Below are 72,089 nucleotides of genomic sequence, written 5' to 3'. Positions count from 1 at the left end.
TAACATTATGTACAGTCAATGTCCTCCATTCCCCTAATTCATTCACTGTAGGGACTTTCTCCTTTTTTTTTGGATGTTCGCCCCTTCTGTGGATGTGGAATAAAATTTTGCGCATTCTCACGCCATTCATTGTTATCATGGTTCACCAGCCACCACATGAGATCATGTTGAAAAGATGCCACTTTACCATGCACAACAAATTCAACACCAAGTTAATCTCACATCGCCCCTTTGCCAGTTACAACAAATAAGCAAACCATATCGCCTAGGTGTATTCTTGTAGAATATTAGGTTCCTATCTGCTGAGACATATTAGGACATGCACACTACAGTCCGTCCTGGACATTACACCACTATTACTTTAACCTCTTTAAATAAATATAGGAAATCAACACATTACATGTGTAGTGTGTGTATACTCACAAATCACTCTGTTGAGGTACAATTCCAAGTTTGGCATTTTCTCAATCAAATCTTTTCTAACTATGCGGATAATGTCATGGAACCTTTCTCTCTACCTATATGTCATATATTCATCAACATCACTATAATTTTAGGCACTAATAACACAATATAATATGCCTTGGTGATTCTTACACATCTTGCGATGGCCATTTCCTGAGGGTCATATGTGACAGCTTGCTTCTTCTTAGTTGTGGTCGTCTTAGGCTGAACAGTTCCTTGCATGGAATCTAGGACATAGAACTTCATAGTGTTGGGCTCAAGGGCAAAGCAAAGCTAGTGCCCACCAACATGTGCAGGACCCATAATCAAGTCACAGTCACCTATATTGTACTTGACAAAATTAGGAATTATTTGTTATGCATGATAGTTAAAGTCCCATCGAGTTGGGTCACGAATCATTACCTCCTGATAAAAACACAAATTGAAATTGTCATTTTGCAATTAGTTTCTTTAAACAGTTATTTGCCTATATAGTCTTGTTACTTTATATGCTACACTTGTCATTTTCCTTTGCAAACTTGTAACTTTCCTATCCAGACTTATCATTCGACAAACTAAACTATTTCATTCTCCGTATCCATACTTTCAACTATAATAATGAAGAAACCTCACTATGAAGTCTGCATAAAAAATATGCCTCCTTACTTACCCTTCTACTGCTTGTTGCTCATCCACTACAACCTTATAAACCAATGACATGACCCTGTTATTAACTTTGTTATTTCCCCTAAGAGAATGTAGTAACTGTCGGGTGATGTTTTCATCATACATTTTAATTAAAGGATTGACTATCATTGAAGTGAGTTAGCATATGTGTTATGTTAATATGTGGTAACAAAACACCATCAGAAAACTTTAGCATCATAATACTTACTAGTTGCCCTCATCACCTTTCACACTTCAGTTGTAATGGTGAAGAAAATATCTTTATTCTTCGCAGGCCTTTTCAACCTCGTTTGTACTTTCAACTCTAACCAAGGAGACTTAATTTTGCTGATGTGAACCCTGGGAGATCTCCTTACTTGCTGTGGCTGAACAGCTTCAGCTGCTATTGCAGGTTCCACTATGATGGGGGTTTAACTCTTAACAGGGTCAACATATTTGACAATTGCCAGGAGGATACAGTTATGGCTATGTCACCTTCTGCATTATCACTTTTGAATATTGGATGATAGGTTTATAGGGGTACCAGGCGCAAGTATGTCACCCTCCATTTCATTATTGTCCTTATCACCACCAGGTCTATCACCCTTATCTTTACTCTTCCCTTCTCCATTTCATCAGCATTGCCTACGTTGTCCCCATCATCCTTCTCTACACTCTATCCCTCATCCTTCTCTTGACTATCTTCATGATCGCTCTCTCCATCATTCTTTTCCTTCTCCTCCTCCTCACTTGTCTCATCATCACTCCCCCTGTCATCCTTCTCATTCTCCTCCTCCTCACTTGTCTGATCATCACTCCCTCTATTATTCTTCTGCATAGTTTTACTAGTCTCACCGGCATTTTATCTCTACTCATCATCATTTTTAGAGCCACTGATAGTTGATGTGAGTGTCTCAGTAGGAGCCTTTCCTTTTGTCTTGCCATTTCTCTCTCTTAGAATGTGCACCTTTAACAGCTCCTCGTCTACCATATTCATCAGCATCTAATGGCTTTCTTCTATCCTCTTTATTAGTCGTGCACGTAACTATTTCAGCTCTTGCATGAAAATGGCGTTTATCAATTAAGTAACAAAATAATTATATGATATTATGACCTCACTATTGCAAATGACAATTTCATTTTATTCGGTGACAACTAAACTATCATAAATCGCAATTTCAGTATATCAAATAAAAAGCTAACTACACCAAAATACAAGTTCACTGCCCTCAATCACAACTTAAGTATTACATATAACAAGTTTGGTTTTTCAGAAAACAACGTCACCGTTGTGAATAACAAGTTCATCAATAGTATAAATAACAACTTCGGTGTATCAAATAATAGCTTCACTATAACAAATGACAAGTTTAGTTCAACCAATCACAACTTCAGAATTATAATTAGCAACTTCGGTACATCAAATAATAACTATACTATAACAAATGGCATGTTCACTTTATCCCATCACAACTTGAGTCTTACAATTAGTAACTTCAGTATATCAAATAACAACTACACTATAGCAAATGACAGGTTCACTTGACCCTATCACAACTCAAGTATAATTAATAACAAGTTTATAAAATAACAACCCAAACCTAAACTTTAGCGAATGACAAGTTCACATTGCCCAATCACAACTTTGGTACTGTATTTGACAAGTTAAGTTTATCAAGTAACAATGTCGATTATAGCAAATGACAAGTTCACTTAACCTAATAACAACTTAAGTATTATATATAGCAAGTTCGGTTTATCAAATGACAACATAACTATTGCAAATAACAAGTTCACTTCACCAACAATATTACTCTACCAAACATACATATACCAGGTCCAGAAAGTCAACATTTATTCTCTTGTCTTTGCCAGACACATCACTCCCTTTCTCACCATACAAAATCCCCCTGATGCTCTTCCTCTCTGTACTAGCCAATTCTTTGATCTTTTCATCTGTCTAGTATTAGATAGTACTGTGGAGCCTCGCTTTGTACCTTGGCTGAGGTTAAAATGCTCATCGGAAAAAAGCTGCAACACCACATATCATCATCAATTACATTGTGCATATTGCCAATAAAATTAAACACAGTGAGAAACAAAATAGTCATACTAGAAGCAAGTATATGCAACCACCAATAGAGCTACTCACCTGTCCATCATTACCCTGTCTATACTGCTTCAAAAAGTCAGCCATTTCTTTCCATACGTCTTCCATAATATGTGTTGTCCAATCATACTTTCCAAAGTCATCCATTATAGAACGCATGACTCTTACCAGCTTCTTACTCACTTCTGAGCTAGATGACGGACATAGAAAGGTACTAGTATGTATAGGACAAATAAGAATTCAAATCTGTGATCCTCCTCCCCAGAAATAATTAAATTCAGTATTTTCCTAAATGACACTCTCTGATACTCATTCTTCAAGTTCTTGTACATTTCATCATCTTTCGAAACTTCAATTTTAATCTTCTCTCCACCATGGTGTATTTTTAGGAGCTTCTCAATATGTTCTACTCCTATTTTCTTAGTTTTTTTTCCAAATTACAAGTTAATGTGTTGGTAGGTCATATGATCTGAGCATCATCACAATGAGATCGTGGGCAAGTCTCTTCAATCCAATCTTCAACAAGCTTCTAAATCCTATCCTCTCCACCCTATCCCTTAACTCATCATCATTATTCACAAAGTGCAGTAATTTATTAAAACTTTCATAGACACTTGGGCTAAAAATGATATTACATATTTCTTTTTTTTTTTCCCTCCTCTTCTATCTTTTCTAGCCTTGTTTTCTTTACCTCCTTTCTGTACCTCTTCCTCTCTTCATCAAACAAAGTTCCCTATGCCTCTAACACAGCGCCTCTTTTTTGTTTGCCTCTGATATCACTGTCATCTAATGTCGCCAGATACTTCCTTCTGACTAGCGACCAGCCATTGTGTGCCAATTTCAATCTAGAGGCTCCCTCACATGCCATGTCCTTTTTCTTGCAAAACATTCAACTTACAATGGTTCGCTAAGACAACTTATTAACTGACTAACAATAACTTTGTCAACACTCATTCTGTCAATCAAATGCCTATGATAAAATTGTTATTTTCTCTACAACAGTTGTCAAATCTTTAAACTTGACTTGTTATTCCCACCTACTTATCATAATTATTATTTCTAATCATATACTAGTCATTTACAGTTATTAACTTGAGTCATTTGAAATGAAAAACTTGTCAAAGTGTCATACTCAGTTTTGTTATTCAAACAAGTCATTTCCCATTATCAGCTTCTCAATTCCACATAGCAATCTTGTTATTCACTATTATAAACTTGTTATTTCTTATCACCAACTTGTCAATTTCACATTGACATCTTGTTATTCCCAATTAATCAACAGTTTGTCATTTACTATTATTAACTTGTCATTTTGATTATTGAATTTGTTAAATCCCACCATCCATCTTCACATTTACAACAAAACACACTTCAGTATGTCTTTAATTCAATCTACACTTTACCAAGTCCTATATCTTTATTTTCCCAACTATTATTGTTATTTACGAAACTGATATTTTCATCCCCTCCCCATGCAAACACCATTCTCACAAGTTATTTAATAGAAAAAACATATCTATTTCACAGTAAAACATTCTTCATCACTCAATCACAATTAGGTACTTCTACTTTCCTGTCCTAAACTCTCTTCCTCTCACCAATGAATCACACATTCTTGCAGCAACCAACCTAAACAAAATTAGCCATCAAACCTACCATAATCAATTGCCTAACGTAGCTGCTAACTCTAATCACCAAACGCGATTGCTACCCTATTGTTCAACAATGCCTTCGCCTTCTCTAAACCCTTCCATAATACCGATAAACCACTACTCTGTTCACCTTTGTCACAGCAAATATACTCTTCATGATTGGAACATTCCTCTCAACACTACTCTTATGGCAAAATAGCGGTAAGGAGGTGCACGAAAATGAAGAGATTTGCAGGAATGCAGAAGAGCGGGAATTTGTCGATAGTGGGGGGACTATGTGCCGCGGTTTCAGTTTGTTCAAATTATTGAGGGGCAATTTCGTCTTTTCACCAATATTTGCTAATTGCAATTTGAGACCGAATTCCTCTTGGCAATTTGGCTTATTCAAGTGACCTCCTTGCAATTTTGGTAATTTAGGGGTCTTTCTTTACCATTTTCCCTAATTTTAATATATAATATTTATTTTAAATTTAAGTTAATATTTTTTTTAATTTATTAAATTTAACATGTTAATATTTTTATTCTAAATATATTTTTATGATAGATGTTCTACGGTCATTATTCATTTAAAAATATTACACATTACTACTTTACTTAAAAATGTAAATGAGTTTCTTAATAAAAGAATAGCCTAATTTTTATAATTCTAAGTAAATGATTATTCTACTACTCTCTTTTGAAAAATATATAAATAATTAAATTAAAAATATTGATATTATGGAGTTAATTTATTTTCACAATTCGTGTTTGCTTAATTAATAATTATGATGTATTATTTAGGAAGCAAAATGGATCATAGAAAAGAGCTTATATGTATATTTGCAAATGGACGAATTTTTAACGGCCCAGCTGGTGCAACATTTAAGTGTAATAGAGTGAAATTAGTGAAAGTTGATCTAAATATTACAATAGGTGGATCGAAGGAAGTTATTGGACGAAAGCTATGACTTCCTCCCAATAAAATCGTGACAAATCTAGTATAAAGATATCTGATGTGCATAAATCCACCATAATACCAAACATGCAATCTAGAAGATGATTCAAATGTACAACAAATGTGGCAAGTGAGCTATCGATTCTCAACTCAGTTAACATGTGCAAAGTTACATGCCAATATATGTGGCTCAGAAGATGATGGTCATATTGAATCACAACAAATAGACAACAATGCTTGAAATAATCTTCCATCAAGTAGCAATCAGGTAAATATTGTAGAAGAAGAAATCATGTTTAGTGATCACATGAAAAATCCTCGCTCATTTAAACTTCCCCTAGACAGTGGCAACAATGGGCCATCTTATGATGTTCCTCAAATGGAAGATACTATAGATGAATTTGACGATGAAGATTAATATGATTCTTATTTAAATATTGGCGATGGAAATGATAATGATGACAATGATGGGCATGACAAGGTAAACCAAGATAATGAGCTAGCATATGCTTTCTTCTCACATATTAATGTTAAGTCAGCCATGGCTCCTAGTTCAACGAATTAGAAGAAATTCTACCTTTCAGTCATAATGAAGGGTCACATATCAAAAAGATGTTTAGCAATGTTAGTGTTCTAAAACGTGCAGTCAAGTTGTACTCTATTTGAGTTCATCACACATTCAAGGTCTATTATTCATGTAAAAAGTATGAAGAATATCGATGTATTAACTATGGTGAAAACTACAATTGGAGAGTAGGAGCTTGTAAGAAGGAAAACAGAAACTTTTGGTAGATCACAAAATGTGGGAGGCACACACATGCTTAAGCACATCACTAACTCAAGACCATATGAAGTTAGATGCTGATGTTATATCATCTTGTATCATAGCAATGGTAACTGACAAGCCATATATGAAAATGTCTCCAGTTATAGAGAGGATGCAATCCATGTTTAGTTATACAGTGTCATATAAGAGGGCATGGAATGCAAAACAATTAGCCATTGTTGTTGCTTTCAGGAATTAGGAGACCTCATATTCCTTACTCCCAAGGTGGTTGGCCGCAGTACAACACTTCATGCCTGGATGATACGTACGATTTTCAAATAAACAACGCTTTCAAGTCAATACAAATGGGGAACCAATTAAAATGTTTTGCATATGTTTTGGGCATTCGAGCCATACATTGATGCATTTCCACACTTAAAGCCCATTATACAAGTTGATAGAACATTTTTATATGGAAAGTATAAGGGCACGTTACTTATGGTCATATCATGAGATGGTGACAAAAATATTGTGTTACTTACATTTGTGGTAGTTGAAGGGGGGGACAAGATCTGCTTGGACATGGTTCTTATACCATGTGTGTCATTGTGTTGTAAGAGACAGAATAGAAATTTGTTTAATTTTAGACAGACATTGTTCAATTTTGGCTGCAATTTCTAATCCTCAATATGGATGGCATCCACCATATGCACATCATGTTTTTTGTCTGCGTTGCGTGGCCTTAAATCTTCACAAAGCACATGGAACAAATTGGTTGAAAGAGAAATTTATAAATATTGGTGAGATTCTTGGTGTTTTTTACAACATGATAACTTTATGATTTTATGATTATTTTTAAAAAGTTAGTAACTACTTGTAGGGTTTGTCTATGAACGTCATGTCGTTGACTAACAATTAGCAAAGATAACATTGCAACATGCACCTACTACTAGATAGATTGGAGCCACTCCAAAAGAAAAATGGTCACACGCATATGACGTTAAAGGTCAACGTTATGGAAACATCACAACTAACCTTGTAGAATGCATGAATGGTGTATTCAAAGGTGTTTGAAGCCTACCAATAATTGGTTTCGAAAAGACAATAATGTATAGAGTTAACAACTATTTTGTGAAGAATGCTCAAAAAGTTTATGCATAAATTGTAGCTGGCCGAATGTTTTTTGAGATAGTAACAAAGAAGTTAGACATAGTAACACGAGATATATCTGCATGTGTCATTCGAGAGTTTGATAGAATATCAACATCATTTGAGGTATGGAGCCACCCAACATTCAACTTCATCAATTTCATAGGTATTGCAAGGTTTACTTGATTGACAAAAAATGTGATTGTGGAGAGGTTTAAGTAGAAAAGTTTTCATGTATGTATGATGTCGCAGCTTGCTCACAAGTGGGCATTAACCATTTGCAATACGTTGACAACTTTAATCTAATAGGAGATGAGACTTACTAGCCACAAATTGATTTCCCTACTCTAATACCTGACCCATCAATGATTAGAGATAAAGGCCATCCTCCTTCAAGTTGTATACGTAATGAGATGGATTGGACCACACCCAACTAACCCAACAAGTGTGGATTATGTAGACAAATTGGTCATAATCGCTCTACTTGTCCCAAAAGTGTGGCATCCAGACAATAAATTATGTGTGTCACTTATGTAAAAAAGTATTATAGTTTATGAATAAGATGAAGATAAAATGTAATTGGTTTTTATAATTTTTTATATTATGTGGATATTTATTTGTTATGTTGTGTTTAGATATTTGAAAATGGCACAGTATCTGTCACACCTTACTTATATAGTACCTTAGCAGTCATTTAGAACCATTCCAAACCACTTTGGATGGTCTTAAACTTGAAAATTTCAATTTGGACGTAAATTTTCGGAAAATTACTGTTCATTGTCCAGTTTTCAGATTACAGGTCCAACTTTGAAAAATCATAACTAATTCTAGAAATATCGTATGGAGGTGTTCCAAAATTCTACGGAAAGCTCTTTCAATGCTCTTTAAGGGAAAAAATATTCAACTGAACTCATCCTCACTAAAAACGTACAGTTTATTGAATTAAAATTACTATTCATTTGGTAAAATCTGGACTTTTCAGATTCTGCGCCTTAACTTCGAAAATTCATATCTCATTGTATACACATCCAAATGATGTAATTTACCACTCATTTTAAAGCTTGGGATATGAATTATAAGTGTACCAAATTCTGTAGCTTAACTCATTCATATGATAGGTTGAACTGAAGCTTGAAATTAACTGCTTCAGGACCTACGTTTTATCCCTTAATATCTCTTTACTTTAATTCTTTTTATTTCTTTGGCATACCTAACATGGGCTTACTCTTTTCCATTCATGCTCATATACTTTCATCCATACCATAAACATCCTAAGCACATACATTGAATTGATGGCATTCATAACATAACTTACAACATAGGAGAATTATACATTGAATAATAATATCAATCATTAGCATTAATAATTCTCCACTTCTTCTCCTTGCTTCTCATGCCCTTAGTGCCCATCATTGATTTGACCTAAATGGTTGGTTAGGGAGGGGGTGAGATTCGGGGGAATCTCAGTAGCAAACATCACCACATACATGCACAAGATGGATGCTAGTGTATGGTATGTAGTTTTTCATAAATTTAAGTTAACTAGTGACATGCCATCATGCTTTATGCTTGGTATAAAAATGCATGGCCATGGGAACATATTAAAAACAGCATTTCCAGCAACAATCATCATGTCATAACATCATTCAAACAACAAATACAAACCAACACATAAGCATACCATGTCAAGCACATAAAGGGTAAGTTCACTACCTTGCACCTCAAGCTTTCCTCTTACTTTTCCTTTGACTCCCTTGACTTTCCAACCATGTGGGCATTCGGTCAACATCACTAAACATCCTCTTGGATGTTCCAAAGGTCCTAAACATAGTCATAATGATCATACAATCTATTAGGACCACTAGATTACATAAAGTTCAAAGCTAGCTCTCTTGAACCTCAACCCTTTCTCTTAGTCTTAGGGTTTTCTTTCTAGCTTTTCTAACATAAATCTCATCATTTTCCATCCTTATGATCCATTTCTTGTCAATTAGGACCACTTTAGATGGCTTTAGATTCAAGAATATCAAATCTGGAAATTTTGGTTCGCGGGTACTGTTCACGCAGAATCTCCAGAATTTTTGCTCAACTTTGAAAATTCATAATTAAATCTATAAAAATCCAAATTGAGTGATTCCAAGTCTCATTGAAAGCTAATTAAGTTAAATTTAAAGGAAAAATAGTTTCAGGAACCAATTCTACGCCGAACAGTACCAGAAGTGTACGGAACTCGACACCCTTCCAAAAGCTTAACACTGTTTCCAGATTTCAAACCCTAACTTTGAAAAATCACCATAAATCGTACACATATCCAAATGAAGTGTTCTACCCATGGATTTAAAGCTCATAGAGTGTACTTTAAGCATGCCAAATTTCAGAACCAGATATGAACAGTAACTAATTCGAAAAAGCCATCAAATCAGCACGTAATTCTTCCAAGTTTCACTTAGATCCACTTGGATCTACCATACTTTGAGGTGTTCTAGCAAGATCTAACATCAAAATCACCCTCCCCTAAGCTTATGTCAATTTGGCCAGCACCTCCTCTTAGGGGATCTCACATTTTTTTAACCATAAAACCAAAGATTCAAAGCAATAAACAAGAGGGAACAACTTACTAACCTCATATCTAAACTCGGTTGATCAAAGTAGGTGTCTTCCTCTTGATTTAAGCTTCAAGAATCAAAATTGCAAGAGTTTCCCCTTATGTTCATCAGCTTGGCCGAAATGGGGGGAGGGAGAGTGCCTATTTATAGCCAAAAAGTTGTCTTGAATGGACCAAAATGCCCTTGGTAGCTAGAAGAATGAGTAAGGGCAATTTTGGAAGTTCAAGTGGACTTTTGCATCATCATTGCATCACCTTATTACATCATGCTTACCTAATTCTTCTAGAAGGTGCCAAGTGTCATAAAAGTGGTAGAGGAAAAGGGAGATCAAATCCTAGCCATTGGATCAAACTTGTTTCATAAGCTTCCTCCGAATTTACTTGGCCCACGTTTCTCCGGCTTTCTTTATGGCCTTCCGGGGTTCAGAAAATTATTCTGTCTACTTTATAAATTCTCTTTAATTCTAGAGAATATCTATAAATTTTCTTAGGCCATAACACTTCTTTTAAACCTTACATAAAAATTCATTTACCAAAATACCCTTTTATCGGCAAAACCGGCTCTTTAATTTCTTAAAGCCACTCCACTGGCCTTTTGGTTGCGGGACTAATTTTATAAATTAGTAAAACCTTTCAACCATTTAACCTCTTTTTTGTATACACTTTTGAGGTCTCTTGCTATTTCAAATAATTACCTCAAACGGTATACTTTTTACTGGTCATAACCTCATAAATTCCATTTAAGCTGCCTCAGGGGTATTTTCATCTTTTCTCTTCATAGAAGAGTCTTAGAATATTATTTCCCATTTTTTGGGATTTTCTTGGAATTTTCTGTACACTCTTCCATTTTTACCATTGCTGGTCATAACTTTTTGAATTTACGGTTTTACCCCTGCTTAAGCCTAACCTCATAGAACCATCTCTTTGAGGTTTCTAACTTACCCATTGGCCTATATCTAGCCTCTTTTCTCTTTTTGGGCCTTCGAGACTTTACTGGAGCCTCTAACCTTAATTATACTCGAGCCCCTGAAAACTTTTACTTTGCAGTTTAGTCCCTGAAACTGCTTTAACTTCCTTTCTCATCTTTAGGACTTCTGCTCACAGGGGTCTGGTAACCTATTTAATTTAGGCTATTTTTGGAACTTCTAGGCCTAAAAGTCTAGATGTTACAGTATCCAAAAGAGGTCATTAACCCTGGTCCAGACGATGACTCACTTTTGTACTTACAAGCCCAACATATTTTGTAACAAGTTTAGAATAACAATGTAAGTAATCTATCCTAACTAATGCTTATTAATTCTATGCTTTAATACTAACTGTTTTTTTAATTTTCCTGTGTAGGTTTCTTGAATCCTACACACTAGACGAGTCATGCACACTAATTGAATGATTGAGCTACCTAATCAGATATTTGAATATCTTAGATGAGCTGAATTTTTTGGTGTTGCTCAGGTAGGGCAATTTGATTATGACCAAAGTTTGGTCTGAGCTCTTGTTGAGAGGTGGCATCCTGAGACTCACATTTCATACTACACATGGAGAGTGCACGATAATGTTAGAGGATATTACTATATAGTTGGGCCTTCCATGCGCAAGAATACCTACCATTAGGAAAAGCAACTTTAATTGGCTAGATGTTTGTGAATGGCTTCTAAGGGTTAGATGACCTACAAATAGAATATATGAACAATGACTACTTATGAATTGGTTGGAAGAGTACTTTAATTACTTACCCAATGATGCAGTCGATGTACAAGTTCAATAATTCACTTATGCATATATTCTCAAGTTGATTGGTGGATATCTCATGCCAGCTAGATCAGATACTAGGTTGTATTTAATATACCTTCCACTACTTTATAATCTGGAAGAAGTTGGGAATTTTAGATGGGGTTCAGCAGTTTTGGCCCACCTGTATAGAGAACTATGTAATACCATTAATTCAACTGAAGATAAGATTAGAGGGTGCTTATTATTATTACATTTGTGGGCATGGAATTATTTTTCTACGCTAGCACCACGACAACCTATATCTCCAGATCCACAATTTGATATCTACCATCTCTTACCTCCTTTAGGGTGTGTTTGGCTCAACAGAGGGGATGGGAGGGGAGGGATTTTAATGGAGGGAAAGGAGATGAGAGGAAAGAGAGGGATTTTAATATTATCTTATTTAGCTTAATATGAGGGGAATGGGAGGGAGAGATTTTAATGTTACCTTATTTGGTTTAGGAAGGGGGGAGGCAAAATATTTTTATATGGACAACTTTGCCATCATATTATTTAAGTTGATTTTTACAAACTTTATAGAGTAGTCAATAAAAGATAATTATAAATGACATTTAATATATGAGATCAACTTTTTATAATTAGCAAAATTAAATAAACACAATGAAAATACATAATTAATAACTATAATTATTTTTGTATCCAAAATTATACTGAAAGCTATAAGTAATTATAAATATTATTCTAATGTTGAAAGAAGATTATAAATATTATTCTGACTTAAAAATAATTATATATTATAAATAAATATTACAATGTATTAGGATATGCTCAAAATTATCAAGAAAGAATAACAAGAACTAACACCTAAAGATAATGAAAATAATTATAAACTTGATTGTATGGCACAATATAATATCATAAGGCATGGCATAAAATGGCAACATCTATCATTATATAGTCTTACAAAATATCAACAAGTTTGGCATAAAATATCATGAAATGCCATCACGTGGCCCTATAAAATATCACTGGGCATGGCATGAAATGTCATCAAATGCCATCATATGGCCAAACAAAAAAAAATCAAAAGAGAGACCATGCCAAAATAAGTGTTTGCAAAGTGCCCACAACAAAAGAGTGTCTGTTTTCCTTCCAATCAATAACACATTAAGAACCGAAAACCATCTCCATAATCACTTGCTTGTGCAGTAAAGGTGGACATTGAATTACTGCCCTTAGTTGAGCCACGTCATTCATGAGGAAGCAATAAATTTTAGAGATCTTGTCTTCTTCACATCCAGCATCAACAATCATCTTCAAAGTTTCTTCCATTGAAATTTGTGGGACATATCTATCTTTAAATATTTTGTTTCCTTTTTTCAGAGCATTTGTTATGAATTCCATCTTTTTCTACAATTAGATGTATTTGGGAAGGATTTCTATTTTTAGATGTACCACTCTTTTTGGTCCTCTTGCTAATCTCATTATTTGCTTCTGGAGAGTGGTCATCAAGTGCGAGAGTTTCTCTATTGATTGAGAAATTCTCCAAAGTCTCTTTATTTTGAGAGGTAAGTTGATCAACCTTATTGATAGAATCAACAAATTCATGAGGATTTAAACGTTGTCATTTCTTCATATTTAAAGGAGTATCACCATCATCTCTATTAGCTCTATCATTTTCATAAAGAGCTAACACCTTTTCATAATTGGGCAGAGGCATATTTCTCCAAAGGGCCGCTTTTGGTTTAACCAGAAAAATACATTTTATAACATGAATATCCAAATGACTGATTCATTAGAAAGTGAACATGTAAAGTCATATCAATATCAAAGTGAAAAATAATATGAATGTCTTGTTATTGCTGGCTACTTGGACAGTATAGAACATGCTAACCATTTAAAACCATGAATATCCATATGAATGGTAACCACTCAAAACCATAGCACATGCCGTATTAATTGATCCTAGTTTGTCTTGTAATTTAATAGCATAATGGCATGATTCACATATTAGGTTTAACCTAAAAACAGTACGAATATCAAAATGAAGGATTTATTATTCTCACCTTAATCAATTGATCCCAGACTTGGTCCTCAGCTTCCCATCCATTAGTGGATGAGTTCTATGAAAATCCACTCATACCCACTTTGAAGATGTCATAAGTTTCAGAAAAATTCTTCTTTAAAGTCTTCTAATGATTTTTAACCTTCTCCTTATCAACTTTAAATCCAAACAGAGTACTTATAATGTTCCATTTAGTTTGTTCCCAATATCAAGTTCATCTATGAATGCATCAATCAAGGTATTATCCATCTTGGAGGTCTAAATCAAGTTCTTATTAGTAGTCTTTGGAGCCATACTAATAGAAGTTAAACCAAATAAAAATATCATATAAGTAAACAATGTGCTGAAAAGGGTTCATTAAATAAGCAAATAATAATATCAAACAAATATAATACAGTTCCATATCCAACAAGTACATCAATTATTGCAACAAATGTTCATATTCAAGAAACACAATAAACTACTAACCATACAACGAAGGAACATGTAAAGTTCAGTTCCTAGATTTATTCCTAGGATTATTTTCATAATCAATCCACATTTGATGAGCTATTGCATCCCTTATTATCTCACCCTGAGTTGCCTTAGTTCTATTGCCTCTTGGAGTATAGCTATCATTGTTAGATTCATCTTGAGTTGTAAGTTTATCATCCACTTCATGGATAAGCTCTTCATCAGGGTCTACATTCATCAAGCAATTATGAAGAATGCAACATACAGTAATGATCAACTTTTGAGCTTTGACATCATAAGTAGGCTCTACGGTTTCGATACCCCAAAAGCCCGTTCAATTGCATTATGCAATGATGCATGTCAGAGATTGAAAAGTTCTCTATGATGTTGGGGTGGATTTCTATCTGAATATTCTTTCAAATGGTAGCGAACTCCTCTATAAGGTGTTATAAGACCATTTGTTAACATGAATCCAACATCAACCAAGTAATATTTCCCTATCATCAAATAAAATAGTCACTTTATTAGTTTTAAATTTGTAAGTTTATTAAATTATGTCACTTTTTACTAATTAGTAAAATAGTTATCTTGAGGAATCTTAAGACTATCTTGTCATCTTAATGCATCTTTTATAATCCTTAAGTCAGATACAATGCCTTCCCATCTAACAAGTACATAAGTGAACCTTAAATCAAACGTGCAAGCTGCTAACACATTTTGTGTAGGGAATTCCTTCCTACTGTGATAACGAGGAACATCTACCATAATTACTTTGGCATGTATATGTGTTCCATCTATAGCCCTAACTCAATCCTTAAAATATGGGTAAAATTTGTCATTAACCCGAATTTTAAGAGGGACTCTAGAGCCATCTAATTATATAAGGAATTTATCTTTTAATTTAATGATAGCACCTAACACACTATAGAAATGGCAGTTAACCGTCTCACCAGAACGCCTAAACCAAAGCTTAACCACATAGTTTTTTGTTTTATGTAATAAGATGTAAAGGGCTTTAGTAACTTGTTCTTCCATGCTTGAGTATCTTGTGGGCTTCAAGCCACCATCTCTTTCTAACATGTCACACAATCCTAAGAAGGCTTCAGGACTCATTCTAACAATATCTCATCCACTAGAAGTATAAGTTATTCTCACTTCTTCACATACCCTTTCTCTTGTGGAACTCATATTATAAGTTATTTTCTTCTTATGATTATACATTTGAGCCACACAATACTAAACAACAAGACAAATAAGGCAGGCTGCAAGTCTCCAATGCATTTCCTACCATTGCATCAAAAAATCCCCTTCAGAATCCATCTATCAAATGAAGAAAAAAATTACCCGGAATTAATGACCAAAACAAGTTGACTCATCTAACAAATTTATATCTTCTTATTTTAATTATGAAAGATAAATATATGATGAATAATTAGACTAGGAAATCATAACAATGTAATACATACATTCCTTAATTTTCTGACATTCAGGTTCCAAGTCAAATTTATAGGTAACATATATAATAGAGAAGCTTTTTCATAACATATAATTCATGAACTAAGCAAAAGGAAATTAAGTTGGAAGCGAATAATATGAAAATCTCTCCATAAAATTTACAAAATTTATACCCATGAGTTAGACATCATCATAGGATAGATATATCACAATAAACTAACAAGACAATTTGTATGTAAGTATACTTTAAAGTTATAAAAACACCATCCAAACAAGGTGAGAAAAAAAAAACTAACTAAGAAGTTATAATGAATGAAAAACTATAGAATTAACTGTCAAATCTGTATGAGAAAAGAATTTAATGGGTGTAAGTTACAGCTAAAAAAGAAAATACTTTCACTTGAATGTTTTCATTCTCTTGCATTGCATCTGTCATCTAGAGAAATTAATAATCATCTGGGGATAAGAAAATTAAATTCCTTGAAATTGTTCCAAAACATCTCCCTAAAATGCTTGATTTTTGAAGAAAAAGTACTGTGTAATTTTTTAGTCCTATACCTTTAAAGTGGCTACTGGCTAAGCTTTCTTACCGTTAGATCTAATATGTTATTAATCCTCTACTTATGTTGTAGGTAGTTCATTAAACAATATTCCTAAAGATAGCGACTTGTACATTACCAAAAGAATGAAGCTTATCGCAAATATTTATACATTACCAAAAGAATGAAGCTTATCGCAAATATGACATGTAAGTCAACTTGTGGATCCTTTCTCTTCGGTTGCATCTGAGAGGAAATTTCTTAGTTAAGCCCAATCTAAAAATTAGACTCACGTCTTAATACTTCATGTTTTTATCTTCTAAACAACTGGCTTGGTCTGTTTCTCTTTTGCACACAAGATCTAGCAAAACAATCCATAACATCATTATAAGTAATTAATCTTTATCTTGACGGTTTTTTAGCTTAGTGGAGTTGGAGAAGTTGCTTTCCCTAACAATCTCAGTGTTGTGAGACAAAATGAAGCAGGTAGAGAAACTTAAAACCATTGCTGTTTGAAGGCAAATCCTCCGGCTAGTTCGCTTTTATTATGTCTTCAATCATAGCCATTTTGGAATTGTTGGAAGAGAGGCATGATTATTGAGCTGAAAATCCAAAACATTTTTCAAAGATTGATAATTTTCTTTCAAACACATTCAAAGAGGAGACACAAACCTGTGATGCCCCAAGGGAAGAAAGAGAAACAAACCCAAAAAACATGGAGAAGCTGCCATATGGGCTGAGTTCCAGAGAGCAAAGATAGGGGTTACGGCTGATAACAAACACAAGGTTTGTGATTTCCCTTTAGTAAGGGTAGAAGGGTAACATGGGATTATTAGAAAATAATATGAGCATATTAGTCAATACAAAGCAAAATATTACCATTTGCTCCCAAATTCCCTTAATTTTGGAGGGAAGGCTTATGAGGGAAGAGGAGGGAAAATGTTAAAAAAATTCCCTCCCCTCATAAAATTTTTATCTTGCCAAACAAGGGAAAATGATCAAAATCCCTTCCCCTCCCCCTCCTTCCCTCTAAATCCTTCATACCAAACGCGCCATTAGGTTTCATGTATGCTGAAATCATACAACAAATATTTGATATATACTTATTATTGAAATTTTACGAACTTTAACACTACTTTTTTTTTTTGGTTAATGCTAGATGAAAAAATGTAGGATAAAATCCTCATCCAAGTGCCAAGTCCTTACACCAATATAAGAGTTTGCTTGATAGAATGACCGATGATGACATAATTTGACAACCATATGAATCTTCTGAAGTACGCCAATTGATTCTAGAGTATTGCTTGGCAACACTTGAAATTTGGCTTGCTTCGGTTCCTTTAATATGTTTCATATTATAGAATGACATCACCCTGATCTTGCACTAAGGCAATTCAATTCTCAACAACCTATTCCTACTATGCCTGTTCATTTAGGAAATTACTATACAATATAGCTATGTGACAGAATGATCACAAATTGGACTAACAATACTCAAACTTTATTGAAGCATGGAATGAATGGCCACATGCTATTGCTGATGCTCCTCTGGCACGTGGTGAACTTGATCAAACATCTAAGTACATGTAATGATATTGGAGACATACAAAATGATGGATCCAATGTATTAGTAGTGATAATGGCTACATGGTGAGGTTTTTTTGGTTTTTTTTTTTCCAATCAATATCATCATTTTATTTTATACAAAATTTTTTTCAACCTAATATTTTATTTATTTCAAGCTAATATAACATAATAGTTATATAAGTTAGTGATTAATTCTTGTTCAACATGCTTTGATTGTATTGATTATCAAGAAAGTGTTGCTCGAGACTGGCATAACATCTTACTTGCAATGCGATAACAATGATTTAATATGAACCCTCAACCAGCTCTATCAATAGTTGAGTTGCCCCATCCACAAATTTCTCAAGATAGACCAACCAAATGACATGGCAGTTATTTGTTTACTCAACCACCAATTACAAACGAAAATTTAAGGGAACAAAAGCCCTAAAATTTTAGTCAATTTGGTAACATACTAGTCTCATCATCAAGCCTTGTCACCTCTTCCAATCCAACTTAATTTTACCCTCATCACATGCCATCATCATTGATATTATCCCATTCTGACTCACCCATTCCTCCTCAATTTTAGTCGTTCTTGTCCATATTTGATGATCCTAAATTATTTACAGATCAATATAACACTTCAACTTTTAAGCAAGGTGGTTCATCAAATGAAGCATTTGCTACCCTTCGACAATCAATTTCTTTAGTCAAATCACCTTAGTTTGATTTAAATATGCCAACTACGCAGATCAAACTCAAGAAGTGAATATATAACAATGACCACAACGTACGCGGAGGAGACCAAGTAGTGGCATTGGGAGTCATTATTTGTGAGGTAAATTAATTTTTATTTTTTGTTCATGTTAATTTAATTATTACTTATTATTAATTTTATAAAACTTAATCATTACTTATTTTTATTAATCACTTTTTAATTAATGCAATATTAATTATTTCTATTATCAATATATAATAATTAACTCATTATTCTAATGATATGATCATTATTAAAATCATTATAGGAGTATTTGTGTGGTGAGAGATTGTAAAGAAATTGTTTAAAGGCTAGTAAAGTTTAGAAGTTGTTCACATGAAGATGAAGTTCAATTATGCGCCAAACGATGCTTATTTAAGAAACAAATCTTGCTCAGATGAATTTTAAAAGTTGTTCAAGCCACACTACAAAAAAAAACTGAAAACTACAACGGTTTTTTTGTAGCAGTTACAATAAACCGCTATAGTTTTCAGTAACAACTTTGTCTATAGTATTTGGGGAAATAATTCTCACTCTGTAGCATTTGGAGAATTTTTTTTACTATTTGTAGCCTATTAATAAAAATTCCCAATTTGTTAAACATATTTTATATCTCTTATGTAATAATTTTTTTATGATTTATCATTGAAATTGATAATTTTTTAAATTTTTAATTCCTTTTATATTTTTAAATTTTAAATTTTTGTATTTAATATGTGCAAATCAAGTATAATGCAAGGTAAAGGCTCCAAAGTTAAATAAAAGATTAATATAATATTTGGTCCATCAAGTTTGTTTTTATTTTAGTTTTGGTTTCTCAAATTTTAAATCATAGGTTTTGATCCTTCAAGAGGCAAAATGGTCCAAATTTTTATTGGATTATAGGGACCAATATTTTAAATGAAATGAAACTTGAAGGACCAAAACTTATGGTTTGAAACTTGATGGACCAAAGTCAAAATAAGAACAAACTTGGCGGGCTAAAAATTATATTAACTGTTAAATAAATTAGTATATAGCATTTTTAAATTACTAAAATTATCCTTAAATTTAGCATTAAAATAACATTTACTTCTACTGAGTGTTAAACTAACCAAATATTGTGACAAGTGACCACAATAGAAGTCAAAAAACTTTTCTAACACTTAACCAAGCGTCCCCATAATGTTTTTAATTCCTTTTTAAGAGTTCTATCACATATCTTCTTTTTCATAAAAAGGAAAATGATATTAATAAAAGACAAGCATTATAGAATCTTAATTAAAAAAGGGTAACAAGAAAATACTCTAGTTACGTTGTAAATCAGAAAATAAATCAACTTATTAAAATTGAAAAGTATTATGTCAACTTCTTTGTAATGAAAATAAATTTTGTCTGAGGATGAAGATGCAGCAAGCCTAAAGCCTCTGGTTGCTTTGTAACATTGATGCTTTATAACATGAAGTAGCTTTCACCTCCTTGATCTTAAAGTTAACCCTCTTGAACATTCATTTTAACGAATCATTCTTGAAATAAGTGGGAACTTTGTTGAAACCTTAGACATCAGGTCATGGTTGGGACTTTGATGCTGTCAACTTACTTATACTGGAAATAAGTTGTATATGAATTTCAATCAAGATTTTTTTTTTAAAAAAAGGGTTAATATAAATTTTGATCCCTCAAATTTGGGCCCATTTTGGTATTGGTCCTTGAAATTTAAAACCCATGGTATTGATGCTTTAAATTGTATTCGTTTTTGGTCGTTGGTCCCTGGTAGCTTTAAGCCGTCAAAATCATCTGAGTTAGCACTAACTCTGTTAACCTGTGATGTGGCATCTAACTTAAAAGAATGAGGTGGACAATAGTTTGATAATATGGCTTGCAGACATGTACGTATAAACAATGGGGAAAAAAAAGTGCCAAAGAACTGTGATGTGTCCGTCACTAGAGGAACGTGATTTATCAACTGTAGTCGAGGGAAGAAATAGTAATAGTAGTTTTGGTGAGTTTTGCTGGTTGAAAGGTGAGAATCTATCGTATTTGTTAATGCATTCTGGTAGTACCTCATTCAATGTGAGAAAACAAAGGTTATTTTCGCCGAGTTATGCTTGTTAGAGCCGTGATAGTGTTTCGGTGAGCTCTGCATGTTTGTTTTTGTTTGATTGCTGTATATTTGAAAGTTGTGGTGCATTTGATCTTTATCTATTAAGTCGTTTGATGTTGTCGCTCTTGCGTGCTGTGTGTTCAAGTATGCTTTATTCTCATTTCTTGAATGGGAAGACATCGGTATGATGATTAGATGAATTTTTATTTCATTTGGTTGTATTTTGGAGCATTAACCCATTGCTTTGAGCTTTGATTGTGTTATTGTGGATCAATATGGATGGGTTTTTTGCTTTGTTGACAATGTATACTCTGTTTTATGCATAATTAACTGGAATGGCATTGATTCTTTATGTGCTGTGTTGCTTTGTTTCATGTGTTCTGTTTTAAATTATTATTTTGCTTTATAGGTTAAATATGGATGGGGAGGAAGAGAGAAGTGACAGTTGTGAAAGTAGTGGAGAGGGAGGGAGTAAAATGAACTCAGTGTTTGATTTCTGAGACCTTGAGAACAGCGAAGAGGAGCAGATTGATGATGATTATTTCTTAGAATACGTTGATGTGGGAGTAAGTGATGTGCTAGATGAAGTTGTTCGTAGTTCACAATGTATGAGACAAGAACCAAATGATAAGTGGCAAAATAACACGGTTGAAGTAAGGGAGGAAGATATATTAAGCTTGTTATCTGATCATGAGTTTGAGAAAATTGTTGAAGGGGAAAGGTCAAGTGATGAAGAAGAAACTGATCGAATATATGAAGAAGAAAGACCAAAGACCAGTTCTTAAATATGTATTTGAAAAGACCAATTCTCAAATATGTATCCGAGAAGCCCAGTTCTCTAATATATATTCAAGAAAAACTAATACGTCTTTCTTCATCTTCTTTAACACCTCCAATATTGGATTCTCAACCGTGCATCAATCTAATCAAAATAATTGCATGACCATTGCTCCTAAAAGCCAAGCAAATCTAGAAGCCATTAAACAAAAACAAAAATTCATCAATCCAGAAACTAAATCAAATTTGACAGGAAAAAATTATCAACCACTACCCTTGTAATTTGGTTACTTAAGAAATCTTCTACCATAATTTTGTTCAGTCCATGAAGTGAAAACTACAACATCATCCCCACATTTGCATTTTTCAGATCCCCATTTTGCCATCTGTTTACCCATGGTGGACAACGACGAATTCCTACTAGAAGCGATTCCACCTCACTACAGCCTACATTGAATCCAATGTTGAAGATAAGTAGAAGATGGGATAGGAGAGATGTTGCAGAAAATTAAAAACTTATATCAACAACTTACCAAATACCAATCGCCTTTTGTTGTAATTTCCATATCTTCATTGCCTTCAAGAAATGAGAACAGAGCATACTTGAACACACAGCACGCAAGAACGGCAACATCAAACGACTTAATGGGTAAAGATCAAATGCACCACATCTCTCAAATATACAACAATCGAATAAAAAATTAACAAAAACAAAGATGCAGGGCTCACCGAAACACTATCACAGCTTTAACAAGCATAACTCGGCAAAAATCAACCTTTGTTCTCTCACATTGCACAAGTTACTAACAGAACGCATTAACATATACAATAGATTCTCACCTTTCAACCAGCAAAACTCGCCAAAATTACTCTTACCATTTCTTCCCTTGACTGCCGTGGATAAATCACATTCCTTCAGCGACAGACAAGTCACAGTTCTCCAGCGCTTTTTTTGTCCCATTGTTTATATGTATATGTTAGAAAGCCACATTATCAAACTATTGTCCACCTCATCCTCTTAAGTCAGATGCTACATCATAGGTTAACGAAGTTAGTGCCAACTTAGAAGATTTTGACAGCCTAAAGCTACTAGAGACCTATGGCCAGAAACGAATACAATTTAAGGGACCAATACCATGGGTTTTAAATTTCAGGGACTAACATCAAAATGGGCCCAAATTTGAGGGACCAAAATATATATTAACCCAAAAAAAATTGATTTTTTTATTTTCATAATTTTGTATTAAAAAGGAAGATGTAGCCAAACCATATTGGACTTTTAAGGAATCGAATTCATTAGATCATTTAGTTTTAGTATTTCCATATAACAGTTAATTGTTCATTAGATTAAAAATAAAATCTAAAACTGTATAATTATAACCAAATACGATGTTGCCTTCACATTACTCTATCTACTATTTTTTTTTTCAATATCCATGTATGAATTATTAAAACACATGGCTTCCCCATTAACTATAAACTGAGATTAATCTCAAAATTTCAAAGATATTTACATATTTATTATTATATAAATAACCAAGATTAAAAACCAAGCTTATTAAAATTTAAAAGTATAGCCATCCACTTGCTTAGTTTATATGTGCATTAATTATAACTATCTCCTTATTTGTAATGGGCTACGCCCTCTTTTGTCACCAAAAAAAAATCTAATATATAACTAATGTATTTTAATAAATTTCATAATTTCATAATGACATATTAATCTAAATTCCATTTATCTGTAACTTTCAGAATAATTGAAAGAGTATACCACATGGGATGACTAGGTGATGATTCAAGGTGAACTATATATGAAAAGAATTAACTTATTAAATGAGAAAGTATTGGAGACTGAGTTTTAATTGAGTTAAAAATTCAAGGGCTGAGTTATAATTAAGTTAAAAATTGAAGGATTAAAATATTTATTTTTCTTTAAAATAATAATAGATGCAACGTGTCTTTAGTCTAAATAAAAAGTACACCCTGGTCCTTACCCTTTACTTGGACTGAGAAAAACTTAGGAAGGAAAGAAAACTAGAGAGGAAAACATGAGGAGAAATAAGTTTTTCCTTGCTTGGATAGGAAAGAAAATGAGAGGAAGAAAAAGTGGGAAAGAAAATAAAGTGGATCACATGCCTCGTTTTCTCTCCATATATGAAGGGATTTGAGAAAAAAAATAAGATTTTTGCAATTACTCCTCCTCTCCTTTCCTCTCCATATTTATTTTTTTATTATATTTAAAAAATTATTCACTGTTTATTTTTATTTTAAAACAATATTTTTATTAAATAATTTTGTTTTAAAATATAATGATCTAAAAATATATATAAATCAAATAACTTGATTTCAAATTATTTGATAATGTTAATGTTAGTACAATGTTCCTATTGCAATATTTAATTTGATGTAATTTTAAATATGATATATTTTGAAAAGGATATTTTAGTCATTTAGACATTTGCTCATTTTCTTTCCTTCCTATTTTCTCTCATCTATCCAAACAAGAAGAATGATAGCATCTTCCCTCTATTTTCTCTCCTCCCTTTTTTTTCCCCAACTTTTCTTCCCATTCAAACAAAGCATTAATATAGAACTAATTAACTAATTTGAGTATGTGAAGAATGTTAGTTAAATTAGTTAATATGATATATTTTTTTCCTAAAATATACCTAAGCATCTTTCTTAATTTTCTCTCTTCTTTTCCTTGATTATTGTTGAGGAAATATCAATAGGATTAATTTGAGAAAAATTTGATAAATATGAAAAATAGATCTTATATATATAACCAATATTAACTCTCAAATTAGGTCCTGCAGGAGCACAATATCAAAAATGATAAACATATAAATTAAGTAAAGAACTGTGGGAAAATCACTAATAGGTCCCACAGAAGGTAATTTATTACTCTGAGGTCCCACGAAATGTTAAAATCATTGACAGGTCCCAAGGGACCTCAAAGTAATATTTTCGTTTTGTAAAATGACATTACTGCCCCTCATATTCCAGATTCACATTTGCTCTGTCATTACGATTTACAACCTCAGCAGCGACTATTAACAACCTAATAAGAGGGCGTTAACAACCCTAGCAGTATCCGTTAACAACTTACTTTATAGAATTATATAACCTCTACATAAGAGTAAATTATAACCAAATAATATAATACAACAACTTTAACACTAAAATGGGAAGCTTTTTGATATCATTAAGAATTTTAACTAGATCCAATAGGATTATAGTAATATTTTAATGCGAAGATCCATTTACAACCTCAATAGCGACTATTAACAACCGAATGAGAAGGCATTAACAACCTAAGCAGTATCCGTTAACAACTTACTTTATAGAATATATAACCTCCGCATAAGAGTAAATTATAACCAAATAGTATAATACAACAACTTTAATACTAAAATGGGAAGCTTTTTGATATCATTAAGAATTTTAACCAAACCCAATAGGATTATAGCAACATTTTAATGCGAAGATTCATTTAGTTGTTAACAGACACTGCTATGGTTGTTAACAGTTCTCCTTAGGTTATTAATACTTACTGTTGAGGTTGTAAATGAATCTTCGCATTAAAATGTTGCTATAATCCTATTGGGTTTGGTTAAAATTCTTAATGATATCAAAAAGCTTCCCATTTTAGTGTTAAAGTTGTTGTATTATACTATTTGATTATAATTTACTCTTACGTGGAGGTTATATAATTCTATAAAGTAAGTTGTTAACGGATACTGCTTAGGTTGTTAATGCCTTCTCATTCGGTTGTTAATAGTCGCTATTGAGGTTGTAAATGGATCTTCGCATTAAAATATTACTATAATCCTATTGGATTTAGTTAAAATTCTTAATGATATCAAAAAGCTTCCCATTTTAGTGTTAAAGTTGTTGTATTATACTATTTGGTTATAATTTACTCTTATGCAGAGGTTATATAATTCTATAAAGTAAGTTGTTAACGGCTACTGCTTAGGTTGTTAATGCCCTCTCATTCGGTTGTTAATAATCGCTGTTGAGATTGTAAATGGATATTCGCATTAAAATATTACTATAATCCTATTGGATCTAGTTAAAATTCTTAATGATATCAAAAAGCTTCCCATTTTAGTGTTAAAGTTGTTGTATTATATTATTTGGTTATAATTTACTCTTATGTAGAGGTTATATAATTCTATAAAGTAAGTTGTTAACGGATACTGCTAGGGTTGTTAACGCCCTCTCATTAGGTTGTTAATAGTCGTTGCTGAGGTTGTAAATCGTAATGACAGAGCAAATGTGAATCTGGAATATGAGGGGCAGTAATGTCATTTTACAAAACGAAAATATTACTCTGAGGTCCCTTGGGACCTGTCAGTGATTTTGACATTTCATGGGACCTCAGAGTAACAAATTATCTTCTATGGGACCTATTAGTGATTTTCCCAAGAACTTTGGATGTATAACTTTTTTTTTATGACCATCAGCAAAAAGCACTAAGCTACATCAGATATATAACAAGATTAACAACAAAATCAGGAAGAGAATAAAGAAAGCTTATTACCTCAGCAACATTCAGCGAGTTCTTGGCTAGCATGTCGGCCACAGTATTTGCATCTCGACCACACCAGGCTAAGGTTGCGTCCCAATCCTTTCCAGGCCATCTTTGAATCTTAGGAAGAAGGTCCTTTTCCAAGTGTTCATCATGCCAACCAGTGTCAAGAATTTCCACAAGTTCCCGGCAATCAGTTTCAATGATGACCCATTTCCAATTCATATCCCATGCTCTTTTAAGGCCCCAGAGCACAGCCCAAGCTTCCGCATGAAAACTATTACCTTTGCCAATATGAAGCATAAAACCATCAAGCCAATGCCCTTCATGATCCCTAGGCACACCACCACATGCTGCCACCAAGTCCCCATGGCCAGCTGCTCCATCAACATTGTATTTGATACATCCCACCCAAGGTGGTTGCCAACTACAAATCAATCGTGCTTGACTACTAAGACCATTGGCACCCGCATACAAACACGCAATAATGGCCTTTGACTGGGCAACAACAGAGAGACTTCCCTTTGATTTATAACTTTAACTTAGAGAAGATGTTGGCAAAAAAAAACGGAAAAAACGTAACTTAGAAGATATGCATGTCCAAAAATTATGGGTTTCATTTTCAATCTATTGGTACACAGTCCTTTACTTTGTAGTTTTAATTTCATCTTCCCACTGCCGATCCTGGTTCATCATCATTTTTAACTACGTAATTACCCCACGAGACGGTCACGTGCTATTTATCAAATATTGAAGCTTGTATATATTCCCCTCCAAAACAGCTTTCATGAACATGTCATTATCATTTGAAATTCTTTTATTATATTGAAGACAGTTACATAAAGTGTAGAGACAATCATGTTTCATTATGGCATGTTATGGGCTGATTTGGTTTGTGAACAATCATCCAATGCAGCGTACAGATAGCACATGCTAGTTCATTAAAATTGAGAACTACCATGCTTTATTAGCAAATGCTAATTTGAATCAATTTGCACCATCAATTTGAATCGTCAAATAAATATTCATATCCATATCCATATCAATATATAATATATAATAACACTCTAAATCTCGTAGCCTCAAGCTCATTGGTCAAGTTGTCCAGATGATGTATCTCCATCCCTGTTGATCTATTGGTTACATATTCGGCTCTATCCATGTCATTTTTCTAAGATGCATCTCTGTATTCGCTTCATCTACCCTCATCACCACCCCCTTGAAAAAAGTTGTGATCATTACTCTGCTATAGTTAGACCAATCAGATTTGCCACCACCTAATCCCCAGTTGGTGGATGAATGGAATTAAGTATTTTTCCCGCATGCTCTAACCCTGATTCCTTATACGTCGTCTTTTCGTCTCTCTATTGTAATCGTAAATCCAATTCAAAAATCGATGCCATCTTCCTCTCTGTTATTTTTCTTGCCCATGTATAAGCCACGGGTTTGGTGTATTAGACGTCATACTTAGGCATGACATTATATCTACTCATCTAATCGGATGTGTTTTCGGTGGGGTCATTAATGCTTCTCCCTCTGACTTTCTGAAGCATAATTATATACCATGGGAGTATTTCATTCCTAAGGCTAATCCAAATTTAAGTGGTGGTCCTCTCCATGTCATACATGTGTCAATGGTGTGAATTGGTATTGGGTTTGAAATTTGAATTTAAAAGAGTCTGGTCATCTCTTTAGTATCCCCAAAGTTAGCCGTTTGCGTTTCTGAGGCATTCATTAATCATTAACGAGCCTGTCAACTAATGCATCGTTCTTCCTTTTCAACAATATATATCGGTTGTGAATCGTCTTTTCCTCCAGTTCTTCTTCGAAGCCAGTTCATTCGGCTGGTACTAATTGGTATTGTGTGTTTTGTCATGTCATATATATTCACTCATTCTGATCTTTGGACGTCAGGATATAATCATCTAAAAGTTTTCACTTTTTTCATTTCTGTCCTATTTTGGCTTTTTCCAGTTATGGAGACTAATAGTGTGGCAACAGGTATGGCAATCTCTCTCCACTCTTTCTCTAATTTCATTTGACGGTCTGTTCATTATTTTTTGAGTCTAGGTTTTAAAGTACAGAAATCTTCTCCCAATGGAATCGGTAGTCTGGTATTGAAAACAAAGCGGGAAACCGTTTTCGAAGCAGAACAAGAAATTTTGTCTGATTCTTTTCATGGTCTAGTAGCCTCTCATTTTTCTGATAGGGGTGTTTGTTAAATGGGTTATTGGATAATGGTGGTTTCAGGGATCTTCATGGTTGTTTCTTTAGTTTCCACAGTTCGCTTTGCTCAATATCATTAAAAGGTACATTACAACTGCCATTTTAATTTATGCAAATGGTATTTCTTTCTTCATTTTCAAGTTTACATATGCTATTATTCTCAGTCAACTCTCTCTCTCTATCATTCAAACACGATGTCTAACCCTTTTTCTGAGTGAAAGCATGTTTCTCTATTACTATTTTAAAATACTGAATTCTCATTTCTTTTCATTAACCATTCTCAATAGCCTTTTCCTTCCATTATTTTTTTTCTTTTTGTTTTTGTTTTCAGATATGGATTAGGGTAAATTTTAATTTATGTATCGAAAAAAAAGTAAATGTTAACTTCATCTATGTATACCAAATTTTCCTTTCTTAAGGGTATGCTATTTATGAATCATTGTTGACATGTTTACAATTCAGTGCCATGTGGGCTTGATTTTGTGTATGTATTTTTATCTTTTTTATGTTCTGTACATTTTTTAGTGAATGCACCTTTGTCGTATTTTGTTATAATCTCTTAACCTTGTGCCAATTTATTTATATATTGAAGTATCATTTTCTTATATTGGAAGACGATCCCTAATTTCTATTACTTTGTGTTTGTGGTTTAGCTTCCCATTCTTGGTGGCCTTCCTTTCCTTGAGAAAAGAAATCCCATACTGCATGGATAGTTGCAAGGAAATCTGGGCAGCATCTCTCCCTCATAGATAATTAGGATGGAAAGCCTCCTGCCCTTCGTATGGTTGGTGATTTTGATGACTAAAGTTCATATTTGTACCAATTTGTCAATTTACAAAAATTACTGTTGCAAAAAGCTCTAAATTAATAGATTAGAGTCAACAATCTATTTCAAACTTACCAGTTGCCAAGTTCACCCTCAATTATTGAAGCTTGCACAATTGTATTACGAAATGGAACTTGGAATGATGGGACGTCAAGAATATAATAATACTTGATAAATTCTGTTAAAATTATTGAAAGCAAGCAACCTTCTACATTTTCAACATTATTACAACAACAAAGCCTTATCCTACTAGGTGGGGTCGGCTACATAGATTGCACGATGCCATTAAGTCCTATCCAAAGCCAAATCTTTGGATAGATTGCTAATTGAAAGAACTCTCTCAATGACTTCATTAAGTGTTGTTTTCAGCCTTCTTCTACTTCTTTTTAAAGGACTTCATATTGTTTGCTCAACTCTTCTTACCGACACATCCCAAGGTCTTCTTTGCACATGACCAAATCATCTCATTTGGTTTTCTACCATTTTCTCATCAATAGCTGTCACTCCAAATTTTTCTCTTATATGTTCATTATGGATTTTGTCTTTTCTTATATGACTACACATCCATCTCAACATTCTTATCTCAGCAATTGCCACTTTATATTCATGTTGTCCCTTTAAAGCCCAACACTCGCTGCCATATAGCATTGCCAGTCTTATAGCAGTGCTATAAAACTTTCCTTTCACCTTATTTGGTACTTTCCAATCACAGATAACTCCTGTCGCTTTTCTCCATTTAAACCACCCAACTTGAATTCTATGATTAACATCTCCATCAATTTTCTCATCTTTTTGTATAATTGATCCCAAATATTTAAACTTTTCCACTTGTTGAATGACCTGGTCTCCCAATCTGACCTCCAATTCTATACTAACTTGTCTCTTATCAAAACTGCAATGTATATATTCCGTCTTGCTTCTACTCAAATAGAAACCCTTCGATTCCAAGGTTCTTCTCCATGTCTCAAGTTTAGCACTAATCTCTTCTTTTGACTCAACTAATAGAACTATATCATCAGCAACAAGCATGCACTTCGGGATTTCTTCTTTGATATGCTCAGTTAGAACATCGAGGACTAGGTTAAACAATAAAGGCTTAGAGATTATCCCTGATGTAAGCTAATCCTTACAGGGAAGTCTTTTGTCTCACTGCCCGGTATTCTAACACTAGTTTTGACCCCCTCATACATGTCTTGTATGATTTTAATATAAGCGACACGCACCCCTTTCTTCTCTAAGGCTCTCCAAAGCACTTCTCTAGGCACATGGTCATAAGCTTTTTCCAAATCAGTAAAAATCATATCCAAGTCTCTTTTATGGCTTTGGTGCTTTTCCATTAAACCACTTAGTAAATCTTCCTAACATGAATCCAAATTGGTTTTCAGAAATACAAGTCTCCAATCTCAACTTATATTCCATCACCTTCTCCCATAATTTCATGGTATGGCTCATGAGTTTAATCCCTTTGTAACTAGCATAGTTCTAAATATCCCCTTTATTTTTGTAAATAGGTACTAAAATACTTTTCCTCCAATCATCAGGCATTTTCTTGGAGTGCAAAATCTCATTGAATAACTTAGTAAGCCACAGCACCCCTTCACCCAAACATTTTCAAACTTTAATAGGAATACCATCATGTCCAATTACTTTATTATTTTCTATTTTCTTGAGAGTTTTCTTAACTTCACTAACTCGAATTCTTCGATAAAAGTAAAATTATGTTTCTCTTCTCCAATTGTCAAATCTTCAAGCTCATAAGTCAATCCTTCACTCCCATAAATAAATAGCTTATAACAGTAGGCTTCCCAACGATCCTTAATATCACCATCACCATCAGTAACCAAAACTCTACCTTCTTTGTTCTTTATACATCTTACTTGGTCCAAATCTCTTGTTTTTCTTTCTTTATTCTTTGCGATCTTGTACATCTTTTGTTCCCCAGCCTTAGTCCCTAGATGATTATAGAACTCCTCAAAAGCTTTAGCATGAGCTTCTGCCACTACTCTCCTAGTCTTTTTTTTAGCTACACAGTACATTTCCCAATTTTCCGCATTATTATACAAATGTATTGTTTTAAAACACTCTTGTTTATGCCTACTTTTCTTTTGCACGTTCTCGTTCCACCTGCACGTCTCTTTATCTCGCCAGCCTCGACCTTTCGATTCACCCAAGATTACTTTGGCAACCTTCTGGACCTTTTTAGTCATTTCTATCCACATAAGATTAGCATTTATTTGTAGCTCCCAAACCCCTTCATTTAAAAGTGTTCTTTTGAAAATCTCTTGCTTCTCTCCCTTTAACGCCACCATTTAACCCTTGGGATTAACAGTTGTTGGCGCTTTTGTTTTATACGCTTAATAAGCACATCAAGGACCAGTACTCTATGTTGTGCTGTCACACCATCTGCAAGAATCACTTTACATTTTGTGCAGAGTTTTCTATTAGGATTCCTTACCAAAAAGAAATCGATCTGCGACCTATGGGTTCCACTCTTGTAAATGATTAAATGTTCATCCCGCTTCTTAAAACAAGTGTTAACAATCTTGAGGTTGTACGTGAGGGAGAAATCAATAATAGCTTGCCTTTCATTATTACGCACTCCAAAACCTATACCACAATGAGCCCCAGCATATTGTCTCGCGTCTTTAGCAACATGTCCATTAAAATCACCGCCAATAAAAATCTTTTCCATGGTTAGTATGCTTTGAATCAAACCCTCCATGTCCGTCCAAAATTTCTCCTTAAGATGGTCTTCTGCTCCTACTTGAGGTGCACACGCACTAATCACATTGATAGTATCCCTCCCCATAATTATTCTTAAAGAAATGATTCTGTCTTCTATCCTTTTGAATTCCACCACATTCTATTTCCATTCATTATCAATGATAATACCAGCTCCATTCCTTGTGCCTACCTTTCCCGTATACCAAAGTTTAAATCCATTAGTAAATTCGAAGGCCTTCTCTCCAATGTATTTAGTTTCTTGTAGGCACAAAATATTAATCTTCCTTTTGCCCATTACTTCCATCACCTCCCTTGATTTACCATACAGTGTGCCAACGTTCCAAGTGTCAAACCTGATCTTGCTTTTATAAACTAACTTCTTTAGCCGCCTCCGTCCATAAGAGTGCAGTGGCCCTTGCTCATTTAACACTAGATTCGGGCGACAATGCAGCGGATCTTGCTCACTTCTTACTGTACTCGAGCCATACAACGCGTCACTTCCAGGCAATGACCTAGTAGTAGCACAATTTCTTCGTTGATCCATGTCATAAAAGATTCGATAGAGTTTTACGTTGGCTGTCGAGGGCCTAACACAATCCTCCTCCTTTTCAGAGACAATAAAGCCACGTTGTTCTGCTCAGAAAGGTTTATGTTTAGTTCAGGAATGAGAGTGTTGGTAAGCATTTCATCTAGAAAGGATAACTATAACGTTCAAACTTCTTTTCTCATACAAAACTAGCTTTTCTAAGGATTTCCTTTTCGTCAATAGGCCACAATTCTTACAAGCCTCTGTCCTCATATAGAATGGATTGTGCATTCTCCATCGCAAGTCTGGTAGTTTTTGTTATGGATTTTCAGCCTGGTGAAGTCATCATTGATTTAAGCTTAATGGAAAGACTGCTTATGGCTTCTCACTGACAAGGTAAGGGGTGTGTGTGTGTCGTTGGCTCTAATGATAAAGAGATTGACCATCTGAAAACCATGCTAAAGAGAAGATTAAATTTTTACCCATTTATATGCCCCAGATATTAAACTTTACTGTTTTTGCTTGATATATGTCGCCTAGGAATTCTCAATTTGGTTTTGGAGGAACGTTCAATGGCAACCAAATTTTCTCTTAAACCTTGACCATGGTATGCTGGGAATAAATTCGAGGTAAATGCTTCTTATATTCTCTTTGTATTTTTCTTAACGTGTAAAAAACTCCACAAAAAAGTTTCTTATTAAGGATATGTTTGCATCACCGTTTGGAGGAGGAAAAGTGCTTAGGAACATGTGAAATAGCGGTTTGAAGCTTTTTTGAAGTAAACACATTTTTGGATTGCTGTTGAGTGCAAATGTAACTTTTGCCTTCTACACGGCAATTGATGGGGTCCACATGGGTGAATGACAAAATGCTTTTACTTTTTCGCCCAGAGAGAGAATGTTTTTATATAAGATTAATTTAAAAAGATTAAAAAAACTAAATAAATTATTTAATTATATTTTATGTTACATGATTTTTGTAAAATATTTATGTGTATTATTAAACTACATATTAGTTTACAACTCAAGCAAATTAATTTAAAATAAATAAATATAAATATTTCAAAATAATTTATTTAAATTTCCTAATCTTCTCAAATTAATTATATGTATTTAATTATATTCTGTGTATGTTCAAAATTTTCTCACCAATAGATATTTTTATTTTACAATTATAATTTTAATTATTTTTTTAACAATTATCATATTAATATCATATAATATAAAACACTAATATTCAATAAAGTTCATGTCTTTTTCAGTTATTTTACATCCAAACTTATTTTTTTTATTAATCATCCAAACAAGATTTAGTTTTTGTAACTGGCTTTTTATAAGCATCAATCTAAACATAAATCACATTACCTAACTGACTTTTACTCTAACTTCAATTTATAAAAGTCAGTTAGAATAAAAGTCAGTTTTGTCACCTCCAATCCAAACACACTCTAAATTGTTATGGCATGTGTGATTATATCATGAGTTAAGTCTTTACTCTTTTTTTCGATGATCAGGGAAATAAAACAGAAAAGGACAAAACTAAAAATTACGAACCACGTGATGTTCCTTGCATCTCGGAGACGCTTGGCAATGACATCGGGGAAAATTTGCAACCCATAAGGCCTTCTTCGTGAAAAAAATCAGCTTTCAATCTTTACTCCTTTCACATTAGGTCTTTTCTTTTTCTATAATTATAGTTATGCAGCCAATATAATATTTGCGACTCCCAAGAGTGAACTTTAATTTGCCTGTGAAGAAGTGCGACACATTGGAAATAATTTTGAAATTTGACATTTAGGCTGCCTAAGGATCTTTTTTCCCCCTTTGGAGGGTGGGTTAAAGGGGAGAAGTTTTCATATCCACAATTTTATTATTAAGATGTTAAAATTAAAGTAGGCTAATTGAAATATCAGAATATGGAAAAAAAAAATTTATTTAAATAGTTTAAATAATTGTTTTTTACATTCAAGGAGTGAAGAGTTACAACACAGTAGTAGTGTCTCCAGAATTTGGTGTTTAGGCTCCTTGAGGATTCTTTTAAAGGGACAATAGGAAGAAGTTTTGATATTAATAGATTAACTATTAAAATATTAAAATTTATTCAAATCAATGTTTCTTGAAATTGTTTATTTTGCTTTAGATATAAATAGATTTTTATATGCATCAATAATAGTTTTTCTTTTTAAATTTCAATTTTAATAAGTTTAGGTCTAATGTATCAAATTCAGCTTGACTGTTCAAATTCTACTACTATACATTTAACCACTTATAGTGATTTTAACTGTATTTCTTTTATGTCGGTTTTTTTTTCTTAGAATAAAAAACAATAGTTTATAAAAGAGTTAAGGTGCAATTTTAACAACAAAATTTACCCTAAGGAGCACTGGGCACCATAAAGTTTATTTGGGTGCAAAAATATACATGAAGTTGTCAAAAGAGAGCATCTGGCACCATGCCATTAACGTCTGTCAGTTTACCGTTAGAGGGGCCTAGAAAGTCAGTTTTAAGGTGCATTTTTAACAACAAAGTTTGTATCAAGGGGCATTAGGCACCATGAAATTTACTTGGGTGTAAAAATATAAATGAACTTTGTAAAAGAAAAAAATAACAACATTCTTCAACTTCCATAAACATCTATTAATTTTATTCTTTTCAGTCTCACCAAATGCTATATTTTCTCTCTATAAATTTCTACTTCCAAGCCAATCTATCTTTCTCTTATCATAGTCAACACACACACTCTCTCTATCATGTCGTTTTCTGAGCCTCCAAGTCTTTTATATGTATTTAAGCAAAACACATATTTCCCTTTTAGGATATGATGTTCATTACTTGCACCCGAGTACTACCTCTAGTCCTTAATATAGGATACAATGGACTAATTTGAGGAGATTAAAAATAAATAAATAAATTACTTTAAATATTATATTATTTATTTATTTGACGCAATAACATATAGTACATTATCTCTCTAAAATATTTATATGCATCATTAAATTATATATTAGTTTACAAGCCAAGAAAATTAATTTGGAGAAAAAACAATAAATATAATATTTTAAAGTTATTTATTTATTTATTTTTAATCTTCTCAAATTACTCCATTGCATCCTATATTAAGGACTGGAGATAGTACTTGGATGCAAACAATAAATCTCATATCCTAGAAGGGAAAGATGTGTTTTGCTTAAATACATATAAAAGGCTTGGAGGCTAAGAAAACGACATGACAGAGAGAGTATGCGTGTTGACTATGATGAGAGAAAGATAGATCGACTTGGAAGTGAAAATTGATGGAGAGAAAATATAGCATTTGGTGAGACCCAAAAGAATAAAATTAATTGACGTTTATGGAAGTTGAAAATTTTTGTTATTTTTTTTCTTTTACAAAGTTCATGTATATTTTTGCACCCAAGTAAATTTTATGGTGCCTAATGCCCCTTGATGCAAACTTTGTTATTAAAAATGCACCTTAAAACTGACTTTCTGGGCCCCTCTAACGGTAAACTGACGGATGTTAACGGCATGGTGCCAGATGCTTCCTTTTGACAACTTCATGTATATTTTTGCACCCAAATAAACTTTATGGTGCCCAGTGCCCCTTAGAGTAAACTTTATTGTTAAAATTGCACCTTAACCCTTTATAAAATTATTAAACTTGATGGTATTTTTGGTTTTCATCTATAGTTGAAAGTAAAACAAAATTTCAAAGTGGGCTAGTGAAAAAGTGAGGTGCCCTCATATGATGTATGAAATACAAAAAAAAAAAAAAAATGTAGTAGTTAAATGAATATTGTGAACTGACCTGTTCGCGTAATTCGAATTTGCTTTTAGTGTTTGTTACTGGAGGCTTCAAAACATTCTATAAATGACATTCTAAATTTGTTACAAGTGATCCTCTACCTCAATAACAATTGGTGTTATTATGAATTTTCTTGCTTTGGTGACCTAAAAATATGACATCAAACGAAACTATTAATAAGTGAGTTGTATTTAAATAAAAGTTTCTTTGTACTGTAGGCTCTATGTGTTTTATTTTCTCTCAAATAAATATAACATAATAATTTAAAATATATTTTTTTAATTTTAGTAGAGATCTATTATGTATTTATACTTTTCATTTTTAAAATAATTGATAATCCTTTATTTAACTGATAAACATAATTATTTAATATGTTTAACCTATTTACATTTATTTTGAATTATTTTAATATTGAAGTTTTATAAATTTTTGTTTTATATTACAATATATTTTCATTTAAAATAAACAAACTAGACTATTTTAAATTTCTTTTCATACCTAAATATTTGAGGTATATAGAGAACTTTAAAAATATACAAATAAAAAAGTAGATATATAAATAAAATTTGATAAATAATTTTAAATTATGTTTTAGTCTCATAATTTTGATTAAATTTATTTAAAATTTCTTTTGTATATATACATCATAGTCTGTTAGCATAATAGTGTTAATCTTCTAGCTAGCTAAGATTAGTTTGTTTCATGAAAAAATTGATATAATAAAAATTATATATTTAAAGTATGATTACTTGTATAACTAAATTTTATATATTAAGTCTTTATGTTAAAAATTAATCATAATCTATCGTCCAATTGCATCATTTCAATATCTCAATGAAAAAATCCTTTAAATTAACCATAAAATCTTAGAATAGATGTTATTAAAAAAAAAAATCCTAGAATAGACTGTAACCCAGATTCATATAAATCCTCATCCCTTAACATTATGTTTGGTATAGGGTTTTTGCCTCTTTCCTGATTTGGTTGGTACATTTTTTCAGAAAAGGAAGGAGTTATTTCCCTTTTTTTGTTTGATTGAAATATTTTTTTAAAGAAGGGAGGGGCTCTTTCTTTCCCTTTTCTTTTTCCCCCTTTCTAGCCTCCCCTCCAAAAGTGGAGTTTTTTTTTTTATAGAAGAAATGAAAGATAAAATTTTAAGTTTTAAAATTCACTCAATTAAAGTACTTTAATCCCTCCTATACTATTTCGATATGTTAACCCTAATCACTGCAAACATTTCTACGCAAGAGGGTTTCCTTGAACATCTAGCAAGTAGCTGTCGAGAATGTTGTCTCTAAAATTGATGAGTATTGTTAGACTTTTCTCTTCTTCTTCTTCTAATTTACCTTCAATGCCTCTTTTATAATTGAAACCCATCATTCACGGCTTCTTATCTTGATATTCTATATGTGTGTCATGATGTCTTGCAAGTCAAAATTGATGAATTGTATTATATGTGTGTGTGTGTGTGTGTGTGTGTATGCATATCTAGATAAAATTTAAAAAAAAAAAGATGAAATTTATTTAAATTTTACAAGTGGCCTTCCTCAATATGCAGTTAGATTCCATAATAGGTAAGTGGCCTTCTCAAATGCAATTACCTTCTATAATATGTAATATGAACCAACATGCAATTACCTTCCCCAAAAGGCAATTAACTTCAATAAAGTGCAAATTAAATGGACTTTCTTGATATGCACTCACCTTTTCAAGGACAAATTAGGCATTTTATATGCTCATTTATTATTTTAGTCCTAAAGGATCCTATTCCTTAGCATCAATTAATTTGACAATGAAGAATTTATCCTAATTTCCCCCTTTGAAAATGACAATATATGATTTATTGATCACAATATTATGATTATTCACTCATTTATCAATATTTTATACTTTTATTATGAAGAGCAAGTTTACAAATTTTTAGGATGAAATTGTATTTTTTTTGGGTCAAAATATTAGAATATTATAATCCTAGACAACTTTCATTTAACCCCATTCTTTACTAGAAAATAAAATTAATTTCAAATATTTTTAATTCATTGCTAGTTTGGTCCCAAAAAAATTACTAGTTAAATAATAAAAGATTGAAAATTTAGCTTTTCAAAAATATACATATTCACTAATCTATTTTTTCATTAAATATAAATGTTAATTATCAAAATTATACCTCTCCCTTATTTAATTGAAAGAATCATTATAAGATCCCAAGGAAAAAAAATGTAATCACTAAAAAATTTCAAAAATTTCAATAACAAGTTAGTAGTTTGAACCTAATATTACTTCCTAGAACTTGTATTTGCATGATGCTCAATTGCTATAAAACTTTTTAGTAAGTATATTTCTTCTTTATGACCTTATAATACTTCTCCTTTTTAATTTTTAAGAATTATAATATATGATATGTTCACTACAACATTTAATTTTTTTCCCCATTAATTTTTCAATAGCATATAGTGAAATTTGAAGGTATGAACAGTATCTTTAGAAATTTTGAGTAGGCTAAAATATACATTTGGGTTTTTAACTTTATGTAAGGTTTGAATTTAATCCCTTAACTTTAAAAAATATATTTTTAATTATTTAATCCTAAAATTATTAATCTTAAATGATAATTTTTTGTAATAATCATTATTATTTTAAAAATTAAACTTAATGTGTTAGTATTTGGTAATATTTTACTAATATTGAAGAGCTCAATATCATTTTTTGTTAACAGTTATAGGGTTAGAGAACTAAAAGTTTATTTTCTAAAGTTAAGGGATTAAAATAAAACCTTGTGTAAAGATAAAGAACTAAAAGTATATTTTAACCTTTTGAGTGCTATTATTCAGTTATTAATTTGTCTTCAGATATTATTTAATGAATTTAACAGCATAAAATTGGGAAAAAAAAAGTATGTACTCTTTCTGTCATTAATATAAAACTTAATTGTTGAATTGATTTTAATCTTAAATATAAGATCTATTTTTTATATTTATCAATTTTTCTTAAATTACTACTATCAATCTCCCTCAACCATAATCAACTAGAAGAGAGAGATAAGATATCAAGAAAGATGATTGCGATGTTTTAGAAAAAACATGTCATATTTCTTATAATTAACTAACTTATCTAACTTTTTTAATCTAATCAAATTAGTTAAATATGATTTATATTAAGGACTGGATGAGTAATTTTTTTATAAGCAGTTACTTTTTTTATTAAATGGGGTGCATGAGTAAGTGGCATGTGCGTTATCCATGTCCGGTAAACCAAGAAAACAAGGGAAAATTACTCACAAGTTACAAGGAAGAGACTTTATTTATCTAAAGTCTTACGAAATGTCAAAATTACTAGCAAATTCGAAAAAACCTTAGAATATTATATTTTAATTATAAAATGACATCACTACCCCTCAGATTCTCAATTCAGAATTTTTCTGCCATTATGATTAACAACTTCAACAGCGACTATTGACAACCTAATGAGGAGGTGTTGACAACTTAAGCAATGTATGCTGATAACTTACTTTATAGTATCACATAACCTCCATATAAGAGTAAATTATAACCAAATAGTATAATACAACAACTTTAATATTGAAATGAGAAGCTTTTTCGAAACCATTAAGAATTTTAATTAAATCCAATAAGAGTATAGCAAAATTTTAATGCGGAGATCCATTGACAACCTCAACAGTGAGTATTAATAACCCGAGGAGAGCTATTGACAACCTAAACAGTGTCTGTTAACAACTAATTTTATAGGATAATATAACCTCTGCATAAGATCAAATTATAACTAAATAGTAAAATATAACAACTACATGAGATCAACTTTAATACTATTTAGTTATAATTTAGTTAGTTATAGTTGTTAGACGTTATATTATCATATAAAGTCAGTTGTTAATAGATACTGTCTAGGTTGTCAACAGCTCTCCTTAGGTTATTAATACTTACCATTGAAGTTGTCAATAGATCTCTACATTAAAATTTTGCTATAATCCTATTGGGTTTAATTAAAGTTATTAATAGTTTCGAAAAGCTTCCCATTTCAATGTTATAGTTATTGTATTATACTATTTGGTTATAATTTACTCTTATGTGGAGATTATGTGATCCTATAAAATAAGTTGTCAATAGATATTGCTTAGGGTGTCAATACCTTTTTATTGGGTTGTTAATAATCACTGCTGAGATTGTCAATTGCAAAAGCAGAGAAAATGTGAATTGGAAATCTGAGATGCAGTGATGTCATTTTATAATTAGAACATAATACTCTAAGGTTCCTTCGGACCTGCTAATAATTTTGATATTTCGTGGTACCTTAAATGAATAAAGTCTCGTCCTTAGAATATGTGCGTAGTTTTCCCAAAAAACAATGTGCGTTATCCATCAATATTTACATTATATTCAAATTTATTAAGTATATAATTTTCAACAAACACATGAAACGTAATAAGGAGGGAGCACTGGCACATGATACGAGGCAACCAAACTATAAATCCATTACTTAAACATAATACCGTTGAAGTGCACCCAGTTACATTGATATCAATCAAATTATACTAAAATAAATAATTTCTAATACTATCTGAGATACTATTAGTTACTAAATATAAGCATCTTTTTTAACAAAAATTGACTTGAATAGATTCCCTCTAATCAAAAGACATCAATGCCTAACCAAAAAAAATTGAAAAAAACTGGAGATAAGTCTTTGGTTAAAAAATTAATTAGGCAATGCTACCTGAAACATTTAGGCCATTGAGGGTAATTAATTGTAGTGGGAGAAAGATTAAATTACCCTAATTATATATTGTTAATCCAAAATTGCATATGACTGATTCTAATTATATATTACAAATGCCCAATTACATATGAGATCTTATTACATATTACAAATCCTAATAATGTGTAAATATCTTCCATAATATGGCCAAATTTGCCAATAATTTAAGCCCAAAATATTGATACTTCTTCCATCCTAAATATAAGATTCAATTAAGAAATTAATTTTAATCATAAATATAAGACTTAATTTATTTTATGCCTTATATTCATCTTTTATTTTCAAATTAATTTATCTAACATAAATGTATTATAGGAAAATCATGTTGTATTTGTTAGAATCAAGTAATTTATTTAGGTTTCTTAATTTACCTAATTTAGTTAAAATTTTAATCATCAATATATTACTTTAATTTATTTTATTTCTTATATTTATTTTTTTCCAAACTAATTTATCTAACACAAAAGTCTTATAGGAAAATCATGTCATATTTGTTAGAATCAAGTAATTTGTTTAGTTTTTTTAATCTACTCAAATTAGTTAAACAGTTTTTACATTAAAGACCAGAAGAGTATCATTGAAGATCTCATCAGGATTGTTAATAGAGATTTGAATCTCCCCATTAATTTTGCAGAGAGGCTAATCATATAGCAGGCACCATAGCTAGGAAAGGCCAAGAACTAAATGTTGATTTTCTCAGTCTTTGATTGTTCCCCACTTTTCTAATAAAAGGAAGCAAATTAAATTTCCCTTTATCATTGTGAAGTTTGTTTTCTTCCCTAGTGAATGATACTTACACAGTTTGAGTGCCAAAAGAAAAAAAAATGATATAAATGCCCTTTATTTCATCATGAAAATCTAGGACCTCATCTGGCACTAGAAGACTGGAAAGTTTTTGGAATAACCCTTAATCCTGAAAGTAGGACCTTGGCATGGCATGATCTCAAGAATCTAGATCAGAAACTCCACTACCAGTAGAACAAATTTTCCGAGAAAACTCCCTCATCCCAAATATAAGGGCCCACATTTCGATTCCCATTTTCTGAGAGACAACAAAATATGAGGAGTCATGAAATACATTCCAGAGGTCCAGCCATCGATTGCAATTAGAAGATTTGAAATGTTCCCTAGGCTTTCAAGGATTTCTACCATTCAATTCAATCAGAATTCACAAATTACACAATGAAATACGTTTCACAGTTTGTTTGCGTTTTACTTTCCCCGGCTGCAATGTTAAACTGGTCCATTTGGTGGACACCCCAGTTCATACCATCATCCTCCAAGGATGAGTTTCTCTGATACTTTCCGATGGAGTTGGGAGAAATCAGGTACATAAAATTTTATCAACAAAAGCCAGACTGATCACAACCAACTCATGCTTGGATAAGAGCAGGAAGAAGGCCAGCCAATTTCTTCCATAGGCTCACATCGGCCACAGAGTTTGAGGAAAGGAAAGAAGAGCAATCACATGAGTGCAAATCAAGGCCCCTAAAGGAAGAATGAGGAAGAAATCTTCCCATTGTAGACAGACACATTGCCTAGAAAAATCAGATGACTCGATTTCGATTGTCATCATTTTCATGGACTGTCAATTTCAACAAAGGAAATGCAAAATATGTATAAGACCCCATGGCCCATGCACATTTTTCCCATCATTTACTTGAGTTTTTGCCAAATACACTCTGTTTACCTTAGTCTTATATTAAGCTATCAATTTCAGATGAAACTGAGAGGATGAAATGCCTCAAAAACATTGAAATGTATACACCTGAAGTAATATAAACATTTATGCCTTGAAGCAAATTAGCTTGTGATTTCTCAATCAAATATGGTGAAACATGCAACCATCAAGTGTCATAACTTCTACTTACCATTAATCAACAATATTATCATAGAAGATGAATTTAGCATTTTGAACTTTCCGGTTATAATGATGTTGAAAGACTTAATGGAACAAAACTGAGCATCTTCAATTAATTATTGTTCTGAATTTATACTAAAGTGATACAGAAACTTTCCACCATTACAACACAAGGTCCAGAAGGATACCGTCCCCGATCTTCAGCTAAATATTTATGAGAATAATCAGAGCAACTTAACACCAGCATCCCTAACAGAATCAACAACAGCTCGAACCTTGCCATGATACTTCTGTTCCCTCTTCAAGTGAACAGTAATAGCAGGTATATTCTTGAGCAAAAGGCGTTCCCCTAGTATCTTCCCAATCTTTGCAGCTGCAGTCACATCTCGGGTCGTTTCCAAGCTTGACCTTAAGGCTTTCTCCTGAGAGCTTGCAAAACATGCTACAGTAGCAGTTGGTGTGTGGATCACCTGGGCACTAACGAACTTATTTGTAAAATGCATTTTCAGTACATAAGGCTTAAGAAAGTCTATGATCCTTGGAGGCCTTGGTGGAGGAGGGATCACCATATCTGTTTTGAAATGTATCAAATCAGTAGGAGTGGAAACAAGCCAAGCCAGGCTAGGCTTTCCTCTTGATAGGCCAGGCCTGTCATGTAACAAAATGGCCTGAGTTTGGCCGGTGGCCTATTATAATCTTTTTTATCAACCAAAACCTGGCCTATACAAAAGCCTGATCTAATCTGAAGCCTATTAAAAGGCCTGTATATTTTAAAACCTACAAACAGGCTAACAAGCCTAGGCCTTCAAACAGGTCGAAAACAGGCAATTGCAAAAAAACAGGACAAGGCATTTAAACAGACTGAAAACAGGCTTTAATTACATAAACCAATTTAAAATTATAATAACACAATCCGATCCAAAATCATCTGAAATACAACATATGAGCTGGTATAATCTAATTAATCAACAAGTTAACACCAAATACAACAACAGAACAATTTTGATTAAAATTACAACAACTTAGACCGAATATAGTATAGCCACTAGTCGCAAATCATCAAATTTTCAAGCTAATTTCTTCTTCATGCTCGAACACCTTGAAAAGAAGAAATTAAATGTATAATATTAGATCATAACACAATCTAACAAGTAATAACGATAAAAAAAAAGTATTATTTTTAGAATCTGTGCCTTTGGTTTTTTCTTTGAAAGACTACAATGTCTATTTATCAGAAGATATATGGGTATAAAACGTACAAGTTGATACGACTTTGCAAAAGAAGAAACAGAATGCCTAAAAAATATATTTATACAAAAGAACTAAAGATTGCAAGCTTGTGAGATTAGAGTAACAAAATATTCATTACGAATTTTTCTGCATTCAATGGCTAAACATTAAAAAGGGGTTAAAACAAATTTTGAAACTGAAAGCATCCAATTCCCATCAAAGTTTTTCAATTTCATGTTTGAATTCGCCCTTATTGGTAATTCTGAGAACATAAATACCCCAATATAATCGATCTGGGAAATGAACTTTTGGTTCAGTGGAATCCAGTTTGTCTAATAAATGGATGCCTACTTATAGAAAGGTCGCGCAATAGGGGAAAAAAGAAAAGTAAAAAAGAAGAGCTTTGAACCATAAGAAGATACCAGTGACGCATTTTCAACAGAATCAAGTTAAACTTTCCTGGAAAATTTCAGAAGATGTGGGTCAAGCTTGAAACACGTTGTTCGTTTAAAAGGAAAGGGAAAGAGACTTGAAACAAATCTAATATTTCACATGGACTACACTATGCCATTCCTATCCCATCTAATTAACGATTTCCCATTCCCATTCAAAACAAATATGATTCAATACATATCCTACCTGATAGGCAAGGCAAGAAACGTTGGTCGGCGGCGGGGAGCACAAATGAATGTCAGAGAGTGAGTGGTTGAGCGGCGAGCACGGACGCAAAACAGAGGTCGGAGAGGGAGCAGCTGAGCGCGATAGTGGGGAACAGAGAGTGGAGAGCAAGCAGGAGCGGCTAGGATTTAGGTTTGAGCCAAAGAGGAATAATCGTGAATCATCGTAAAAGAAGCTGAGGATAGTGGAGAGTAATTAACCAGTTATGTTTAAAATTATAAACCATGGAAAATAGGTAACAACAATCGAACACGTTGCTGCAGTCATGAAGCTTGTCCCTTTTTACTATCAGGTCTTTTTTTTTTTTTTTACCAGCATTTACTATCAGGTCTTGGCTTCTGTAAAATTGAACAGTAAATTTCTAGGTCTTGATTTCGACCCTTACTTTTTGTAAAATTGAATGTAATATATTGTAAATTTTTGATAGGTTTTAGAGAGTCTAAACCTGACTTGTTAAATAAAATAGGCTTTTAAAAAAGTCTGAGCTTGTATTTATTTTTTCTTAAGTTAGACCGCACGTCTTTGACAAAGCGTGTGATTTATTTTGATCTTTACATATTAGTATAAACCCAAAGAATTTCAATTATAGTGCCACTTGTGCTCAAGCATGTATAACAGATAGATAAAGGTTTTCTTCATCAAAGGAATCATTCTAATGTCACAACCTAAACCAGATTTTGGCATCCTTTAATGCGATTTCCATAGGTAGGTCTATATTACGTGTAGGGGGTGTTTGGATGAGTGTAAAAGTACTTTTTAAAAGTATTTTTCTGCAAATCGAGATAAACACCTCTACATATTTACTTCGTATACTGTAAAAATATTTTTAAAATCATGGTTTTATTTCCACCTAAACACCTCCTCAGTAGGGGCATCTTCCCCACTAAAATTTTTGAGATATTCATATATAGTAGATGTCATACCCTTTTATGATCTTCCACTTAATTGAATTGAAAGGAAAAATTAAAACAAAACATGAAATGGCAGGAGGGAGTCCGACGTAGGGTTGACACTCAAGGAAGAAATTCAAATCCAGATTCAAAGCCAGATTGAACATAACAGGCTCATCGGAGAAGACAAAGCCCTGCATTCGTACCTTCTTCAATACTTTCCGGGAAAGAATACGCAAGGGCTGATAACGGTGGACGGCATCCGACGTTAAGCTCGCCCAAGTGTGAAATGCTCCACAGAGAAAAATCAATGCGCTCTGCCAACTGCTAGTTCTAGCAAGGAGATTTTGTTCTGTTAGGGTTATAATTAATTTTATTGATTTAATTTTCTGCAAAGGTGAATCAATGCAATATTTCTTGCATTCATAGAAGTCCATTCTTTAGAAATATTCACATTTTTTATATAAGAGCTGGCTTGACTTTTAATTTGATTATAAGTATAAAACATTAATTCACCTTTTCTTTTATATTTATTCATTCTTTCCAAGAGAGTTCTTGTAGTAGTTACACATATTAAATGTTTCATCAAATGACACTTGATTAGCAATGATACTTTAGGAAAGACAACATATATTTATTACAAATAATTAATTTAACTAATTTTTTTAATCTATTCAAATTAATCAATTAGTTTTCATATTAAGGACCAGGGGTATTACAGCATATTAATTGTAAATGAGCAAAAAAATTAATATAATTTTTATATGTAATATTAATATTAATATTAACTAAATTACTCTATATAAATGAAATTCAATAAATTTATATTCACTTGAATAAAATCAAATAAAATTAAGTTTAAAGAAAAAAGGTTAAAAAAAAGGTTACAGAAACCAAATTAAATTATTGGCGAAACTGTAATGATCTAATTAAAAGTGAATATGAAGACGATATGATTAAAAATTTAATAAAACTGTAAGATTTGATACAAAGCAAAAAAAAACTACATATACCTGTTTAAAAATTACGTAAAACTATAAAAACTTAGAGATTAATTTTTTTGAAAAAAATATAATAGGGTTGATATAATTTTTATTCCTTATAGTTTGCCTTCATTTTAGCTTTAGTAGTCCTCATAATTTGAAATTATAGGTTTTGACCCATCAAATTTTATTTTGATCATAATGTTATTCCTTGTAGTTTAATAAGGACTTGGACCAGAAGCTAACGGAATTAAGTTTGCTGATATTTTACTAATGTTGTTTATTTTGCTGACATGTATGCTGACAGGACATATGGTGTTAATAATTTAAAAAACCGTCGTTTTCCTCACAAAAACCAGGGTTAGTTACCATCCTTGTCCTTTATAGAGTTTCAAAACTGGCTCAAAATCATACTCATGAACCTGCATAAAGATGGACATTTGAGTTTTATACAAAATATCGTATTGAGTACCATTTGGAGGAATAGAAATGCTATTCTACATCATAGAGGATAACTATCATAGCATATCATAAAGGAGACTAACAATACTTCATCTTTTTTTGAATTCGCAATTCAAGTTGAGCATGCTGAAACTTTGACATTAATAAAGGGGTCAAAGCTACAAAAATATATTATTTTCACATGAAATGTTAGGATGTATGAGAAATTAGTCTAAAAACTCATAAATATTTTTTTAAAAAAATATTTTTTTAATATTTTTTACACCGATTGAATGCGAAACCGGTTAAAAATTCTATCAATATTTACAAAACTGTCACTGGTCACATTTTTCACGCTATTGCCACAATAAACGGTGTAGATTAGACCGTGTAAAGAGAATTTTTTTTCTAGTAGTATTTACTACCTTTGTCCCTTAATATAAGAGTTATACAACTAATTTAAAAATATTCAAGAAATTAGTTAATTTGATTATTTGTCACAAATGTGTGTTGATCTCCTTGAACCATCTTCTTTAATTATTTGTATTAAATGATTTGAATTATCCCTTAGTAAAATCTCCTTACAATCAATAGAGATATTTTGAAAAAATAAAAGATAAATGGATTGCGGTTTTTTATTTATAACTGAATATAACTCTCCAAATTAGCTTTTGTATGAAGGACTGAAGATAGTATCACATTTAAGATTACATATTGGAAAATAAAATTATATATACGAAAAGGGTAAAGACACATCCAGCATAATAATTTTATTTTCAAGGTATATTAGGTAACTAGATGCACACAAAAAAAAATTAAGGTATTCAATACACTGTAAATAAAAACAGAGTGCAGATCTACTTCTATTGTGGTTGTTTTTTTTTTTTTGGGGGGGGGGGGGAGCGAGAGTCCAACCCGCTTATTTGACTTTTTTCAACCGAAAAATCTTCTAAGAACATAAGCTCACAATCGAACCCCAACCAAAAGCTCATCACCCGCAAATCACAAGTACAAAACTCAACATTTAATAGTACCCGAAAAAGAAGCCAAGCCGGCCCCACTTCACGGGCTGCAAGCCGAAATAGTCAGCCCATTTAGGCCTACAGACTTTGGACATGTTTAATGAAAAACCCATTATTTTTCACATATTTTTTAAAGAAATGAATATAAAAAAAATAAAACTTTGAAAAATTAGAATAGAAGACTTAAATGGAATAATATTTATTGAGAAGGATCTTGAAAATCTTAATTACTTAGAAAGACCAAAAACTAAAATAGAGATATACTAATCTTATAAAACAGAACCACAAAAGAGTCTTATGAAACGGAATCACAAAAGTAAAGTAAAGAAAGATGAAGATAAAAAAAAAAACAGAGAACTATTGTAATTCTTCACTCACTCCACAATACAAATAACATGTCCTATTTATAAGCATAGTCTTACACATAGGTTACACTTATCCTTAAATGATAAATAGTGGATAATCAATCTCATGAATGTGAGTGGCGGTAAGTTACAAGATAAAATGGATAGTGGAGGAGTAATAAATAGTAGAGGAGTAATGGATAGTGAAGGCAATAGAAGTTACTCGGTGAAGTTGAAGAGGAAGACGTAAATGGACATCCATATAATATTCACAGCACTCCCTCTTGGATATCCATTATACAAATATATGCCTCATTAAAAAAACTTCAACTAAAAAAACCTGTGGGGTAAAAATCTAAAGGAAAAAAGAGAGTACACATTCATTGATATACTATCCAATGCTGCCTCATTAAAAACCTTGTTGGGAAAAACCCGGTGAGATAAAAACTATAGTTAAGGAAAAAAGAGTACAAGATGTATTAACTTCCCCTGTTGGTAACATCAGTTGATATCTCTGAGTTTGTAATATTCAATATCATGAACGAGCTTTTCAATTATTTTACAAGGAAGTGACTTGGTCAATAAATTTGCTAGATTTTTATTAGAACTGATTTGTCATATATGAATTTAGGTGAAGAAAAATTTTGATGAAATATGTTTTATTCTATTTCTTTTGATGTGTCCTTCTTTTAGTTTTGCAATACATGTAGTGTCTGTTTGGGCCAGCGGCCCAAACATGGCTTAAAATTGAAAATAAGCTCTGTGGCAGAAAGAGGTCCGTTTGGCAGAACATTTTTGCAATTGAGCTTCTCAAAAATAAGCTGTCAGATCGTGCGTTGTAAAAAAAGCCAAGAAGAGTAGCTTATGAAACTGTGGGCATAAGCTTAATGGTAGGAGTTGGGCGCTAGCTCCGTTGACGTCATTTTGCCAATTATACTAGGACACGTGGTGAGATGTTATTGGAAAAGAATAATGCCACCTTCATTAATGAGCAAAAAGATCTTCCCGGTGCTTCAATTCATATGCTTAGCTGGGTGTGTATAACTTTTATTTTTGGATGAAACTTGAAGAACGGACGTTCAAAAAATCAATAAAATATATTTCAGAAAATAAAATAATAAATATATTGAGTATTAATTTTTTTTATTTCTCTAATGTTTTCAAATTTAATTCACTCATTAAATTTCACTTCTTTATATTAAATTAATTGAAATTCATTATATTATGTCAATTAAATTTTTTTTATCATGTTTCACTTTATAATTAAATTAGTTGGGTGCCTCTAATGGTCTAATTTTTATTTTTGGATGAAACTTGAAGAACGGACATTCAATAATTCAGAAAAGTAAAGAAAAATTTCCCTTCACTAATCTCTTAGTCTCTCTACGTAAGAATAATTAATTAGCTAAAATTAGTTCAAAAAAATAATTAATCACATTTCACTTTATATTTAAAATATTTTTTTATGATTTCTCTAAAATTTTAAAATTTAATTCACTCTATAAATTTGACTTCTTCATATTAAATTATTTTAATTTCATTGTATTATGTAAAATCATTTTTTAATCATATTTCATTATTTATTAAAACTCATACCTTTTTTTGGTAATTTTGCAACCAAACTTACTTCTACTCAACTATAATCCAAATAACCTTTTACCAATCTCACTTTTGCAAATTAGTTTTTCTCAACTTCAATCCAAACACAATTCAGCTTATCCAATTTAGCTTTTACCAACTTCACTTTTTCATAAACTATTTTTTCAATCGCTGATCCAAACGGACCCGTAGTATTATTTTCATACAAAATTGTCAAGACCATTTTACCGAAAGATAAGCCACAAGTGGTTTATATGTGATGTATTATTGATTTTAACTATACATATTCTCAACTTACTTCATGTATTGCTAGAATTTCTGCATGATTAGATGATGTGACTGATATGATTGTTTCATAGATTGCCATGAAATAGATGTACCACCATATGTTAACAAAGAGCATGTTTGTGATCTACCGACATGTGAATCAAATAAGAATTCAGCATCTGTATAACCAATGAGGTCAGTTTTGGGTACGTTCGAGTAAAATAATCCCATGTTCATAGTATCCCTGAGGTAACAAAAAATATGCTTAACTCCATTCCAATATCTTCACGTTGGTGACAAACTATATCTTGCTAGTATGTTAACAACAAATGATATAGCAGGTTGTGTGTGACTAGCAAGATACATGAGTGCACCAATTGCACTGAGGTATGGTACTTCTGGATCAACTAGTTCTTCAGTATTTTCTCGAGGTCTAAAAGTATTTCTGTCTTTCTTCAAAGATCTTACGACTATCGGAGTACGTAATGGATATAAATGCTTTCAGACCTTTCTTGTATAGGTTTCTTGATAAAAAAAAATCTCATTTCTTAAATATTTAATTTGCAATCCAAGACAAAATTTTGTTCTTCTAAAGTCTTTTATTTCAATTTTTTTTAAACAATCCATAGTTTTTGTAAGCTATTCAAGAGTTCTGATAATATTTATATCATTAATGTAACAATGGTTATCTCCAACCTATTATTAACCCTTTTAAACTCAAAATTTAATAACACTAACTATGGTAGAAAAAAATTGTAGTATAATCTTAAAAAAACTACCATAGTTATAAAAAGAAATTTGATTCATCAGAAATGTTAACTACATTTAATAGTATTTCACAATAATTGGGTCTTGGGCTTTACAAAGTCCTGAACATCACATTTAACTCTAAGTCCAGAGCATAATATTTTCTGAACAAAATTCTTCTAAACCAACAGTGATTAACTATTTTTGAAGGTCATTGTGGATTCACAACTCACAAACATAAGCAACCCAGCAACAAGAGTAACCAAGACCATCAGTCTTAAATAAGTCAGAGTATGCACAAAGAGCTATATGTAGAAATATACAAATATTTATCATATGACAACAAGGAGGTTATACAAGATAAAATTGATAGCTAAGCTTCAGCCACCTTTCCTATCAGACCAGCACTAAAGCTATTACCTGAAAATGTTAAACCACGGGATGAGACAAAAGTTTTAGTAACTAACAATCCTACTCATCAGGCATACAAGTAAGTGCTTGGAAGGTGTCAAGTGGAACAGTTACAAAAATTATAATATTCACAATTATCACATGGTTATATATATATATATATATCAAAATACAATATCTCACTCTCAATTCTATCTTATTTCCTCACACCTTATATCCTCTGACTGAACCCATGAGCTAGTACTGACCCATGTGACTGGTAGCTCAACATAATAAGTTCACTGATCAAGTGATGTGAACATACCAATATTCACAGAGCACAAGACCGGACCATGGGTTCGCTCTCTAGTCCACTAGCGGGGTATCATATGCCCTATAACACATGAAAGAACCAAAGATCAACTAGTGTACATTTGGCGTCTTACTGCCTTATTACCTCTATAATATGTATAAAATTCACCCTCTTATTCTCCTATAGTATGTCTCCCACTAATCAACGTTCACCATCTCTTCTCGTTTTTGTACTCATGAGATTTATAAAATAATCATTTACTAATAACATAATAACTTTCACATTTACTAAAATCAAGATTTTTAAATTTCAAAATTCAACATCAATCCTCAAGACCTTTCTCAATAAATTCATGTCCCACATGACAACTTCATAAATTCATAATTTCATAACTATTTTTCAATAACATGAAGTATCTCAAGGTAATTTCAACAATAATACATTTCATTGCTCAAATCATAACCCAATGGCATTTCAAGAATCTCATGTAATTCAAAATCACTCACAAACATCATACTCCTCCAACCCTAAATATAAGACCCTTATATATACTATACAAGGGTCTTATATTTAGGATCCAAAGAGTACAAGCATACATAACAAGTGGAAAGTGGTTACCTTTCACTAAGGCTATAAAAAGAATCACCACAAAGTCAATCCCGTGCTCAAACCAATAATCTAATAATTAATCTATACAATTAATATAATCACATATTAATATAAGCTAATTAATTAAGCTTATATATTTTAGTTAAATTTCTAATTTAATTTAATTTTTATTCTAAATTCTCACAATTCTCATGACCGAAAATTAAGTATTTTAGAACTAACATATAATTTTTTTTACAAGCCAAAATATTTATTTACATTTTCCGGATTATGTACTTTAATAAAAAGAATTTTTCAAATTTTCTAAATATGAAATTATTATATTTTAAATTATAAAAATCCCATTTCAAGTTTAAATATCAAAACTAAACTATCAAAAACTTAATAGTATCTCAAATATTTATAAATAAATAATCTAATCAATATTTTAATGGTATAACTATCATATTTTTTTTCTTCACAAGTAATAGAATTTTAGCTAAAATAATTATTTTAAAACCTTCAGTTATCCAATAAATAAAATCAACTAATTAAAAACTCAATAATATGTCAAATAGCTCAAATAAATTATTTAACATAATTTTAATCAGTACAAATATGATATCTCTCATAAATAACAGATTTTTCAACTAAATAAATTAATTTAAATACTAAAAACCCATAAATGGGAAAATCTAAACTGATAAAAATGATCTACTGTAATAGATCTACAATACTGTAGTTAACACTCATCAAAATTCAAAACTTATCCTATACCTAAATCTCAAAATTTTCTCTAATTACTATAATAATACTGTCATTAAAAATCTTAAAATATATAGGAAATATTTATAAAGAAAGTTTGATGAAAAGAAGTAATTTTGCGTACCTAAATTATCTTCAAAGTTTGCCCTCTCTTTCACAATGGCCGCCGCTCTGCTCTTTCTCTCTCTCTCTCAGATGCCTAAGGAAGGGAAAACTGAAAATGTGGGAGTATGTTTTCATACCCCTCACACATTTATTAGGGGGAGGCCCCCTTAATAAATCCTTCCTCCCAACTTCTATTGAACTTTCAGTAGAAAGTTTCTTTTTTTTTTTTTAAATGATAAAATATTATTATTTTATAATAATATTATTTATTAATTAATTTTTTCTATTATTATTATTTTTTTGCATAAAACCTAAAATAAAATTTAGGATATTACAATTAACATAAACAGCAATTATAGCAAACTTATTTTCAGATCTTTTCATAAAAATACATAGCGAAATTGGATCATTCTTGTATCCCTCATCCAACAGATATTTGCTTAAACGATTATACCACATACACCCTGATTGTTTCAATCCATGCAAAGATTTATTTAATTTAATTAAGTATTGCTGTCAAGAACTTAAATCGTATGTTTTGAGCAACTTGAATCTTTCAGGGAGTTTCATATAAATGTCATTGTCAAGTGAGCGATACAAACAGGCTGTAACAATATCCATCAACCACAAATTGAGTCCTTCTTTTACTTCCATACTAATTAAATATCAAAAAGTAGTTGCATCCACCACTGGTAAGCATGTTTCTTCAAAATCAATGCCAGGTTTTTGAGTAAATCTTGGGGCCACAAGCCCTGCTTTAGGTCTTATAATTTCACCATTTTCATTTTGTTTTCACACAAAAACTTATTTGTATTTGATTGGTTTTACATCTTTAAGCATATAGACTGCAGGTCCAAAATTTTTTTGCTTTTCTAGTGAATTCAATTCTGCCTCAATTGCGTCTTTTTATTTTTGCCAATCTTTTCTTTGTTTCCATTTACTAATAGACTTTGGTTCATAATCTTCATCATTATTCATCACATCAAGCACTATGTTATATGCACAAATATCATCAACATTGATTTCATTTCGATCCTATCATATTCCATTCATAACATAATTTATTGAGATCTCATCATTTTCACACATTTCATGTACCTGAGTTTTTTTTGGGAAATTGAGACATTGGCATTATCTAATGACTCTTCTTGAATTACTATTTTTTTTTATTATCCTCGACTTAGCCATATACATTTTTAGCTCCTTTTCTCTTTCTAGGAATTTTTATCTTTAGAACTAATAGGCCTGCCATGCTTCATACGTGCTTTAGATTCATTTACAATTACAATAGCAGGTTGTCCAAACAGGATATCAATTTTGATAGGAGCATTAGTAGCTAGAATATGTGATTTGTTTATTTTCTTTGGGTTAGTAAATGCATTTGGCAATTGATTAACTAACCTTTGTAAATGAATTATCTTTTGAACTTCTAGTTCATATTGTTTTGTACGAGAATCAAGTTGAGATAATGAAAGTTCCTTCAAACTAATCTCTTTTTTCAACTACTTATTTTCTTCCCCTAATATTAGAAATTTTGATTCATCAAAATGACAATTGGCAAATCAAGCTGTAAATAAATCTCCTGTTGATGGTTCTAGATATTTTATTATAGAAGGAAATTCATATCCAACATATATTCTCATCCTTCTTTGAGGACGCATCCTAGTACATTGTGGTGGAGTAATAGAAACATATACTGCACATCTAAAAATTCTTAGATGGGAGATATTAGGTTCCCGACCAAAAACCAATTTTAAAGAGAAGGACTTAAGATAACTTGTTGCATGATACGGATTAATATTGCTGCATGCAAAATTGCATGTCCCCAAGCAAAAATTGGGAGATTTAATCTCATAAGTAATGGTCTTGCAATTAATTGTAGTCGTTTAATTAATGATTTTGCAAGTCCATTTTGTGTATGAACATGTACTACAGGATGTTCAACATCAATCCCAAGAGACATACAATACTTTTTGAAAGTTTACGAAGTAAATTCACCAGCATTATCTAAATGGATTTTCTTAATTGGATAGTCAGGAATATGTGCTCTTAATCTAATTAGTTGAGCAAGCAACCTTACAAATGCTAGGTTACGAGAGGATAATAAGCAAACATATGACCATTTTGTTGATGCATCAGTTAAAACTACGAAATAGCTAAACAGCCCACATGGTAGGTGTATCGGCCCACCAATATCTCTTTGTATGCGTTCTAGAAATATGAGAGACTCACTTTCTATTTTTTCTAGTGATGGTCGAATAATTAACATCCCTTTAGAACATGTAGCACATGAGAAAACATGTTATTATGGAATCTGCTGACTTTTCAGTAAATGTCCACATGAATTCTCAATTATTGTTCACATCATAATAGTCTCAGGATGACCTAGCCAGTCATGCCAAACATTAAATTTATTGTCACTTGTAAACTTCTAGTTTACAAGAGCATGTGTTTCAATTATACTAATAAGTGTGTAGTACAAGCCTGAAGAAAAGGCAGGTAATATTTCTCGAGTGCATTTCTTACCGGAAATTAAACTTGTGATAACAAGATATTCTTGATTTTCTTAATTAATTTGTTGTTTTAACATGATATCCATTTCTGTGAATATCTTTGAAGCTCAATAAATTTATATTAGACTCAGTATAATAAAATGCCTTATCAATATGTAATTTTATTCCTTCATATAGCAATACATGCGCTCTTCCAGAGCCTTCAATGAGGTTTATCATTCTTGATATAGCCTAAACATTGGCTTCTCGCATTACTAGAAAAGAGAAATATTTCTCATTTTTTAATATTGTATGAGTTGTTGTACTATCAATGAGACACAAATCTTTATCATTGATGTCAATAATGGTCATTGTTCATGGAAAAAAAAGGAAAAAGATCTTTAAAAAAACATGATTAATAAAAAAACATTAGTTTATGATTAATAAAAACTCATAATTATATTTATTTGGAAGATAATGACCTTACAAGTACAGAATTTATTGTGGTAGATGAAAAGAGCACATTTATAAGCAAAACATAAAAATATACTTAATTATAAAAGCTCAATTATATCAAGATGACTCATTTTTGGACACTTCGATCACCAATTATTTGATCAATTCTTTCATTAGGATCGCAAAAGAAATTAGCAACATCGAAATAAGTAACATCCATGCTGTCATAATCAAAATCGCCTTCTTCTCCAACAAAATTGTTTCCACCTTTAGCTCTTTGCCTTTATTTTTATTCTTATTCTTATTTTCTAGTGATTCTTGATAGAGATCAACCAAATGTTTTAGCATACAATAGGTACGAGATCAATAACCCGTGCCACCATAACGATAACAAAGATTTTCAACAAAATTATTATTTCTACTAAATTCTTTTGGTGATTCTCATTATTATTTGCCCACTTTTGGTGGGAACAACCACCTCTATGGCCACAACCATGACCATGCTTATGGCCACATCCACATCCACGACCATGGCCACGGGTTGATTTACTTGCTACTGTATTTGCTTCTGGGAATGGAGTGGAGCCAATAGGATGGGATTCATGATTCCTCATTAAAAGCTCATTATTTTGCTAAGCACAAGCATCAAGAAATTAATTCAGAATATTTTTTGAAACCTTTCTCATAGTATTGCTGCTGTTGGAGCACATTAGATGCATGAAATGTAGAGGATTTTTTTTTCTAACATATCTTCATGAGTAATCTTTTCTCCACATAATTTCAATTAAGAAATGATTCAAAACATTGTATAATTATATTTGATCATAGATTTAAAGTCTTGTAAACGTAAATGTATCCAATCATAATGAGCTTTGGAAAGAATTACAGTTCTCTAGTGGTCATACCTTTCTTTTAAATTGTTCCAAAGAACAAGTGGGTCTTCTATCGTCAAATATTCAATTTGGAGTCCCTCATGCAAATGGTGATGTAAAAAAATCATGGCTTTGGCTTTATCGTGGTTGGATGCTTGGTTGCCTTCCTTGATTGTATCTCATAGACCATTGGCATTTAGATAGATTTCCGCATCTAATACCGAGGATAAATAATTCTTTCTAGTAACGTCAAGAGTCATAAATTCAAGTTTCATGAGATTTGACATGATCATACTATCATATAAAAGTTAAATAAAAATTAATATTAAGAGAATGAAATAGTAATGAAACAAATCATTATGAAAGTAATGTCGAAATTTACCTTGTGGTTAATGAGCCTTACTACAACACCTTTCAATTATAAGAGTGCTTTGTGCTGATAATGTCTTATAAAACGAAACCATAAAGGAGTCTTATAAAACAAAACCACAAAAGTAGAGTAGAGAAAGATGAAGATAAGAAAATAAGAGACTATTGTAATTCTTCACTTGCTCCACAACACGAGTGACATGCCCTATTTATAGGCATAGTCTTACATATAGGTTACACTTATCATTAAATGACAAATAGTAGATAATCAATCTCATAGATGTGAGTGGAGGTGAGTTACAAGATTAAATGGATAGTGAATGAGTAATGGATAGTGGAGGTAGTAAAAGTTACCTAGTGAAGTTGAAGAGAAAGAGGTAAATGAACATCCATATAACATTCATAATAACTAATACTAAACTACCCTCAATAAACTTTCTCATACTCCCTGTAACATCCAAATTTTATTTGGGTTTGTAATTCGTTATTTATAGAAAGTTTGGATTAAATCTTTGATCATGTAAATAAAAACATATAATAATAAATTCAAGAAAACGAGATATTTAAAAGAGAATCAAATAAAATAAATTAAACACAAATATACATATATAACTATATATATACTATATTAAAAAGAAAAATAACAATAATTTATTAAGAGCATACATATATATAATAAAAAGGTGAAACGGAAGAAATCCAAAATATCTCAAACAACTTGGTTATCTTGAATATCTAGTAGTTTCAGTAGGAATATAAATATATATACATATCATATCGGTTTAAGTTTTTTTTTTTAAAAGATATATACATGTTTTAAATTATTCCCTAGAATTCTAAATAATCAGATAAGAGAAATTAAATTTATATATTTTTTATATATATAGGTAGCCTAAACCTAGTTTTACATAGGGTGCTCTCTTTCAGTCTTTTTTCTGCCGTCAGGTACCTCTTCTCCTTCTCTATTCTTTCTTTTCTTTTTCTCTTCCCTCTCATTAACTCCCCTTTCATCATATCACGCAGAGTGCTATTTGGCTCTCTTTCTTTTTTTTGAAATTTATGTGGCTATATGTCCCAAGTATAATGACCTTCTGAATTCTCAATTTTTTGCAATTGCAATCCTAACTTTGATACACACACACACACATATAACTTTCTCTAGATCACGTTGTACTTAGAATTAACCTTGCATGTACCTTTATATATTTACATGGGTTGCCATTTGATTCCTTTCCTATTTTCACTTCCTGTTCGTCACTTTTTCCTTCATGTACACTTTATCCTTCCTTGTCAGATGTCATAAGTCCCATTAAAATACACACAATAAAATATTCTTATATATTAATGTTACCTTTGGACACTAGTAACTTACAACATTTTTCCTATCCTTTCTGCACTCAAATGTCACATATTGATTCTAGGATTGCAGTACCTTTGATTAAATTATTTTAATGTTATCACTCCTCCTAAACCCCCCAACACACACACACACATATAATATGTGTGTGCAATCTTTATCTATCATGATTAAATTGGTATTAACAATAATAGATACACATAAATCTATCGACTTAATGGATACAAATAAATAAATAAGACTGAAAAGGTAAAGGGATAAAATTGTATTATCTTCTATGTTATTTGAATTCTCCTTTAAGCATAAATATGTTATGGTTATTTTTGTAAAAATTTGTGGTAATTCGTTTTCTTTCAAACATGCTTCAACATAGTAGATTTGTTACATATTCATGAGATGCATAGGTAGTTGGACTTAGGAGTTTATGATATTGATATATGTGACAAACTGTGACCACGTGGTTTACCTCTACTTAGCACAAAGTGGTTGGTCTTTTTAGGGCCCCGTTCCTTAATACTTACCTGGCCAAGTTTGTAGAGGAGGAACGTGGGACAGTGACACCTCCTGGTTCTTTTAAGAAGGGGAGCTATGGACTAGCTTTGGTCAGTCCATTGTATGGGCTAGACTGTGTATAAGCCTATGGTTCAAGTTAGCGGAATAAGGTTGGATGGAGCAATAAAGGAGGAAGTATCCATTGCTTATTTAAGTTGTTGCAATATTTGTTTGCCTAACTAATATGAAATTGTTTGGGTAATGGTTGTATTTGCATGGTTGAACTCTGGGTTACTGAGACGTTAGTGCTCATCCCAATTATTTAATATTTTCTAGATGACAATTCTTATAGGGGACAAGGGAAGGTACCAGAGAAGTGAGCTAGTGGCTCTTACACTTCTCAAGTGCATGCTAAGTTAATTTGATTATTTACTATTTGGCATGACCCTAGGACACTAAAAGGGTGTTTGGAAGCACCCAAAAGTGCTTTTTAAAAGCACTTTTCTCCAAAACGAGACAAACTCCTCAACATATTTACTTTGTACACCGCAAAAACACTTTTAAAACCATAGTTTTGGTTACATCCAAACACCCCCAAATCATTATTTTGTTAATTCCTTGAATTGATAGACTTTAGCACTTTATTTTCAGTTTTCTTCATTGTTTATGTTATGTTAGACTTTGAGACTGTGAACTTAGATATTTATGCTCAAATTATATTATGCGTTTTATTGCTCATATTTATTTGATGTAGTAGTTAAAAGGCTGAGTCTTTAAGTCTTAACTTTATTATTGAGATCTTAAGATCAAACTAGTTTTATACGGTGTTTTGAGTAGCTTAGAGAATGGATGTTACACTCCTGCTAACCACATCTCAATTACTTGACAATTAGTAGTTAAAAAATAGGGAAGCCCTCTGTTATCATCAATTATTACTATTTTTTATTCAATCTATATATTACTCCCTCCGTTCCTTATTATAAGAGACATTTAGTGCTTATGGCATGTTCCTATATATAAGAGACACTTAAAAGTTGTCTCTACTTTTTTATGTTGATTTCCTATTTTACCTATATTTATTGTCTCCAACTCACACTCTCTCTCCTTCCCACTTCTCTTTCTTTTAATAAATTACCATTGTTCTCTCTCATGTTCTCTCTCCTTATTAATGAGGGTATTTTTGAAAAAAGAATTATACTTTTTACATATTAATTATTCTTAACTAATTTTAACTGTTTTTTTTATCAACGTAATTCGGTTATTCGTCTCTTATAATAAGGAACGGAGGGAGTATACAAATTGTACAATATAATCATATATAATAATGTTCACTTAAATTTGATCACTAAAATTTAACAGTCTGTGTTCTAACTTTTTTTTAAAAAGTAAAAAGCTAAATTTTATATATGAATCTACTTTTTTAATGACATTAAATTAGAAGCAATGTTTAAAAAGAAATTACATTAAATTAATTTAAAATTTTCATAAAAATTTGTGCATGTTAAAATATGTTGTGAAAAATAATTTTGATTTTGATTAAAATAATAAAAATAATTTATTATTAATGATTTTGCTAATTATGTATCTTTATCTGTTTATATATTTTTATCAATATTTTTGCTCATTTATTATATCTGAGTACTTTTTAGAATTTACTTAATCTAATTTTTAAAAGTAATTAAATATATAATTTTTTATTGTAATATATTTGACAAGATGAATAGGTTTGAGAAAAAAAGTAGAGATGAAAATTTTACCCTCATCTTAGTGGTTGAATAAAACTTTATTTTTGGTTAAAAATTTTGAGTGTGTTTTGTTTCGATAAATAAAAAGAGCAGATATATTAATGGTAATCATCAAATATTTAAGGTATGGTTAGTGAAAATGTAGGTGATTTAATTAGGGACAATTTGGTGTTTGCATATTTATATTTTTATTTATGGTCCATCTCAATAACTACAATTTTTAAGATCCTTTACAATAAATATAACTTTTTCTTGGCTCTTCTCTCTAATTTTCCCATAAAATTTCTATTTAAAAACATGAAATTATCAAAATTAAGTTACAAATACAAATATTATTAGTAATTTAATCATATTTAAAAACCCAACAATAGATCCCATTTATCAATTCCTTGAGTTTTTTCTCTTTGTCATTTAGAGGAAAGCATGATGCTGCCAGCAAGTAGAAAAGGAAACACATATCATAAAATGTCTTACTTTTTAATGAATTTTTTTGTTGGCAAAAAAATAAAATTGAAATGCTACTATAGACACATATGATGCTAGATCTAGAAATTTCATATTTATAGGGGCATGCATTTATTTGATAAAAAAATATGACTAATGCAAATTTTATTTTTGGCCTACCCAAAACTTTATTAAATTATTGCTAAGGCAAAATTGCAAATAAAGACCCCTTATATATAAAATGGCAATCAAGAACCCTGAATTTGAAAAATTGCTGTAGAGGACTCGGTCCCAATTTGCAATTATGAAATGTGTGTTAAATGGCTGAAATGCCTCTCTCTCATTTAAAAAAAAAAACATGTCCGCGCTCCCCCCTAAAATGCACGATAACTTCTCTCTGCTCTGTATCCCCCTGGCCATTCTCTGCAGTCTGTCCATTTTCGCACAGGAGTTTGCTTCTATTTTGCGATGAGAGGAGTATTGTGTGAGAGAAGAGTGTATTTGTTGTGGGAGAGGAGAACAGAGTGGTGCTGGAGTAGTGATCTATCAGTATTGTCGAAGGCAAGGGAGGAGTTAGAGGCATCGTGACAATCGGGTGTGGCTAGTAGAGTTAACGGCGGCATTCGGCGACAAAATCTGGTGGTAAGTTTCAGGTTTTGGTTTGTTTTCATTGGTTGCTACATGTGTGATACATTAAGGAGAGGGAATGTGTTTAGGACAGGAAAGTATATATATGTTTTTTCTGTCGAATAAGTTGTGACTGATTGGCAAAAAATGGTTATCTGTGGAAGAAGATGGGCGAATGGGTTTGGGTGGGAAGGGAATGAGAAGATCAGTTAGGAGGATGACAATATTATTTTGGGAAATGACGACACTAGAATGGGTAAAGTGCAAACTGAATTGGTTAACTGTTAATTGATTTGAAGAGATGTTAAAGTGTTAACCTGGTTTAAAATGACAAAATGGAAGTAGGAGGATTAACAAGTTGATAATGTAAAATAACAATGTGTAATTGACAAGTTGGTAATAGGAAATAACAAGTTTAATATAATGAATTACAAGTTATTGAGCAGTTGGGAATAAGAAGGTTGCCGTGGGTTCCTAACAAGTTAACAATAGGAAATGACAAGTTTAAAAATGACAATGACAAGTTGGGAATAAGAAAGGCGAGTATGACAATTGGAGAACTTTATATTTTGAAATAACTAGTTGATAATTGTAAATGACAAGTTAATGATGAGAAATAACAAGCATGAGAAGTAGTTGAGAATAACAAGTTTACTTTGAAAAATTGACAACTTGCTTATATGAAATTACAAGTTCACGTTTTGAAATAAGAAGTCAATAGTGGTGATGTAAGAAGGCTGTTAGTTACAGAATAGGTTGTTAACAGAGGTGATAGTTAGTTAGTAAATGTGGTTGTGAATGATTGTATGTTGAATGTTTTGCAGGAAAAGGAAGATGGCATAAGAAGGAGCCTTTGGATCGAAAAAGGCACACAACGATTGGTTGTTATTCAGAAGTGAGTTTATGGCCACAATAACTGACCGTGACATGACAGCCAAACAAAAAAGAGATGCTACGTCAAATGCATGGAAAGCTCTAGCTGCTGAAGAGAAGATGAGGTACACCGAGGAGGCGAGGCAAAGAAAGCCACAAAAGGGAGAAGAGGAGAAAAAGAAACATGTCCCATCATTTCTAACCCGAGTGTCCCTGAAAATTACTGCACTTTGTGAATAATAATGAAGACTTAAGGGAGAGGGTTGAAAGGATGGGCTTCGGGAGGTTGTTGAAGGTTGGATTAAAGAGACTACCCCGTGATCTCATTGTGACCATGCTGAGATCATATGACCTGCCAGCGCATCAATTTACAATCAATGGCAAGTCAAAGGAAATAGGAGCAAAAGAGGTTGAGCAGCTGCTAGGAATCCGTCACGGTGGGGAGGAGGTGAAAACTAAAGTTGATGAGAGTGATGCTACGTATCAGGAGTTGAGAAATGAATATCAAAAAGTGTCATTCAGCAAAATACTAAAAGACATTGTTTCAAGGGAGGAGGATCACAGATTTGAGTTTTTATTTGTGTTGTACATCTTGGGTGCTTTTCTATGTTTGAAATCAAGCTCATAAGTGAGTCCGCATATGGTTATTACAACTTTAGTAACTAAAATAACAAGTCTACATCTACAAACTATTGGTTGCTAAAATAACAAGTCCGCATGTGGTAATTATAACTTGAGTTACTCACATAACATGTCTCCATATAGATACTATTGGTTAGTAAAATAACATCTGCAGATCTAAATAACAAGTCCGTATATGATAATTACAACTTCAGTATGCTGAATTACAAGTCTACATATGGAAACCACTACTTATGTCTAATAACAAGTCTGTATTTCTAAAAGACAAGTTTACAAATGGAAATGACATGTCCACTATGTTGAATAACATGCTTGCATTTACTAATTATAATTTAGGACTACAACACCATTAGCTTGGTTGCAACATTTCTATACAAATTAGCAACAATATATTAGCAAATAACAAGATTTAATTGGAAAACATAACCACTTACATGTCTAGATCATTCCTTGCTCTAGGTTTCCTATCATTTTCTTTCCCTCGTACATACACATGACCACTGCTGTTATTATATCTAAACAAGTTGCAGATATCACCATCATCACAAAGATCAATCAATGTACTCTCATCAAATTTAACTTTATACTTAATCTCATACCCACTACTATTATTGCCTATCCACTGTGAAATTATTCCACACAACTCGTCTACTGTTATCCATTCTTTTATACTGGTTATCCTTACACTCCTTCCAATATATTTAACTACTCCTTCACCATTTGCTTCAAAATATCCACCAACGTGCACGTGCACGTAACAAAACAACTCCTTCTCACAACTTCTTCTATTATTGAAATTCATTTTTCATACTAATCTGCAGCAAAATTTACGTTTAGTTAGTACGTCAGCTTCACTAATAAATATTTAAACATTTATTCCATCAACTCAATCATTTACATACCAAATTTAAAACTCGGGACCTCCTGTCTTCCCAACATCACTTTAGGGCTTCACAACTTCACTTTAGAAATCACGGCATCATCATTCCCTCCTTCCGCGGCAACACCTCAACCTTCACAGTCAAACTAATGGTTATTATCCTGCCCACACTCTGCCAAACCACTACACTCCTACCCCTTCCCCATTGCAACCAACACCATGCACTACAAATGAGAGATAGCCATTCACACTACAAAAACAAAAATATCCCACCTCTAACTAACTACAGCCTCCTATATTGTGATATCTTTCATCTTCAACTACACCTCCCATTCTCTCCCTTCCTCCAACCTATTCACCCACACAGCAAAGATGAAGATGAAGAATATCACAATGTGCAACTCTTACAGGGAACAATAGAAGAAGAGTTTAGTTAGTAAATTACTCGAATCATTGCCAATGTTGGAAGATCTTCCATCCCAATATCACATAAACACATTCAGGTCTTCCTTCTCCAGCAGCTCTCTCGCCACGCATTAAAATCCTTGTCTCTGCCTTCATTAAGAGTCACGATGAGTGAGGGGCATTTCAGCCATTTAACACACATTTCATAATTGCAAATTGGGATCGGGTCCTCTGTAATAATTTTTCAAATTCAGGATCCCTGATTATCATTTTATATATTGGGGGTTTTTATTTGCAATTTTTCCTATTGCTAATCATACAACTATAAACTTTGATTAGTGATATACAATTATTAATTTCTTCTCATACTCATACACAACACTCCATCTAAGATTTGATTAAAAGTTTAAAAATTAAATAACTTTGATTAAGAGTTCAAACGAAATCGTGTGTCTTCATACACACACTCTCCTATTCTTACATTTGTTTCAATTCTCATAAGTCATGTAGGGAAAAAAAATAAATTAAGAGAGAGAGTCGTAGTAGAATAATTATTAAACTAAATTTAGTAAAAAAAATTGTCCCTTTGTTTATAGTTACTTAATCCCTAGCCTAAACTACCTAAACTTCGATGCTAATCGGGTAGTGAGGGTGGTTTGAGGTTTTTTTTTTTTTTTTAATATAATATTTTTAAATAAAAGATAATTTGAAAAAATCCAAAAAAAAGTATAAGTACTTGTAAAATGTTGGCAAGAGACAGCATGTGGTAAGGCAGTGAAATATTGTCGCATCCTAAAACCCTACCCCGCTCCTAAAAACCTTCGCACTCAGATGCGTTGCTTTCTTCCTCCCAACTTCTTTCCAAACCAAACGCTTCATTCAAGGAAGCAGTCATGAGGCTGTGCCATCGCAGCCTCTGTTTATAATCGCTGACGAATATTGGAAGCAATTCTTATCCTGCTTGGTTACTTCATCATAATCTGCATTTCCACCATGATGACCTTATCCAGAGGCCTCATTTCTCGTCTGCGAATTTTCACGATCAATTCGACTACGACGTCGACGGGGACTGGGACGCTGACATCATTGCCTCACCAGTTTTTGAGGGGCTTCTGTTCGGAATTATTGGTTGATTCCGGTTCGACAGAGGCTCGGATTATTGAAGCAAAGCCAAGGGTGATGACCCCGGGTTCTAAACGAACTGGGGTTATCGCTGTTAAGTGTGGAATGACTGCGCTTTGGAATAAATGGGGTGCGAGAGTTCCCATCACCATACTCTGGGTCGATGACAATGTTGTTACTCAGGTCAAGACCCCGGAGAAGGAAGATATTTTTGCCCTCCAGGTGCGTTCTTTTTACCAATTACAACTTGTAATCTATATATTGCTTTTGTTGGGATCGTTTTATTTGCATCTGGGGGTGATGGGGGAAGCCCCTTCCGCCATCAGGCCAAATGCTATGTTGCAATTAATGCAAAGCAAGAAATCTTCCCCCCCCCCCCCACTCTTCTATCTGAAAATATGCAATCCGGCGCTTTTAGTTGTTAAAATAAGTATTCTGTATAAGCTTTGGGGCTGAATTGATCCTTCCTTTTGGAGATGTTCTTTTCCCTATGTCTCTCCCGCGTATAAAGTTACTGTTGATTGTTGTTTCACTTTCATTACTGGGTTACTTGGTGCCTTCCGTTAGTTTTAAAACTCATATTTATCAGTCTAGAGTGTTGTCTTTTGATACGATGCCAATTGCTGTTAGTTTACTAAGTAGATTAATGCAAGTGTGCTCAAACTGATGTCAGACTCTTTAATTTAACCCATGCTATAGTTAAGTGGTTTAAAAAAGATCCTACCTTTACAAGCCGTTGTACCAAAAGATGGATATTTATGCTCTGGCTCAATCAAATGCCACTTTCATAATTTTTTTAGTTTCATTTCTATGCTTCATTACAAATTTCCTTGCCTTCAGAAACACTTATTTAGCATGCTTAGTTGTGTGTATATCTAATTATAGACCTATTTAATGCTGTGTTTCTAGTTAGATTGGTTGTGGACAGAAGAAAGAAAAACATTTGACTAAGCCTGAAGTTGGTCATTTTAGAGCTCAAGGAGTTCCAATGAAAAGGAAACTTAGGGAGTTTCCAGTGACAGAGGATGCACTTCTTCCTGTGGGTACACCAATTGGTGTCCGCCATTTTGTTCCTGGTCAATTTGTTGATGTGACAGGAATCACAAGAGGAAAAGGTTTTCAGGTGGGTTTTCAATTTTCATCATGTGAGACTGCTCATAGTATATATTTTTTTTAAAAACAATTGTTTGTGTTCTGCATGCATTTATGCGTATCTGTGAGTGTGTATGTGTCTTATTTCTTCTGATGATAGAGAGATGCATGGTTTCCACTGTAGGTTTGCTGTGGTGGTAGGTATATTACTAATAATTTTGTTAGTGGAATGAAATTGAATGATCTTATTTTACTGAAAGAAATAAAATAAGGCTTTGAAGGCTAAACTGTACCATGACTGTATTGTTCCCTGTCATAGTTATGGGGTTAATGAGTTAACAAATGTGGTAGTTGAGGGGTGTTAAATGTAACCAATAATTTATTATCTGCTTAAGGTGTTGATGTTAGAATCATGTGTTGGTAAACTCAAGTACTATACAGATAAAGATGGATGTACAACTTTAGATAACATTATTTTTGTGTTCAACTGTTTTCATTTCAATGATTTCTGGAGTTTTGGGAAGATTTTTTATGGTTTGCAGACGGATATGTTCTATTTGGCTTTTTACAAGCAGTGCATTTATAGAGTTTGTTCCATTGCATGCTTTCTAGGAGGCCATATTTTCTTCTTCTCATTTCTCAAAAGTGTATGTCTTGTTCTTATAATTTGGTCTAAATGCACTTGCTTATTTGTGAGCTGTACTTGGGTATGCTTGTGATATTTTTCTTCAGTTTCATGTTCAGTACTTCTACGTGTGTGAAGCAGTCTTGACATCACAAAATGATGTAACCTAATTTATGGTATGAAATTTTCAGTTGTTTGAATAACAAATTTTCGTTATATCCTCTTTTTCAGGGTGTCATGAAAAGGCATGGTTTTGCAGGCATGCCAGCATCCCATGGTGCATCATTATCACATCGAAGTGGTGGTTCCACAGGTCAAAGAGATGCTCCTGGAAAGGTGAGTGGGACTCCTGAATGTTGTGTCTTTCTTGATACACCATTTGCTATATTTTGCATGTAGAAACTAGAGCAAGGCATCACTCATTTTGGATCTTCAAATTATTTTGTTTTCTAGGTTTCTCTTTTTGATACAGTAGTTGTTTTCTGCTTATTTCTCAGGTATTTAAAGGTAAAAAGATGGCTGGACGAATGGGTGGGAAGCAGAGAACAGTGAAAAATGTATGGGTCTACAAAATAGAACCTGCGAGGAGTATGATATGGGTTCAAGGCCAGGTATTTTTATTTTTTAATTTTCTATGCATTTTTCCGTAAGATGTCAATATTAGCATTGCAACTGTAATCGAAAGGAAAGGACTATTTTTTTAGAACAGTTGTCCTTGATTATTATTTTATTAAGGGAAAAAAGCTCAACCTTATTGTCTTTAGAGTAATGCAATTGAGAAGTTTATGTAGAAATTAGAAATAATGTTGGATGATGCTATGATCCTTATTTCGTCCTAAGAGTTAGTTGTTGATGTAGTAGAACACAATGAATGCTAATCCATGTGGCTGATCTCAAATAGCAGGTTAAGGCTTGTTATTTGTTGTTATTGCAGTGTTATGATCCATGAACTTTAAAATAAGTTCTAGATCACGTGTGACATTTGGTTTAATATTTCAATTAACTGCTTATTTTATTAGTGTTTTAAGAGCTTCTGTGTAGCATAGCTGCTGCTGGTAGCTCAATTATAAATTGTTTTCCGCTCATGCTTATTGCCTAAAAGTTTGCTTCTGTAAAACAAGTCAAAAGCAGCTAATGTTGGCCCCACTAAGTTCTCTTTTTTGGTAAAATCTTCAGAGTGCCAAGAAGAACTAGTTAGTCTTTCTGTGGTGAGATCAGTGGAAACTTTGAAGCTATGCTTCTTTCTGATCTCAGATTTTTATGTGTTCTTAACAGATACCAGGAGCTGAAGGGAACTTTGTTTTCATTAAAGACGCTGTCTATAAAAAGCCCGATGAATCACTTCTTCCCTTCCCCACTTACTTTGCTCCTGAAGATGAAAATGTAGCAAGCTTGGAGCCTTTGGTTGCTAATCTTGGGGATGTGGATCCATTTATGATAACAGACTAAAGCACAAGAAGATTTTCCATATAGTAGCTGTTCGTTGATTTTTGATTTATTTGTTTTGTGATTGTGAGATTTTGCTGGGATTATTTGAGGATAATTTTGACCCTTTTTTTCTTACGGTTATATCATTGATGCTCAAGAACGTGAAGTAGCCTTTACCTCCTTGATAATCTTAAAGTTATAACCCTCTTGAACATTCATTTTAAAGAATCCTTCTTGAAATAAGTGGGAACTTTGCTGAAACCTTGGACATCAGCTCATTGTTGGAACTTTTGTTCATTCGGTTGTTGTTGAAACCATGGATTTGGATTTGCAATGGCTTAGGGGAGTCCCTTTTGTTGGGACAAAGTTCTCATAAGTCGCCTAAGATCAGCAATGACAAGATTCTGGCCTTCTGGGTTTGCATATTCATGAGGTTTTCTTACTCTCTTTACTTCGGAAGAGAATTCAAGTGGGATTTAATAATGATACTTTTGTTTTCAATATAGTATAGGAATAATTGATTAAATAAGTCAATAATTGATTATTGAAATAGTAAAGGTTTTAGTTTATGGCTTCCTAGTGGCATTGATCAAAATTGTGGTTGTATTTGTAATAATGAAATATATATTTATAATACAAAAATATCTATGTATTAATATAGAGTGATATGGAAAAATAGGGTTTGTTTTATTGTTGTGACCAAACAATTTGTTAGACATATTTTATATACTTTATGTAATAAATTTTTATGATTATCGTTGAAATTGAGATTTTTAATTTTTAATTCCTTTTATTTTTAAATTTATTTATGTATTATAAAAATTATTTTTATAAAAAAAATACTACTGTCAGTCCCTGATATAAAAGCTAGTTGATTCATTTGAGTAGATTAAAAAAACTAGTTAAATTAATTATTTGTAATAAACATGTATTGTTTTTTATAAAATATTTTTGTTTATTAAGTGTATTGGTTAGAACTATTATTATTACAAGTATTATTTTGAAATAAATAAATAAATATGAGAAAAAAATAAATTAAGATTTTATATCTAAGATCAAAATAAAATTTAAATGAAATTTATATTAAAAACCAGGATAATATTTGTCCCACGCGGGAGGATTCTTTTTGAGAAGTTTAGACAGTTGGTTGGTGTGATTGGACACATGAGGGATAAAATCCCGAAAGAGCCTGCACAATTACTGATAGACGTGAGATATTATTAGTGAAGGTGAGTAAGAAATACATGTTTATTAAAATGTGTTTTGACTAGGTCCAAGCTTACTCCAATCTGATTTGGCCCAAGTAAATATCTCGGGTGTTCATTAGGTTAGGCATTGCGTGGGGACTCAGTTAGCCCGTAAGCATATCTCTCTAATTACAACTTACAAGGGGAGAATGGAGATATTCAAGCTTAGCTACCCAACTTTTATTGGATTAGGTCTAGCAGAGGCAGAGGAGAGGAGGTAGTTCGTATAACATGATAAATCAAAGCTCTAATAAACATTTAGTATCCAATAACATCTTGAATAGAATTACCTATACTTAATTTGGAAAAAAAAATTCATTGGGGTCGGCCGTAAACATCTCTATTGCCATATTACCAATGCAAGGTAGAGGCTAGAAAGTTAAATGGATTTGTATACAATATTTTTCAAAGAGTGAGGGTGCGTCTAGCATGAGAGTCTAGCATTCTCATGTTATTTTTTAAATGCACTCAGTATCTTGATTTTTTTTTTTTACAGTGCATCCAACACCATGATTTTATTTTTTGGTTCGTCCAATATATTGATGTTATTTTTTCAGTTACATGCAGCACTCTAATTTTTAGAGTGTTGAATGCATTAAAAATAAGATTAGGGTGTTGGACTCTCTTAAAAAAAAAAAAAGGGATCAATTTACTAAATGCACTAGGTCCAAGCCTACCCCAATCTGATTTGACCTAAACAAATATCTCGGGTGTTCATTAGGTCAAGTATTGGGTGGGGATTCGATTAGCCTGTAAACATATCTCTCTAATTACGACTTAAAAGGGGAGAATAGAGATATTCAAGCTTGGCTACCCAACTTTTATTGGATTAGGTCTAGTAGAGAAGAGGAGGGTAGTTTCTATAACATGGTAAACTAAAGTTCGAAGAGTAAATTTAGTATTCAATAATGTCTTGAATAGAATTAGCTATACCTAGTTTGGGGGGGGGGGGGGGACTTTTATTGGGTTTGGCCATAAACATCTCTATTGCCATGTTACCAATACAAGGCAAAAGCTAGAAAGTTAAATGGATTTGTATACAACATTTTTCAAAGAGTAAAGGTGTATCCAACATTCATCTAGCATCCTGATCTTATTTTTTGGTACGTTCAGTACCTTAATGTTACTTTTTAGTAATATGCAGCACTTTAAAGTGCTGGATACACTAAAAATAAGATTAAAGTGTTGGACCTTTTTTAAAGAAAAGATCAGGATATTGGATGCACCATAAAAAAGATCGGGGTGCTAGATATATTCTTATTCTTTTTAAATTACTAAAATAATCCTTAAATTTAGTATCAAAATAACAATTACCTTTTTTTCGCCAAAAAAATAACTTTTACTTCTGCCGAGTGCTGAACTAGTCAAATAGTGACAAGTGATAACGAAATATTGTGACAAGTGACAACAATAAAAATCATAGGAATTTTCTAACAATTAACCAAGCGCCCCCCCTAATATTTTTATTCCTTTTCGGAGTTCTATCACATATCATGGTAACTATATTGTGATGAAAAAAAAGAGAAAATGATA

The 72,089-nt window shown here is 32.2% G+C and overlaps 4 protein-coding genes across 4 annotated transcripts; 1 reads left to right on the top strand and 3 right to left on the bottom strand.

The window, feature by feature from the left end:
- Positions 1 to 31,637: 31,637 nt before the first annotated feature.
- Positions 31,638 to 32,150, bottom strand: LOC114758263 (uncharacterized). Its single transcript, XM_028947295.1, has one exon. It carries the CDS (start codon positions 32,148 to 32,150, stop codon positions 31,638 to 31,640), a length of 513 nt encoding a protein of 170 aa, XP_028803128.1.
- A 54-nt stretch (positions 32,151 to 32,204) lies between these two features.
- LOC114758262 (uncharacterized) lies at positions 32,205 to 32,609 on the bottom strand. The gene has a single exon (XM_028947294.1). It carries the CDS (start codon positions 32,607 to 32,609, stop codon positions 32,205 to 32,207), a length of 405 nt encoding a protein of 134 aa, XP_028803127.1.
- Positions 32,610 to 43,093: 10,484 nt separating this feature from the next.
- Positions 43,094 to 44,927, bottom strand: LOC114758304 (50S ribosomal protein L18). Its single transcript, XM_028947336.1, has 2 exons — positions 44,896 to 44,927; positions 43,094 to 43,597 (listed from the first exon to the last, which is right to left on the bottom strand). The coding sequence occupies exon 2, from the start codon at positions 43,593 to 43,595 to the stop codon at positions 43,251 to 43,253; it is 345 nt and encodes a 114-aa protein (XP_028803169.1). The 5' UTR covers positions 43,596 to 43,597; positions 44,896 to 44,927; the 3' UTR covers positions 43,094 to 43,250.
- A 20,891-nt stretch (positions 44,928 to 65,818) lies between these two features.
- LOC114758291 (50S ribosomal protein L3-2, mitochondrial) lies at positions 65,819 to 69,371 on the top strand. Its single transcript, XM_028947321.1, has 5 exons — positions 65,819 to 66,386; positions 67,078 to 67,287; positions 68,113 to 68,217; positions 68,379 to 68,492; positions 69,157 to 69,371. Exons 1-5 carry the CDS (start codon positions 66,036 to 66,038, stop codon positions 69,328 to 69,330), a joined length of 954 nt encoding a protein of 317 aa, XP_028803154.1. The 5' UTR covers positions 65,819 to 66,035; the 3' UTR covers positions 69,331 to 69,371.
- Positions 69,372 to 72,089: the final 2,718 nt, after the last annotated feature.

The sequence above is a fragment of the Neltuma alba genome, unplaced genomic scaffold (assembly GCF_004799145.2).
Source record: "Neltuma alba isolate B1F8T4 unplaced genomic scaffold, ASM479914v2 tig00010684_pilon, whole genome shotgun sequence".
In the NCBI taxonomy this organism is placed as follows: domain Eukaryota; kingdom Viridiplantae; phylum Streptophyta; class Magnoliopsida; order Fabales; family Fabaceae; genus Neltuma; species Neltuma alba.
This window is presented reverse-complemented; position numbering and strand designations above follow the sequence as displayed.

Excerpts from the sequence above, each read along its gene's own strand:
- LOC114758263 (XM_028947295.1), bottom strand. The coding sequence starts at position 32,150 with ATGGGGAGGGATACTATCAATGTGATTAGTGCGTGTGCACCTCAAGTA.
- LOC114758262 (XM_028947294.1), bottom strand. The coding sequence starts at position 32,609 with ATGGATCAACGAAGAAATTGTGCTACTACTAGGTCATTGCCTGGAAGT.
- LOC114758304 (XM_028947336.1), bottom strand. The coding sequence starts at position 43,595 with ATGGTGATCCCTCCTCCACCAAGGCCTCCAAGGATCATAGACTTTCTT.
- LOC114758291 (XM_028947321.1), top strand. The coding sequence starts at position 66,036 with ATGATGACCTTATCCAGAGGCCTCATTTCTCGTCTGCGAATTTTCACG. Across the intron at positions 66,387-67,077 it reads AAGATATTTTTGCCCTCCAG|ATTGGTTGTGGACAGAAGAA; the intron begins GTGCGTTCTTTT and ends GTTTCTAGTTAG. Across the intron at positions 67,288-68,112 it reads CAAGAGGAAAAGGTTTTCAG|GGTGTCATGAAAAGGCATGG; the intron begins GTGGGTTTTCAA and ends CCTCTTTTTCAG.